The 72,089-nt window shown below is 38.4% G+C and overlaps 2 protein-coding genes across 9 annotated transcripts; one reads left to right on the top strand and one right to left on the bottom strand.

Moving 5' to 3' along the window:
- Positions 1-25,372: 25,372 nt before the first annotated feature.
- Positions 25,373-53,935, top strand: LOC148023110 (uncharacterized). Its single transcript, XM_087695314.1, has 3 exons — positions 25,373-25,660; positions 53,684-53,785; positions 53,879-53,935. Exons 1-3 carry the CDS (start codon positions 25,439-25,441, stop codon positions 53,933-53,935), a joined length of 381 nt encoding a protein of 126 aa, XP_087551440.1. The 5' UTR covers positions 25,373-25,438.
- LOC148023111 (Regulator of chromosome condensation (RCC1) family protein) lies at positions 39,698-43,840 on the bottom strand. 8 transcript variants are annotated; one of them, XM_087696102.1, is made up of 7 exons: positions 43,442-43,840; positions 42,854-42,929; positions 41,971-42,247; positions 41,490-41,839; positions 40,886-41,287; positions 40,431-40,797; positions 39,698-40,249 (listed from the first exon to the last, which is right to left on the bottom strand). In XM_087696102.1, the coding sequence occupies exons 3-7, from the start codon at positions 42,199-42,201 to the stop codon at positions 40,007-40,009; spliced, it is 1,593 nt and encodes a 530-aa protein (XP_087552228.1). In that variant the 5' UTR covers positions 42,202-42,247; positions 42,854-42,929; positions 43,442-43,840; the 3' UTR covers positions 39,698-40,006. The 8 variants fall into 8 exon arrangements, with proteins under 8 accessions (XP_087552228.1, XP_087552225.1, XP_087552229.1 ...); XM_087696099.1 differs by having other exon boundaries at positions 42,869-42,929; XM_087696103.1 differs by having other exon boundaries at positions 43,487-43,840.
- Positions 53,936-72,089: the final 18,154 nt, after the last annotated feature.

Here is a 72,089-nt window from a genome sequence, read left to right as displayed (position 1 = left end):
AATTATAAGGTGGGGAAATGGTTACCAACTGACCAATTGAAACCCTAGTTTGAATCTTGTAGATTTGGACCTTAAGATAAGAAAGAAAGGTTAGCAACTTAGGGAAGCTACCATCTGAAAATCCAATAGCGTAATTGCTCACTCCTATTACATAGGAGTGAGGTCAGAAAGAGGGTATTCTCTATCTCTCAAAAGATAATGGAAATTGACGCCAAGGAAAGAAAGACCCAAGAAGGGCATCGCTAAGCGTTTAAAGGTGGGAACTCCACCTTAGCAGATGTCCTGAGGACTCGCCTTCATTATTGTTTATGTTTGTAAATATAGATTCAATGTTTGTGAAAGGCATGTATGATCCAAGCTCACAAAAGAAATTCAAATAATGAATCAAGTTGAATTCATGGAGGGGCCAAGCTACCCCCAGCTAGCCGCCAACCCTAGCCAAGGGGGTTCCAAATAACCATGACAGGAACGTGGACTCAACCCGCCATGAGAGGTCTCTTCATGGGTTAGTTTGAATGTAGGAGGACGCTTGGATGCTAGGGGGGTTCTGGCTGTAAATTCACTGCCTCATGGTCCTACTCAAACGATCTACGTGACTCGGAATAAATTCTGGAGCCCATGTTACTAGTACAAGGGTGAAAACTTGGAAGAAATAAGACGCATCCTCTCACGGATTGTGAGATCCATCCTTTTTGGACAAGACTTGTATTTTAGTTGAGATGCTAGTATAAAGTTTACTTCCAAGGAACTTGACTGAACTATTTTCGTGTCAGTGCCATAAGTTATGCAAACAAACCCTGTTCCCTAAAAGGCTTAATTAAGGAAGCTAATTTTAAATGTCACACATAAATGTGATAGGACCTAATTAGATAACTAAAGAACACATATTGAGGGAAGCGGATGGGCGAAACCCCGAGATGGTAGGTCGGTCCTACGGGCAGGTGGTCCCAAAGAGCTAGGAGGCTTCTCACAAGGTTTTATCGACGTTTGACCTTTAGGTATTGTTAAGTTAGAACCTAATTCATTCCATTTTAGGGGACCAGAATGGGACTATGCCCTATGGGTAGAGAGGTTGAGCGGTGCATCCCTCTCATTTCCTATTCTCTTTGAACCAAGTGCAGCATGGGTCTACTTCAGCAAAACTTGGGTATCTCTGCATAAAGTAGGATATGTAAGACCTGACGCTAGAATGCTATAAGGATATCTTGACCACTTGAAACCTAGATTTCAGGTCGATCCTAGTGGGTTCTGATCGCGAACGTTCCGTTGCAAGGCAGACTCAAGAAACCCTAGGTGCGACAAACCTCGAAACATGCCATGGGGGTGCCAGGTGGCAACGCTTGGATTCGTTTCTCAATGGACCGCTAAAATGTGCTTGTACAACTGATAGGTGGGCATATTACAATTGGTATCAGAGTAAACCAATGAATAAAACAATCTATATAGGAATAAATTGGGAAGAGAGAAGTGATGTTTTTTACTATAAAATATTTTTTATATTACTCATTTGTGGATTGTTGCCGCTTCCAAACTTACGAGGCATGGAGCAGGTTCCTCGTATTTCACATCATGTTCAAGTTAGCTATGAACTCTTGAAGTTATCCTAGACGATCTGACATGATGGGGTTCCTGGATCTACTCTACAACCCTTCACCGTTGTATGTGGAAAGGCGTTGGACTTGGAGTGCGAGATACTGCTACATAGATGCTAATCGACTCCCCTATCCTCAAAACAATTTGAAGAGGCTAAAATGGTTAGAAGACTTGAAGACTATCAAGTTATTTATCTTCTATGAGGCTCGTGTAAATTCGATCCTACACATCAGATGCCGGCAAGTAGAACAAAATCATTATATCTATGACGAGGTAGCCAAAGTCTTGCCAGCATATAGAATTAAAGTAATGGGGAGAAACGAACATCATGGCTATCAAAAACGGGACTTTCCGAACTTCCCATTACTTACACTTCCTGAGAATCCATTCTCCCAATCCATATTACTATTCTGTCCCTGTAGCTGAATCCAATAGGGAATTATTAACCTGGTGTTAATGTATCTTTTGAAAAGAAAATCATCCCATCCAATCTCTATCTATTCCCGAATAATTGTACTTGAGGCTTATGCTTCTTTATGGATAAATAAGAATTTTACATTCATTTGATTTGTTGCATAGTATTGATGAAAAATAAACTATGCATTAAGAGAAGTGTGAAGAGATGTGTAAATGTAGTCTTAACGCGAAAATTTTAATTGAAAACCAGATGCAACCCCAAGCATAGAACCAGAGTCTTGTTTCTGCACTAAGCCCAGCGGAGGCACAAGAGAAGAAGTTTCTTCTCACATAGATTAAACCACCAGAATTTGACGAAAAAGGGAAGTCTATTGAAGCTAATGCCAAAGTATGGATTGAATCTATGGAGGATTACTTTAGTGCAATAAGAATAGCACCTGTGAACCAGGCTATGATTGCCAAGCTCAAGTTTACTGATGAAGCTAGGCTTTAGTAGAAGCAATGGTGTAAAGACCAAGTAGTCACTGAAAGCACAATAACTTGGGATAAAGTAAAGGAAGTAGTGCAGGGAAGGTACATGCCACTTGCATACAAAACTTAGAAGATGGATGAGTTCTTCAAGTTAAAATAGTTAGGCATGTCTTTGGAGGTGTACTACTTGAGATTTGTCTCCTTATTGAAATACGCTTCAACAATGAGTATTCGCCAACAAGTCTCAAAGTTCTATGATGGACTGAACCCACCAATGAACACTCGGTTGGAATCAATGCGTCCTTTGGATTTACAATATGCATTGATAAGAGCAGGACGTATTGCCCAAGAAGTGCAGCCGAAGCCCAGGAATAATAGACCAAGATCTCACAAAGACTAGAATCCAGGAATGTTGGGAGCTCAATTCAAAAGGGCACAAGGACAGAGTTAAGGTCAACGGAAGAAGCCGAGGGCTAAATGCAATCAATGACTTTGTCCCCACTCAAAGAAGTGATCAAAGCCTGCGATGTTTTCACTGTAATGAAACTGGAGACTTCAAAAGGGAGTGTCCCAAACTTGGCAGAGATTGTCGCCAAGGCAATGGCCAAGCTAGAGCTACCCATGGTCGTGGACGTGCAGCAATGGGAAGGGCAAAAACTTCCAATATCTCTACTAAGGGAATCAATGAAGAATAAGACCCATCCATGGAAGCTAAGATTGAGAGGGCATCCATTCATGCCGCTCTCCATAAAAAGGGGCCAAACTGCCAATTTTCGATGATCCAAATACCATTGAATTACCAAGGTAAGAAATTAAAAACCCTAATTGACTGTGGCAGCACTCATTCTTTCATTTCACCAACTTGTGCAAGAAGGTTAGGGATATCCACTGTAGTAGCTACACCTACTTTGCTTGTCGAACTAGCAAATGGGCAAGAAATCACTTACATTAAACAAACTGCTAAGGTGGAATTTCTATTCGGAGACGAGCCCACATCTATTAAGTTCAGGATAATGAATTTAGGAATCCATGAGTGCCTACTCAGGATGGATTGGCTAATCCCCAACGACGATCACATCCACTGTGGGAAAGGACAAGTCTCCTTTCGAAATCCTAAGGGTGAGCTAGTTACTACACAAGGAGAAGCACGTAAACCAAAGATCCAACTAGCTAAAGCAACACGAATAGCTCAAGGAATAAGAAAATGATTACTCGTCTATCTAATCAAGCTGAACAAGCCAGAATAGGTAGAGGACTCCATTGAGGAACCATCATGGCTAAATGAGTATGTGGATGTATTCCCATAAGAATTGGCTGAATTACCACCACCTAGGGAAGTGGATCATGGGATCAAGCTAATACCAAGAGATGCATCAATCACAATAAGGCCTTACAAGATGTCCATTCCTGAAGCTATTGAGTTAAAGGAAAAACTCAAACAACTATTGGACCAAGGGTACATATCCCCCAACAGTTCTCCTTGGGGGGACTTCAGCCTTGTTCCAAAAGAAAAAGGATGGTACACTTTGCTTTTTCATTGATTATAGAGGCTTGAACCAAGTAACCATCAAGAATAAATATCGTATCCCAAGGATAGACAAGTTACTTGACCGATTGCAGGGAACAAAGATCTTCTCCAAGATTGACTTGAGATCAAGATACTACCAGATCCGCATCAAGGAAGAGGATATTCCTAAGACGGTGTTCAATACCAGATATGGTCATTTTGAATTCACAGTAATGTCTTTTGGATTGACTAATGCTCCTCCACCTTTAATAAGCTAATGCAAGACATTTTTAGACCATATCTCGATGACTTTGTGCTTGTCTTCTTTGATGACACCTTGTTTTATTCCAAGGAAGAGGAGGATCACGAATCCCAAGTTCGTATCGTCCTTGAGACCATGAGTACTCATAAGCTCCATGCTAAGAAGAAAAAGTGCGCCTTCCTCAAGAGGCAGATCGAATATCTTGGATTTATTGTGTCAAATAAAGGAATCTATGTAGACCCTACAAAGGTTAAGGATGTCCAAGAGTGGCCTCCACCAACCACTATTAAAGAAGTGCATAGCTTTCTTGGATTAACAAGTTGGTACAGGATTTTCATTAAGGACTATGCCTTCATCGCAACACCCTCACAAAATTGCTAAAAAAGCAGGTTGACATAGTGTGGACACCCACCACTGAACAATCAAGTTTTGATAAACTCAAGCATAGCTTAGTGAGAGCGCCAATTCTGAAACTCCTCGACTTGAGCAAGGAATTTGAAGTTGTCATGGATGCTAGTTCACTTGCACTAGGCTGTGTACTAATGCAAGAAGGTCATCCTATAGCTTATTCCTTGAGGAAGATAAAAACCCATGAAAGGAATTATGATGCCCATGCCCTGGAGCTACTAGCAGTTATTCATGCTCTCAAGCTTTGGCGATACTATTTTCTTGGCAATAAGTTCTCTTTGGTCATGAATCATAAGAGCCTTAAATGGATCTTCACCTAGACTGACCTCAATATGAGGCAATGTTGTTAGATTGAGGTTCTGCAAGAATATGACTTTGAGATCAGGTATCGGCCTGGCAAAGAGAATGTAGTCGTCAATGCCTTAAGTCGCAAAGCATTCCTCAAGTCTCTTATTATGGAGGAACCCTCGATGGCAGAATTGTTAGCAACCATGGTGTCAATGCCTACCAACCCTATCCTTGAATTAACAAAGGAGGAAGCTAGCCTTGACCCAGAATACTTGAAGATGATGAATAAGATTTTGGAAAAGGACCAAGACCCTAAACTTAAGGTCAAGTATCAAGAATTTTCAATCAATGAGGGACTTGCCTATTTCATGACAAGATTATGCATACCCTCAAGCAAGAAACTCAAACATAGAATACTTTGGGAAGCACATGACTCCCCCTTTTCAGGCCATCTCGAATATGTCAAGACCCTCAACACGGTCAGGAAGAGCTGCCATTGGGAAAGGCTTAAGGAAGACATGCTCAAATATGTCACGGAATGTTTGTCTTGCCAGTGCATTAAGAAAGAACATGTCAAGATGCCTGGGAAGTTGCAACCTCTTGGCATTCCCCAAATGAAGTGGGAATTTATCAACACAGACTTTGTTGTTGGATTACCTTTAGTCCAAGGATGATACAACTCAATTATGGTTATAGTAGACATGCTCACCAAGGTGGCACACCTCATTCTAATCAAGACAAACTATAAAGTTTCAAATATTGTCAGACTATTCATCAAGGAGATATTCAAACTCCATGGGTTGCCTAGAAGGATCGTTAGTGACCGTGATTCCCTCTTTGCATCTCATTTATGGAGAGGGATATTCGAGGCCATTGGAACTCAACTCTATTTCAGTACATCCTATCACCCTCAAACTAATGGCCAAAAGGAGAGAGTCAACCAAGTTATTGAAGACATTCTTAGGGAATATTGTTGTTGCGAAACCAAGAAATGGATCCAATATCTACCATTGGTAGAGTTTGCCTATAACGCTTCCTTCCAACAAAGCATTCAAATGACACCTTTTCAAGAACTATATGGGCATGATTGCCATACTCCATTGAACTTTTTAGATCCTACCTTGAGGGTAGAAGCTTTTAAGAAAATGCTTGAGGAGATGGATGAGCAGGTCAAGGCCATTAGACAAGACATTAGAGCCATCAAGGATAGGCAGAAAGCCTATGTGGATCTAAATAGACAAGAAAGACTCTTCAAAGAAGGGGATATGATTTTTATTCCAGCATGATCCAAGAAGAGTTCCTTATCACTGGGAGAATTTAAGAAACTGAGTCCAAGGTATTGTTGCGAACCCTTTAGGATCCTCAAGTGCCTAGGACCTAGCACATACAAACTCTAACTCCCTGAGAAAGTAAAAGTTCACAATTTATTCCATGTTAACCTACTAAAGAAATATGTATCCAATCCTAGCCATGTACTCAATGATCAACAAGTTCTAATGCCAAGCCAAGGATTCCTTGAGCTTTCGCCAGATAGAGTCCTAGACAATCGGGAAAAGAGATTGAGGACTAGAACTCTCAAAGAGTATCTCATCCAGTGGAAGGACTATCTAGAGGAGGATGCCATGTGGATTGACGAGAGTACTCTCAACCAGATATCTAAGGCTCGATGCTAGAATGCTCTGAGGAGACCTTGACCACTTGAAACCCAAATTTCAGGTTGATCCTAGTGGGTTCGACAGCGAACGTTCCATTGTGAGAGGTGATGGACTCGGAAAACCCTAGGCGACAAACCCTGAAACATTCCATGGGGGTTCCGTGCAATGACACTTAGATTTGTTTCTCAATAGACTGCTAAAACGTGCTTGGATAGCCAGGCATGTTACAAAGAGGAGGATATTTGGTTATTTAGAGTGGACTGTTGAGAGACAAGGTGAGAGATTGTCACCGAAGTGAGTTGCAACTTCTAAAACAATAGAAGTGTTGACAAACATGGATCTTGAACAACACAGTTTAGCTATGGAGACTTGAACTCGTAACAAGAGACATGAAGACTAATGACTAGACACAGACTTTCACTAAAGTGAATTAGGTTCCAAGATAGATTAGCTTGGACTCATAAACACGATCTTGAGAGTGGATAGAGTTACAAACTCTAAGTACAATGCACAATAGCATTGCATTGAAAAGTGAACTAAGTACATGCTTTTATAGCTTTCCAGCTTCTCCACTATCCTTACTGTGCATATGGGATTCATGACATCTCTTCCTAGAGCATACATCATTTGTTATTTCTCAACACGCCCCCTCAAATGATGAGTCCCTACACTTGATGGCTTTTGCCCCCCTACATGATAACATGGCCCAAGAGACTATCTCATAGGCAGCCTAGTCAAGTTAAAGCTTGAGACTTTACATCTTTGGCAAAGATTTTTACAAAGTAAATAATCCACTATGGGAAAAAATTCCTTAGAACAATCTGTCAAAGTTATTGATGGTAGCGGAAGCATCTTCTTCTTTTTCTTCATTCATGAATTGACTTTGGTGGTGGTCATTATGCATCTACTGTGCTCTTTTTTTGTGAAAACATTCACTGGCAATATGGCCAGTCTTACCACAATAATGACATGTCATCCAAATTTTGTTATTGGTGTTGAATCCTCGACCTCTTCCTTTAGGTCTAGCAACTCCTTTGGTGTATGAGAGATTTTCCCTAGATGATGGGATACTATCTTTTGCATTCTTGTCCTTCTATTTGTTCTCTTCATCAAGAAGAGAGTGCTCAATATCTTTAAGTGAGAGACTGGGAACATTACTTAGTGTTGAAACAAAGTTCTCATATGGTTCATGATTAACACTGGCAAGTAGCATTGCTATTGCCTCATCCTCATCACTGTTCTTTTTAAGAGTCGCTAACTGAGTTTTAAGGCTCTTGAACTTATTGATGTGTACAGTCATAGATGAACTGTCTTTTACATCCAACTTATAAAACTGCATAAGTAATTTTACCTTTGAGTTCTTTCCTTGTGTACCAAAGATCTTTTCAAGTTCTTCCCATGCTTTCTTTGCATCCCTGATGCCAGAAATATGATGTAATACATCATCGAATAGACCCCAAGCAATAATACCTAGAGCTTTGTTGTTCATCTTCTTCCATGCCTTTGTTTTAGGTTGGTCTTCTGCAACATCTTCCTCTTTAGTATTGTCATCTGCATCATCTTCCTCAAAGAGATCCCATAGGTCTTTTCTCATGAGATGGTACATGGTTTTCTCCTTCCAGGTTGAAAGCCTTCACCATCAAACTTTGCTATTTGTTCCATTTCAGTCATCTTAGAAGGAGGTCTTACCACGAGAACACTCGAGCAATGTCTGTCCTTTTACAGTGAGATTGAGACTTACAAGAAATTGGATCAGAAGAAGAACAAGGATGCTAAGCTTTTAAGTTTCTGGTGATGGCTTCCAGCACAATACACAATTAGGGTTTGTGTAATATCTCTCAGTTCAAACAAAATTTTGTCAAGCTACATTAGCTGGAGATAGCTCATATGTAGAGCTATCAAAGCCCTATGGAAATTGTGGAGATTGCATCATGTGCTATGTGCGTAGAGTGTACAAACTACTGCAGGTAAAATTTGTGCAAGATTTGGGTATTTTCGTAATGTCGGGTCCTATAGGGTGCAATGTCGACCTCTAATGCTATGGGGAGAAGCGCCTCAACCTGAATAACAATCTCTTGAAGGAAATGATAGCTAAGATGGTCTGGTTTGTTCACATTGACTCCTCCAAGGTCAATAGGTATGGCAGACAGCCACGGCACAGTTCAAGGTAGAGTGTGGATTGAGTAAAGTAGGGTTAAAGATTGAAGACTTTCGGTGGCTATGAGCTAAGCTGAGATTCAAGAGAGTTGAAGGAGCAGGGAGAAGAGCTAAACTGAGCTCACCATGGCTCTAATACCATGTTGACAAACATGGATCTTGAACATAGTTCAGCTATGGAGGCTTGAACTCGTAAGCAAGAGACATGAAGATTGATGACTAGACACGGACTTTCACTCGAGTGAATTAGGTTCCAAGATAGATTAGCTTGGACTCATAAATAAAATCTTGAATGGATAGAGTTATATACTCTAAGTACAAACTACAATAGCATTGCATCAAAAAGTGAACCAAGTACATGCTTTTATAGCTTTCCAGCTTCTCCATTATCCTCACTACCCATATGGGATTCAAGACATCTCTTCTTAGAGCATACATCATTAGTTATTTCTCAACAAGAAGTCTGTCCAAAGTCTCAATTGTTGGTGCGCTAGTAGGCTTAACAATAATCCTTGGCTAGTTTGAAATCTTATCGATTAGCTTGTTAAGTTTTTGTTATTAGATCATAGCCTTGCTCAAGGTTACATCCAAGGATAGTAGTTGGAAAATAGTGGTTTAAAAGCTTCAAAGCCCAGTCAGATCTTGAACCTCTTTTTGTAAGGTTGTATATATCACTTGCTTTTTAATACATACATGGTGCACATTCCAACAATATGTGTTATGGGTTGCCATACATTTGCTTGGGTTGGATGTAAATTTGCATATTCCATTTTCATATATATATATATATACTCTCTACATATCCCTCAACACATTTATGCCATTTTTTACAACTAAATATATGGTATTCATTGCTTAGCTACAAAGTAGTGTTGGCCATTCCCTTTCCTTATATCACAATTAATTTCATGTATACTTGCAATAGGTGACAAAAGTAATGTGTATATCCATGGGAATATACATGTTCTCTGAGTGTATATCTGCAAATGTGTACTTACAGTTAGCAACATAAGTGATGTATATATCCATGGGTTATAAATATATGCATTCTCTCATATGCATATATAAATGCACTAGGTATTTTTATGAGCGTTCAATAGTGCATTTTAGTAATAATATGCAAGCATGATTGGACATAAGTGAGTTATATATTATGTGAGTTGTGACTAAACTTTTTTTTTTGTTATTGTATATGAATGTGTGTAGATGTGTATATTGTTGATAGAAAGAAAAATATGTACTTGTCTCAAATTTACTTTTTTGTCAATTAGTATGAATGTATAAAAATTTGTGTGGTATTTGTGTAGTACATGCATTCATGTGAATGTTTACCTACTTTTGCAAGTATATACATGCATGTATGCATGCATTTACATGTAGGTACGTACGTACGTACGTACGTATGTACGTACGTAGGTATGTATGTATGTATGTATGTATGTATGTATGTATGTATGTATGTATGTATGTATGTATGTATGTATGTATGTATGTATGTATGTATGTATGTATGTATGTATGTATGTATGTATGTATGTATGTATGTGTACACACACATGCCAATTTGCCAAATTAGATCTTTCACTCTACCCTTTTTTACCTAATAATGTTTTAAGAGTTAAAGTCTAGACTAGAAGAGCATGTGGTTATATGATGGGATGAGGAAGCTATGATATGGTAGCTTACCCTTTGACATTACATTCATTATGGCTCTTGTGGCCTACTAAACTCTAACATTACTCTATATTATACAATGGAAACTCAATTCTAGTTTGTTTTTCATAATGACTCCAATTATCCTTGAATACTCTTATTGTATCGAGTGACCATTTATAACAACTTTTCCTTCTTCATCCTCTAGTCAAATACTATGCAATCTGTAGCATGCAAAACCATTTTGGATTTTATTAGTTGATTTCCCTTTGCTATTCTACTATAGAAGTTTTCTCATAATACTCATTTGACATTTGAGATCATCCTACAAATTAATTGTAAAAATCTTATGCTTATATTCTACTATAAGGGTTAGATCTTAAAATTGATGGAAACATGAAAAATATATTCTACTATAAGGATTAGATCTTAAAATCGATGGAAACATGACAAATATATCATTTGTGGAGTATACTTATTTACTAGCTAGAGAGAGAGAGAGAGAGCTTAGGTCAATGCTTAGAATTGATGGAAACACAAGAGATATATCATTTATGGAGTATACTTATGCATACAATGCATTGCAACTTGATCCTTATAGATAAGAGTTATTTACTTGGTCTTGGTTATCAATTGTGTTAGTTTTCCAATGTTTGTGGTAGAGATCCTCTCATCTTTCAATGTCTTCTTTGGGTTTTTCCACTAAGTCTTTATGGTAAAATATGGTTTAAACTTTGCAATTGGTAGACTTTCATGAATATAGGACTCTATCAATATTTCCTAGTTGAATGAAATAACACTATGATATTTGGTGGCTTTATAAGGGTTTGGTTTTGGTTAAAGATATTTTTAAATATCACAATTTGCAAATCAAGTTATACAATTTTATGGACTTAGTTTTATGAACCGCAAGTTTGCTTATGATAAACAGAGCCTAAAGTTTGCTTATGATAAACTTTGTGTAGCTTAGATCAAAACTATAGTTAGACCCCTTATACTATCTAGTATCAACTTCATTAAGCACATGAGTTTTCCATTTAAAGTAACTATGTGCCAAGAATGAAATTTCAATTCTTTGAAGATTCAACAAAAAATTAAATCAATTAAGTAGCTAATATTGATGGGATGGCAAGCTTGAGACACATAAGCTTTTTCTTTTAAGTAAATATAATTAGAATGACATACATTTAATTTATAATGTAAGCTAATAGTGCAATCCAGTGGGTTGATACATTATCCATGGAGTATTTTCTTGAATAAAGAAATTCAAATAATATAACTTATATTTTTAAAATTAGTTTACTTTACTCATTTTTATTTCATTAATAATAGCTAGACTATATATTGTAGCACACTTTCATTGGTTTACTGATGAATTGTGATTATAAAGCACATTTTGTATCTTTATGTGTTCCTTTAATAGGATTCACCTAGTTGTTTATAAGTTTGTTTTTGTTTGTAGTATAAGTTGACTCATATTTTATACTGTAAATTATAACTTTTACCACATTCTATACCATAAAAATGATCTAATCTCTTAAAATCATCCCTATTTTAGAACATGCATAATGTTTAGGATAATGATTGACACAAGCTTTGAATTTTGTGGATTAAGTTGTCTATGTTGTGATCAAGTAGCTGCGTCTAAATGCATGTCTAAGATTTCCTACAAGGTATTCATAAATCCTTGAGGGTGCTTTCTTGCTAAATTTTTCCAAAGTTTGAGTTCATGTAAGTTTGCCAATATCCAATTTAGTGATTAAGGGATCCCAAGATAAAGGTAATACAAGCATCCAAGTCAATGATTAGGGGTCCCAAGGTAACGGTAATGCAATTACAATAGATCTTACTCAAAATGGAATGCCAAGATATACACTCAATGTATTACTATAGGAAAACCTTGAAGGGTTGATTTAAGTTAGATTTTTCATATTTCAAGGCCCAAAAACCTCTATGCATAGCCTCCTCATAAGTATAGGGCTCTTCAAAATTTATCACCATGACATAATGCATGGAAGGGTCATACCGATTAGGAGGACATGAGGCTCTACTAGAGCATTGCAATATTAGTTGTGGAGCAAGTACATATTGTCCCCTCTATCTATCAACAACATGGTCTTCCACAATAGGTTGATCTTGGGCCAGTAGAGCATCATCAACAATTGCACGTTGTCTGTTGTATAGTACTAGGAGACTCCTCCTAAAATATTATCCTATGACCTCAATCTCTTGCTCAAGTTGCTTATGCATCTTTTCCTCATGAAACACAACATCATGGCTACAAATAACTTTCATAGCCTATGGATCCCAAAGATGATAGCCCATCTCACCTGCATCACCATATCTAATAAAGATGCATTGGATAGATTTTGAATCCAACTTGTTGTGCTTGTCTTTGGGAATATGGCAAAATGCCTCATATCCAAATACTCGCAAGTGTATATATGAGGAGGCTTACAAGACCATACCTACTCACCAACCCTATTAGTGCTAAACATGAATATGATCCAAGAGCATTTTGAAGTAGCATTAAAGCATGTATTTCACTAATATTCAATAGATAATCTTGTTGTCCACTATCCATGACAATAATAAATCTTCCAATGGTTGATGGAAGCAAGCTCTAATTGATCCGTAGAGCCTTCTCGAGCATTAGTATATCAATAGATCATCCAACATTAAACCTTTAGTACATAAGTATTAGAGAACCATAAAACATTCAAGAATTTACTACCCCAAATTGTGAATAGTAGGTCTATCCACAATAGTCAATCAATGGCTGATCATCTCCACCCAAAATGATGTCCAAAATGGCCTCCAAGAAGCTGAAATGAATCCCCAAATGTTGGGCAAGAAGTAGGAGTGCTAAGAGTAGGAGACTAATGCAAGGAATGCATGGAGAATCCGTAAAATTGCACTACACTTTTTAGGGTGATTCCAAGGGCTTGTTCTTATTATGTTTGACCTCTTGGGGTCACTTGCTATATTGAGTAGCAATCCTCTTGTAGATGGAAAACTAGCTGAAAGGTGGGGGAGCTGAAACATACCTCGAATAGAAGAAGGAGTGGCTTCCATGGAAGGTCCATTGAAGCTCTCTTTCTCAAGTTTAAGTAGAATGGTTAAAGGTCCTCGAATGCCTATTCTAATCCTAGTTGAAAGGGTGAGCAAGAGGAGTGAGAGTGAGAGAGAACCACTAGTGGAAGCAACATAGCAATGGCTATGGAGGTTTGAACTCAAGAGAGCAAGACTAGTATGGGGAACTCCAACAATCACAATATGTGACTTGCATTCCCTTTATTATTCCATAATAAAGAATAAAGAATAAACATGACATTAATGTTGCCTGGCCTCCATTTGTAGTGTATATGTGTGCAAGAACTAAGTACAAGATAAATATATGTGGCTAGGCACATGCGGCCATTAACCTCCAACAATGATAAGCATACTTGGAATTGTGTTTCATGATATCAAGTCATCGCCCATAAAAGGAATTGGTGGCTTGGGCATCACTCCACTTTTAGATAGAGCATTAAAGTTCAATATGCATTGGCTTCACAATCATTAGGATTCATCTTAGTCCTGGGCTACAATTTTGAAAGCTTGGATAATTATAGCTCGCACTTATTAGAAAATAAATTATGGCCGGTCTAAAGACTACTATTTAGGGAGGTCAAGTAAACATCAAAGCTTCAAAATTGGCATAGCTTACTCTAATGCATGGTTTAACATGCTCTCTTTATTGGATGGTACCCCTAGATTAGGGTGATTCTTCCCTCAACATTGAATTTGGCTATATCCAATAAGCCACAATAGGTAGCATAGCTCTCTTTTATCTAGGCCTTGGGAAGTCATTACATTTTTGTTGTGAATTGGTGTCTCAGTTTGATCTTTGATATTTCAAATGATTAAATTGGATCAACTTAGAAGTAGTTTCACAAAGGCTCAACCACTCAAATAGGGAGGAGTGGATCATGTAGCTAATTGGCCCTCCTTATTGAGGTAAATTCTAGATGGAATCATCTTAGCATTAATGGTGTGCCTTTTTTGAAAGTTAAATATTTATCTTTGGCCCCTAATGAAGATAGGGTTATGAAGGCCCATCCATTTTGGATGAAACAACATAGAACCTTGCTTTTGAGTGATATGAAAAGTCTTATAATGTCTACTTGGAGAGCTATCCTATTTGGGAGGTTTAACATTATGTTATGGAGGCTAATTATAAATCGATTCCCAAGTAGGGCTAGGATTGGAAACAACAATGTCATTACTTGGAAGATGGCTTTGCTTGGTAAGAAAGGACAGATGTCTCCCCTTGTCTTTGAGGTGTGGTAGGTGGTCAATTGTGCTAGCATTTTGAGGATTTGGGAAGGAAAAATGTGTAATTGTTAAGGGATAGGCCTTGTCTAGTTTGAAATCCTATAAATTAGTTTGCTAAGTTTTGTAACTATGTTGTAGCCTTGCTCAAGGTTGCATCCAAGGATGGTAGTTGGAAAGTAGTGGTTTCAAAGCTTCAAAACCTAATAAGATATTGAAACTCTTTTTGTGAGCTTGTATATATTACTTGCTTTTCAATACATACATGGTATACATTCCAAAAATATATGTTATGCAAAGCAATATCATACACTTGGGTTGGGTGTAAATGTGCATATTCCATTTTCATTTTTCTTGCTTTTCTCCTCTCTCTCTCTCTCTCTATCTTCTCTCTACATTTCCCTCAACCCATACATGTTTTGTAGAAATGTATATAGGCATGTATATTGTCAATACAATGAAAAATATATATCAATCTCAAATATGCTCTTTCTATACAAAAATTTGTATGGTATTAGAGTAAAGCTACATGCATTTATGTGAATGTTTGCATACTTCTACTTGTATATACATGCAATTACGCATGAATTTACATGCATGGATGTATCTACACATGTCAAATTGCCAAATTACAGCTTTCACTCTACCCTTGTTTGTTAGAAATTCTCAATGCCCCACCCTCGTTAGGTGTCACTAATGATCCATGGTGCTCTAAGTTGTAAGACCCCCATTATAAGGAGAAGCCATGTGTGAGCACCGATATTGGTTGGACCCTGACTTGTATGTCACATGAGGTCTATATGATCAAATGGCAAAAAAGTGACCTTTGTGGATCTAGTCTTTAGGTTAGATAGAGTAGTTACACTGGTACCAACTCAAGGCACAATGCATTGAGTTGCAAGGTATGGGAGTTATCAAGGACCCCTATTTTGGGGTCTGAGGGCTGTGAAAGTAGCCTCTAGTTGGGGGGTTTGAGGGGTAGATATTTGAAGCATTCATCACTTGGATCAAGATTCTACGTGACCAGATGGCTATCACTAAGATACAAAAGACTAGTGAGGAGCTAGCTCGGAGATGTCTTCAAATTTGTCCACCAAAGTTTGATGGATTGGTTACTGCCCTAAACACTTGGGTGAGACCCCAAGCTTAGACATTTGAGGATTTTTTTGCACTACTAATGGAGAGGAGTTGTGGCTTAAAGCCTAAGAATATAGTTGGAAAATGTCATGCTCTTGGATTATGTGATGTCCCAAGATGCTCATTTGATGCTTGACACTTGGGGAATGTTTGGCCAATGTATTGGAATGCTTTTGGACTGATTTGAGACCATATTTGTTATCAGTGAAAGTATATGCCTACTATTGCTTGTTGATGCTTCCTCGCTACTTGGGATAATACATTGATGTCTATGGTTGATGCCACATGCTTGGCCATGGTCCCATAAAGCTTTTGGGCTTTGATTGAGCTCCCTTTTGCTCAATCTTGACTGTCATTTTACTATTATGCATATAGTGGATAGAAAGCTTTTAACGGGGACTATTTATGCCTAATGCTCTTTCATGCTATTCGAACATTCTTTTAGATATATTGGTGCATGAAATTGAAATTGTGTGCTTGGTTATGCTATTGAATGCATTTGAGCTTTGATTTGAGCTTAGGACATTTCACATTGGTTGTCAATTACTTCATTGGATGCTTCAGAGGTCTATGACCTTACGGGCTTGAAGCTTTTATTGGGTCTTATGCTCTTGGCTATGTACTTTATGTATCTTGGATTCTTGGATGTCACTCACATGAGGATTTGAGCTTTGTTTGCTCGTCTGACATTTGACTTTTTGTTCCAGTGGGAGTTTCTTACTTGACACTTGGATGTTACATTGAGCTTTGGATTTTATTTGCAGCTGAGATTGAGCTACTTCAACTTCTACTCGCATGCTACAAGTTGTTTTGTATCAATGATTGCCCCTATTTAACATTGATTTCTTATTGTTGTACCTCATTTTCAGCATGTTGTAATTACAAACTGTTGTATTATTTATGAGAGTAGTCCCCTCCATTTGATGCTATTTTGACCATAGTTTGTGGATAGCTCATTATTTGGTCCATACCTCTTATTTTCAGCTTGTTTTGGCATTGATTTTGGGGCTATTTACAGGTATCACATCAACTTGTTTGGTTTGTATTGTGTCTCTTTTTTCTACAATATGGCCAGTCATTCAAATGACAGTGTCATCTTCAACATTGAAAAGTTAGATGATGGCAGTAATTATGGCTATTGGAAGACCCAAATTTGGTAGGTTTTGGTGCAAAAATCTTAGATTAGATCGATCAAATGCAAGAGCATTAAGCCTGAAGGTCAAGATCACGATGTATGGGATGACTTAGATGAGCTTTGCAGGTCCATGATTATCCTATCCCTCACCAAGCATGTTTATTATAATGTTTCTCATATGGGTAGTTTGCATGGCATCTTTGGGAGCAAATCCATAATCTCTATGATAATTAGAGCCCTTCTTCTTAAATGTATTGGGCAAAGGATCTTATGGACCTTCATATGAAGGAAGGTACCAATGTTTCTCTGTATTTGAGTAAGTTTAATGTTATCATTGGCCAGCTGTCATTGCACAGTATTGACTTTAAGGACAATCTTCCACCTTTGTTCTTGTTGGTCACATTGCTCGAGTCTTGGGACACTTTCCATAGTGCTATGTGTGCAAATATGCTCAAGAATGGGCTGAAATTATTTTATATAGAGGGTACACTCTTGATAAAGGAGATAAATAGGAAGAATGTGGATGTTCCTCATGCTTTGACTGTTCGGGGTCGCCATGCTAGCAAGAGTGAGAATGATCGCTATGGTAGAGACTCACAAAAGTCTCATCCTAAGTCCCATGCACAATCTTGCGATAAGTCCATTAATGTAAGTCTGATTTGACACACCATTATTGTGGAAAAGTAGGACATATTAAGCCACGATGCCATAAAATGCATGATGATAAGCATAAGGAAAAGGGCAAAGGGAAAGGGCATGACAAGTATGATGATCCCAGCATTGTTACTACTAAGTCCAATGTTAAGATTGAAGATATCAATGTAGTGCATCAGCCTGACTCCAATGATGATTACATATTTGCAACTTCTTCTTTGGATGAGTCATAGCTGACTAATGCCTCACCTAGTTTTACTCAATGTTGGTTGATGGATTCAAGGGCTTCCTTTCATGTGACCCCTCATATAGAGTGGTTCCACTATTATCATAGTATGACTGGATTAGTCCGTTTGGGGAATGACTTGGCATTATCAATAGTTGGTATTGGTGATATCCAATTGCATTTTGGTTCCAGCAGTATATTTACTTTGCATAATGTTCAACATGTACGAGCTCTCACGAAGAGTCTTATCTCTATTAGCACACTGGATGATGAGGGTTACTTTGTTTCCTTTGGGGATTCTTCTTATAAGATCACCCGTGGGAACCTTGTTCTAGCACATGGTGCCAAATTTGGCACTTTATATCCCTTGGTTGTATATGGATTCATAGATCTACAATTCCACATGTATCTCTTTGGCATCATCATCTTGGGCACATGTCTTTAAAGGGAATGAAGATACTTACTCATTTACAATATCTTTTGACCCTTGACTATAAGTGATTTGAGTCATGTGATCATTGTTTGTATGGCACTCTACACATATGGGTGAGCCTTTGGCTCTTGTTCATTCTGATGTCTCAGGACTTATGCCCTATCAGTAATTAGGAGGTGCAAAGTACTTTGTGACATTCGTTGATGATTGCTCACATAAGATCTGGGCATATTCCATAAAGCTAAAATCTGATGTTTTGGCTACCATTTAGCATTGTCTTACATTGGTTGAAAACCAATCTAGTTATAAGTTGAAATGCCTACATTTAGTTAATAGAGATGGGTATGTCTCTAAAGCCTTTGAGTAGTTTTGAGACGAGATCAGTATTAAGCATCAGTTGACCACCCCATACACCCCACCCAATATTGATATGGCTAAGCTCATGAACAAGAGAATACATGAAAGGGTTAGTAGTATGCTTAGCTAGGCAGGCTTACCACAACAATTTTGGACTGAGATAGTGACTACTATCATACACTTGATCAATCGATCTCCTTACAATATTATTAACTTTTAGGTTGCAAAGGAGGCGTGGTATGGAAAACCTCCCTCGTATGCTCATCTGCGTGTCTTTGGTTGTGAGGCAACTTTCTTTCATGTACCTAAGGACAAGCGCACAAAGCTAGATCCTAAGTTTGTGAAATGCATCTTTCTTGGTTATGGGGATGTAGGTGAGATGGGCTATCACCTATGGGATCCATAGGCTCGAAAAGTCATCCATAGCCATGATGAAGTTTTCCACGAGGAAAAGATGCATAAGCAACTTGAGCGGATAGTTGAGATAGGTAGGGTTATATTTAAGGATGAGCCTCCTACTCCCATACAACTAGCTGGATAGCCTACAACAATAGGCTAATGCTTTAGTGGCCCATGACCACGATGTTAAATAGAATGTGCAGACTCTTTAGCCTACCTTGAGATGCTTTGCTAGAGCTAGTAGACATCCCCCTGAGCGGTTTAAACCCTCCATTAATTATTTGATGGATATAGATGCAAGAGCCTCTCACTTATGGTGAGGCTATGCACTATGGTGATAGTCACTCTTGGGATGTAGTCAGAGTTTGACTTTGTATATCAAAATCATACATGGGAGTTGTTTTCTTTTCCTGATGGTGGAAAGCATGCATTGCCATCCAAGTGGGTGTACAAGTTGAAGAGCACCCCTGGATGTCCTAAGCCTACTGCCTATAAGGTAACATTGGTTGCTAAGGGTTTTAAACAAGAGCATGGTGTTGACTTCAAGGAAATATTTTCTCTTGTAGTCAAGATGACTATCCTACACATGGTACTAACATTGATTGCTTAGTTAGATCTAGACCTTTATTGAAAGGATGTTAAGATGGATTTTTTACGTGGGGACTTGCACGAGGAGATTTATATGCAGCAACCTAAGGGATTTGAGGAAAAAGCTAGGGAACACCTAGTGTGTAGATTGAGAAAGAGCCTTTATGGCCTTGGGTAAGAACCTAGGGGGTACCACAAGTTTGATGTTTCTATGCATTCACAAGGCTATACACACATTGATATGGATTCATGTTTATACATGAAGAAGGTTCATGATGGCAGTCTTTTGATTTTGGCACTCTATGTGGATAATATGTTGATTGGTGGGACAGCTCTTAATGAGCTAGATGCTCTGAAAAGTTAGCTCAAGGAGAGCTTTGAGATGAAAGATATGGGACATGCCTCATATATTCTTGGGATGCGCATTATGCGTGGTTACTCTCAGGGGCTCCTTTACTTATCACAAAAGGAGTATATCTAGAAGGTCCTTGAGCAGTTTCATATACATGATGTTAAGTCCATTGGCTGTCCTTTGCCTTCTTATGTGAAGGTGAGCCAGGTCAATTGTTTGCAGTCTGATGCGCAGAAGGCCAAGATGGCCAAGATTCCTTATGCATTGGTAGTGGTGGGTAGTTTGATATATGCCGTGATAGCCACTCATTTTGACATAGCTTTTGTAGTGGGAGTTGTGGCACATATATGGCTATACCTGCTGGCAGGTGGCCTTGGGATACCGTCAAGGGTATCATGAGGCACTTGAAGGGTGCATCATATATGTGCATGTATCATGGTGGCCAAGATACAAGAGTCATGGGGTACACTGCCTTGATTAAGCAGCAGGACGTGCACATAGTAGGAAATCCACCTCTGGCTATGTGTTTACCTTTGCTAGGGATGATGTTTCTTAGATGTCTAGGGTGCAAAAATGCATAGCCCTCTCTATTATATAGAGGCCGAGTATGTTGTAGCCACTGAGGCCTACAAGGAGTCTTTCTAGTTAGGCTATCTAGTGCCAGACCTTAGTATGACTTATGTGGTCCCTACATTGCATTCAAATTCTATGAGTTATATCCAGGTAGCCGAGAAACAGGTCTTCCATGCAAAGATGAAGCACATTGAGGTGCGGTTCTACTTTATTAGAGAGGTCATTGAGGACAAGTTTGTTGACCTTGTCAAGATCTCAACTAACCAAAATCCTATAGATCTACTCATGAAATGTCTCTCAAGAGAGCGTTTTGCCTTCCTTAGGAAGTTGATGGGTGTTGGATGAGATGATCTCTATTCCTCGTCTTGTTGTACTCTATGTATACATTGTACTTTGCCATTTTTTTATTCCTCCCTCTTCACTTGATGCATATTCACCTTTAAGTGGAAGGTTGTTGGGGATGAAGGTGCATGTGCCTAGCTGCTTGTGTATTACTACACTGACAATACCTACATCTGCACACTGTAGGTGATAGGTGCCCATCACTATCACTTCATTCTTTACTCTTTCAGTGATATTTAAATAAAGAGAAGGCCAGTCACACATTGTGATCGTTGGAGTTCCCACATCTTGAGTCCCTCTCTCTTGCTCTCTTGCTTCATCCGCCATAGCTCACACCTCTCTTGCTTCCGCTCGCTCATGCTTACACTTAGGCTTCTCCCTTCAAAAAATCAAGTTTTTCATACACACACCAAACCCAATGAGATCTAATATCACTATGTGTGTGACTTGATCAAGGATGGTATAGTAGAGTTACTCTATTGTCCAATGGACGAGGATGGATCAAATATCTTTGCTAAAGCTCTTATGAAGGATCTGCTTCGAGTTCATCCTCAGAGACTTGACATTACACGATGTAGCTCACTTATGAGTGGACATTAGGGGGGGTGTTAGATATGCTTAATGCCTCACCCTCATAAGGTGCCACTGATGATCCATGGTGCTCTAAGTTGTAAGGCCCCCATTATGAGGAGAAGCCATGTGTGAGAATGGATATTGGTTGGGTCCTAACTTGTATGTCAGATGAGGTCCATGTGAGTGGATGGCAAAAAAGTCATAAAGTAGTTATGCTAGTAGTAACTCGAGGCATAATGCATCATGTTGCGAAGTGTGGGAGTCATCAAGGACCCTTGTTTTGGGATCCGCAGGCCACGAAAGTGACCCATGCTTGGGCGGTCTTACCCGATAGGGGTCTGGAGGCAACACCCCCAGCCTTTGACAATAAATTGCTTTTTGAATTATTTCATGGCTAACTAGGGAGGGTTCATAATATGATCGGACAAGATGACTAGACTACCTTCTTGGGCTATAAAAGGAAGACTCCTTCAAAGTGATCATCAATCTATAAAAGGAAGACTCCTTCAAAGTGATCATCAATCTATCTTTCACCTAGTCAGAGTTCTTTCACCTACCCTTAAGCTCTTCTCTTATCATTTGTCTAGATCGCCATTTAAGCTTCACAGTGGAAGCACACGGGCGGACAAATCCATCTTTGTATTAGTTCATTTAAACTAAAAATAGTTTCTATTCTTCTCATATTTGTTCTGTGTCTCTACTCCTTAGATTTTGTCCGATGTGCTGTGTAATTTCTATATTCTTTAGCTAATGAGAAAAGGCTCTAGGAGTCGAAGTCTAGACTAGAAGAGTAAGTGGATTATATGATGGGATGAGAAAGCTATGATATGGCAACTTGCCTTTTGACATTCATTATGGCTCTCATGGCCTACTATAACTCCAACTACTCTACATTATACATAAAAAAACTCAATGCTAGTTTGTTTTCATAATGATTCTAATAATCCTTGAGTATCCCATTTTATCAGGTGACCATTTAACAACTTTTCCTTCTTTATCCTCTGGTCAAATACTATGACATCTATATCATAAACCATTTTGGATTTTATTAATTGATTTCCCTTGAATAGTTTAGTATATAAGGTTTCTCGTAATACTCCTTTGATCTTGGAGATCCTCCTCAAAATTAGTTGTAATAAATTTACACTTATTTTCTACTATAAGGGTTATATCTCAGAATTGATGGAAGCATGCTAGATATATCATTTATGGAGTATACTTTTGAGATTGAGAGAGAGAGAGAGAGAGAGAGAGAGAGAGAGAGAGAGAGAGAGAGAGAGAGAGAGAGAGAGAGAGAGAGAGAGAGAGATCTTAGTAAAGTTTTTACGTGGTCTTTATGTTTGCTACTTGCTTATCAATTGTGTTAATTTTGCTAGTGGTTGTAGTTGAGATCCTCTCATCTTTGATTGTGTTTTAAAGGTTTTTCCACTAAGGATTTACAATAAAGTATGGTTTAAACTTTGCAATTGGTGGGATTTCAAGAATGTAGGACTCTCATCAATATTTCCCAATTGAATGAAATAACACTACAATATTCTATGGTTATAAGAGTTTGCTTTTGGTTAAATATATTTTTTAATACCACAAATTGTAAATCAAGTGATGCAATCTTTTTAAACCTAGTTTTACGAACTACAAGTTTGCTTATGACAGATAAACCCTAAAGAAGTCTAGTACAACTTTTGTGCAAATTTTAGTCTCGATCTTCTTATACATAAGCTTCATAGAGAAACATGTATTGACCTCATCATGAGTTTTATCTACCACTATAATATTTGTCTAAAATAATTATTCTTATTCTTATTCCTCGGAGCTTCAATCTAACAATGAAAATATGAATTGGACTGATAAGAAAGATGACTCGCTTTGAGTAAACATGACACATGTGTAAATCAAGATATTCAAAGGATAGTTTATGTAACTAACATTAAAACTACACTCAAAGGTCATGTAGCTTAGATCAGAACTACATTTAAATCCTATATAGATAGATCAAGGGCAATTATCTAGTATCAACTTCATTAAGCACATGAGTTTTCCATTTAAGGTAACCATATGCCAGGACTTAGTAACCACATCTCAATAAATCAATTATGGAGTTTGATAGAAATCCCACCATTGTAAAGTGACTTGGTGCTCCTGTCTGCTTTATCCTTAGCAAGAGAAGATATTATTCTCTTTAGCAGTATCTTGGAAATATGGTCAAAATAATTTGAGTTGAAATTTTCCAATAAATTCCCGTATATTCAATCCTTAAGAAATTTGCCAATAGATTCCCATACATTCAATCCTTAAGAAAATTAGAAACACTAATAAATTGGATAGATTTTCTATTGGTTTGCTAGTGAATAATAAATCAATTATGCAATTTACGCTAGATAGAAATCCTACCATTGTAAAGTGATTTGGTGCTCCTATAGTCTTCATCCTTACCAAGAGAACGTTCATTCTCTTGAATAGTGTCTTGGGAATATGGTCAAAATAATTTGAGTTGAAATTTATCAATAGATTCCCATACATTCCATCCTTAAGAAAATTAGAAACATTAACAAATTGAACTAGAAACATAACTTCCCATTCTCTAAATTATCATTAGTAATAGAGACTTGGATAGATTCTTCATTGGTTACTAAAGAGTGATGGAGTCCTATTTTTTCATAGCCATTATAGAAGATAATGGTGTAGTTTTTTATTGATTTTGTGAGGCATCACTGTCTCTAGTTTTTATTGATGAATTTGGGTGGCCAACGAAGAGCTACAACCTAGTCCAAGTAATGAAGAGTGAGAGTTTTAACATTTTGGAGGAGGAAGTGAGCCAAAAAGAAAAATACTTACAAAATTTATTTATGTTGGCATTGAAAGTTGAGAAAGAAAATAATTTGTAGATGAATATAATATGAGAAGCTAGCTCTTGATTGTTGGAGCATCATATGCTTGAACAAACAAATAAGAACAAGGAGCGGGTGCACCAAATTTGAAGAAACTAGAATTGGGCTTATTGTGTGAATACATTTTGCAATCTATAGGGCTTGTTAGAAGTCAAGAAATTACATAGGTTAAGCTTACACCTCAAATAATGGACAAGAAAAATTTCCCCTCGTTCACATCTAAGGCCATTTGGAGTACCGATTCATTCCATTGTTGCAATCAAGCATACCATGAAACATGCTTGAATCGCTTGAATCACATTAGTGACCACTTGGATTGTGCACTCTTGGACTACAAGATGCCATTAAAATCCGTAGAGGGTTTGAGCTTCTTGTGCCACCCAGTTGGGTATTGGTCTAGAGACCTTCATGCATGCACATAGTATACCCAACCAATTGGGCTGCCCCATTGGGGGTTATAGGATTTTCCTAGGGTGTGTTTCGAGAAGGAACAAGGATTGAAAAGGGGAGTTTTATTGCATTCACAATGTGGGTTATGTAACACATCTGGATTTTGTGTTCCTTATCCAAGTGAACTTTCCTGATGGTTTCAACTCTTCCATTGCCTATTACAAGTCATCCTCTATTCTAGACCTTTTTAAAAAAAATATTTGAAAAGGGACATAGACCATGTTAAGGGAGAGGTGGACTTGGATTAGGAGGTGAAGTGAATGATGCAAAACACCGTGGGAAGGTAAGCTCCAATCACTCAAAAAACTAAGGATGATAGTTATAATTTGTTTTGAGGCACCCATCAGCCAACACTCCGCACGATCCTCCCTTACAAGGTGTCATGTGAGAGCCCTTGTAATGGCCAAAGATTTGAACTAGGCAGTTTGGGCGCCAAAAGCAGAGTGGATGCAAAGGATGTGGGGTTCTGGTTGTAGTTAGGATTCTTCTTCTTCTTCTTCTTCTTCTTCTGCTTCTGCTTCTTGCGCCGCTGCTGCTGCTGCTGCTGGCAGACTTTCCTCCTCCTCTCCTTTGTGTTCATCGTCATCATACTCAGAGCTGCCAGTGATGGGAGGTGGCTTCTTTCTGATGCCGAAGCTTGCCCTGCAGAGCTGGCTAGAGGTGAATTGGCTGAGCCCTCTCAGACGAACTGCACTCAAGAAGGCCGCGGATCCCCCGCCCCCGGCTAAACATCCCGAAGCGGTTCCCATCAGAGGCGACATGGAGGGTTCTATCGACTTCTCGACGACGGATAGGAGCTCCGGGAGATGCTGCTGCTACCGTCAGCAGGTTCTCTCTTTCCTCTTTCATCAGTTACCCAAATGTTTTGCTTTAGATAATCATGTTCCCTTTTCATTCTTTGATCCTTCACCAGTGCCTTTCATCCACATAATTCTGCTCTCCTCCTTCCTTCAGACTATGGTGGCTCAACATTGTGCTCTAGTCAATCCCATCATGATCTTTTTGAAAATACAATTTGTCGTCCACATTACCCATCTTCTTCCTTCCATTGACTCCTAGAACCAATTGGAGTCTCAAATTCTTCCTATCACTTTAGTCTTATATCAACTCCTCAGACCACTTTGATTGCGCACTTAGTGTTGATCAAAAGTGATTCAGATGCGAGATCATTGCCCTAAAACACCATAATCATCTCATAGGCTTGCATTTAATGCCACTTATTTGGAAGTGGCCATTGCTTAATTTGAGGCATGCATTGGTGTAAGCCATCCAAGGTTGTCTAAGAAATACTATGTCCAATCCTAGGCATGAGTGAATAGCTTGACACTTAAATTTGACCCATCAAAACATATTTAAGTTTACCATAATGTGTAGAGTATGTCACATTAGTCGGGGTCATAATGAAATTGTTTTTTTATAGTGTTCCAAATGCAAAATTTTAAGGAGAACTAGAAAGAAGTGCATTGGGTTGCCATGAATTGGACTTTAGATGTAGTTTTGGGGGAACCTCTACTACACCTAGTCAAAATGTCAATGAGGGTTTTGGAAAACTCAACCTAGCATTAGTGTTTGTGAGTGTAGATTGAATAGCTTGTTGGTCGAAATGGGGTCCTTGGAGGATGGAATGAAAGGATTTAATGTAGCTAGAGAAATAATGCAGCCTAGTATTGTTCATTTCATGGAAAATATAATTAGTTTAAGTAATGGGTAGGTCTTGGTTGATTGATGCCATTATGATATATAGAGTGAGAAAGAGATGTGACTTCCTACAAGTAGCATATTGTCGGAATGGTTATGTTTCAAGTGGATACATTTTGATGAAACTTTTAGCCTATCAATCAATTTATCAAGACAAAGCATGAGGAATGATGTCATAGATCTTTCACAGTGTATTTAAATTATATAGACCAAGAATTGTTATCCCCAAGCTTCAATACTCTTCTTTGTTGTCTCATGCTACCAAGTAGGTAGGCATAATAGATTGAGATATTTGAGATTGAAAGAAGGTGCCCAACTGCCAACAATGTAAAATTGTCTCATACATGTTGATCAAGCTAGTTGTTAGATTTTGTAAGGCTCCTAATCTAATGGATGCACCTACCTAGAATTTACTTACCTAATCTTCTAAGGCTCCTAATCTAGTGGATGCACCTACCTAGAATTTACTTACAAGAAAAGCTTAGTGTTTGTTTTCCAAATGAGGCCTTGCATAAAGAGATATAATGATTCATTTTAGATAAATTATGCTTACACTAAGCATAGTATCTATGCCTCCTTAGTCCAAACATTTGCAATATGGGGTACCATGATTTAGTGCAATCATACATAGTCTCCAAGTTAGTCAAAATTTCTTGAAACATTTATAATCTAACGATTCCAAGTAATTGCACTAATCTTTGTGTATAAGGCCCACACATGGAATGGCATTGTAATAGATAAAGTCTCAATATGGGTACCTCATGCTTACATTACACATGGTATTGATGTCCCAAGTCTTTAAGGGTTGTTGGCACTAATGGGTATCATGATTCAGTATAATCATATACATTGGCACGCTAGTCATATTTTTTTGAAAATTTAACAAAAAATTAAATAGATTAAGTAGCTAATATTGATGGATGGCAAGCTGGAGGCATTGGAGCTCTTTCTTTTGAGTAAACATAATTAAAATGACACACATTTAATATATAATGTAAGCTAATATTGCAATCCAATGGGTTGAGTTGAAACAATATAATTTATATTTTTCAATGTAGTTTTCTTTACTCATTTTTCTTTTCATTAACATAGCTAGTTGATATATCATAGTACACTTTCATTGCTTTGGTAATAATGAGTGAATCTTGTGATTATAAAGCACATTTTTAAGGTTTTGTATCTTTATATGTTCCTTAATAGGATTCACTTAGTTGATTATAAATTTTTTGTTCATAATATAAGTTGCCTCACATTCTATACTCTAAATTAAAACTTTTGCCACATTCTATACCATAAAAATGATCTAGTTTCTTAAAATCATCCCTACTTCAAAACATGCATAATGTTTTGGATAATGCTTTACACAATTTGAATCATGTGGATTAAGTTGTCTATGTTGTGATCAAGCAACTGTGTCCATATGCAAGCCTAAGATTTCCTACAATGTATTAATAATTCCTTGAGGGTGCTTTCTCACTACATTTTTCCAAAGTTTGGGTTTACGCAAGCTTGCAAGTATCTAAGTAGTGAATAGGGATCCCAAGATAAAGGTAATGCAAGTATCCAAATCAAAATAAAGGTAATGCAGTTATGGTAGATTTTACTCGAAATGGGATGCTAAGATATATACTCAAGGTATTATTATAGGGCAACCTTGAGGGGTTGATTTAAGTTGGTGTTTTCACATTTCAAAGGCCAAAGATTTAGAGGAGAGATTAATATTAAAGTCAATGTTGGTTAAAAACTCTTTGCAAGACCTTTTGATCCAAATGTCATTGTGGTAAGTACTAATGTTGCAAGTGAAACATTGCGCTTAAGGTATTCTTGGGAGATTACTCGAGGGAAAAATGGGGGTATTTTGGTCAAGTTTTGGAGGCTAGTAAGTGTGTAAAGTTAGGATTGAGGAAGGCTCAAGGTCTAAGACAATGCAATACATTATATGTGAGGTTCATGGTGGGGTCATGGATCCAATTTAAAAGAAATATGCCCTCAATGTATTATGACGGGGATAACTTTGAGGGATGCAATTGAAAGGGATTAGGCAAGCATCCAACACAAGGTGCGATATAATGATGAAGTACAATCACTAAATAATGAGCACTATAAGGGAGTGTGATGACACTTATGTGTTGATTTGAAGTCTCAAAATATATTCCTTGTTGCCCTCATGGTACTATCTCTTAGAATACATCGAGGGGTATTTTGATGTTTTTTTTGGAAGCACCAATGATTTAGGAAAGGGTTCACTATTATAGGCAATGTTAACTATAATCTCTATGTAAGCCTCTTTATCTAAGAGTAATTATGAAAGCTCCAAAGGCAAGTTAAGAGTTGCCCAAAAGGTATAATTTGGAGGAATTCCTTGAGAGGAGAATGATGCTAGTTGGAAAGTTCAAGTGTGCCATAGATCTATCTTAAGAGGCCTTGAAGGTTGAGGGGTGGTTTTGTAAAGACTTGGCAAGCTTTAGCTCAACTCTTTCAAGCACTTAGGATAAATAAGTCCACCTCAATGTGAAACATAATGCCTACTTATAACACACTCTAATCTGCTCAAGTTATGGGCAGATTTGGAAAATTTGGGCAATTGCTTCTAAGCTCTCAAGTTTGTTTTTGGGAAATTCCTTGAGGGGGTAAATTTGGTTAGACTTTGTGCTCAAATTTTAGGCAATAGAATATTTGAAGACTATGTACCTTAGGACAAGGTATTGATGAGAAACTTAAAAGATTCAAATACCACACATATAGGATAAGATACAAGGCAATAGAATATTCAAAGACTATACATACAACTTAGAAATGACATATTGATGAAAAAAGTGGATGCTTAGTGTGCCTTCTAAGAATACTACCCTTGAGTATTATGGTGGTTGAGAATATCTTGAGGATGCATTTTGAAGATTTTAGTAGGTTTTAAATTTTCATTTGCAAGTGCAAGTCATTGATTGGTTGAAGTACAATCTTTCAAGTAAAGCCTAGTAAACATAAATAAGGATGGATACTTTCACAAGGCGTTGATGCTTGAATCCATGCCCTCAAGGTATTTTAGATTATGCTCCTCTTTAAATAGGAAATTTACATCTATGATAGGCCATGCTAATGTTGCATCAAAAAGTAACCTTAGGCTGTGGATACAATTTTGTATTAAAAGTGTAGCATGGGAATCTTGTGTAAGCAAGGGTACATGAGGGAAGGTGAGGTGTGAATGAACTGGAGGGTAGGGGAAACCTTAACCCTAGCCTAGAGTGAGGCTATATAAATAGCTTAGAGGTCACTCTCAAGTGTTGAGAGAGTGTATCGGTTGTACTTGTGAGCAACTTACTAAGTAAGATTTTCTTCTTGTAGCTCTCTCTCCCTCTTATGCACACATTTTTTGGCTCGCTCGAATTTTCAACATGGTATGAGAGCCATCTCTGATCCAACAAGCTCCCTCCAACCCCATCCTGACCTAAGTACATAAGAAGACCTCATTCTTCTTACTTCACCTTCTTCTCCACCATAGCCAATCTTCACCATCGGTTAGTGGAGGACTTGGGGAGAGAAAAAAAGGCAATATTTCTAACTAATTTCTTTTGGAGATATTTTCTTCTACTTAGGGCACAATAGCATGGCATGATAGAGGTTGACATTGCCCACAACAGAAGGCAACATGACTAAAAACATAGGAATAGGTGTAGTTTTGGGTAGCATGGAGTTTAAAGAAATGGTGCAACCTAAAGAAGGTGCAATGTTAGGAGCCGCCATAGGGCATTTGTAGCCCCCCAAGTGGGCTATCTCCACCTCAAAAGGTTTTGGAACAGTCCCCTTTACTGGCCACAAATAGTCAAACCTTGTGGGTTTGGTTAATAGCCATAGTTAGAAAGCTTCAGGCTTTTTCACTTCAACTTTAATCACCTCGGAAGTCATTAGCAATGATTCTAATCATTGATTAATTTTCTTTGGAGTTTGTTGCAGACTTGGAAGCTTCCTCCTTAGGTTGGATACACTTAATGGGCATTAGTAGGTCCATCAAAAGATTGTCATATCACATCTCAAGTAAGGCATGAACTTGAGATTAGTGCTTGTAGGCACTAATGCTCCACTTTTGAGTCATAATCTTGGTTTAACTCAATTGTGGAAGGTATTTTATGTCTTTAGGAGGTTAAGTGGGTCATCTTAAAATCTTAACTCTCACTGTTGATAATTGTAAGGCTATGTGCTAGGTATAAATACACAGATTATTTTTTTCTCTTCATCTAATCTATCTATTTGGGTTCACAATAGTTGTTTTCAACTTGATTGCTTTTGCTTATAGTTCCAAACTTGTAAAGGAATAGACACAGTCATTGCCATTGTGCGATCGGTAAAACCTTCCTGAATGGCCTATGTTGATGTGAAGCCTCAAATCCACAAGTTTGATGGGAGAGACTTCCATCCATGGCAAGTGTTAGTAAAATATAAAGTGATGGAGAGAATTATTGGCCATTCATCAAAGGGATAAAATCCATTGATCCATCCAATCCTATGGATATTGAAGATGATGAAAGAGCCCAAGTCATAATAATGTTGCACCTAGATGAATCTTTAATTCACCATATTTACCAACGTGCAACTACAAAAGAGAAATCGGATGAGCTTGAGAAATTGTATGGTGCAAGAGTGAAGAATTTCAAAATCTTTCAAAAAAATGGGGTTCCTCAGCTTGGAATATAAGCAAGAAGAAGACTTGGGGAAGTTTATTTTCCACGCGAGAGGTTTGATGGCTCAATTAGCTCCAATCCAAGCTTTGGTTGTTGAAGAATATGCCATTGCAACACTTTTGAAATCCATAAGGAAAGTCTTTTCAACTCTTGTCACTACCCTAATAAATGTACCAAATCCTACACTTGAAGGTGCCATTTAGTCTTATTTGGATGAGGAAAAAAGAAACCAAAAGGAAGGTAGCATCAACTCAGCATCTACCTTAACAAACCAACTCTTAGTTCATATTGTGATTATTAAATGTTCCTTTTGCAATAAAAAGGAACATATTGTAAGCAACTGTTGGAAAAAATATCCCAACAAGATGAAGTATAACAAATGTATACAAACAAGGCATATCACTTGTAAATGTCCAAACTCTCCCTAAGTTCCCAAAGAATTGGAGGTCAACTATGTCTCCAAAGCACTTGATGATTGACTTTTCTAGTCCCTGTTGTTGTAAAATATTATACGGCGCAGCGAACAGAATCTGAGAATGAGATAGAGAGTACACAACAGATAAGAGGAGAATCAGTAAATTCTTTAACTCCAAACAATTGATACAAAGATGGCTCTGTCCACCCGTGCTCTTCCACTGTGTGAAGCTTAGATGGCGATCTAGACAGAAGATAGGTGAAGAGCTTAAGGCTAGTTGGAACAACAACTCTGATTGGGTGAAAGATGAGTGAGAGATGGCTGCGAAGGGGTTTAGCTTTTATAGCCCGCGAAGGTCGTTAGGTCGGCCTGCTGACTGACCTACCATACGAGCCTCCACTAGTCGGCCAGGGAATATTTCCTTTACCATCGGGCCGGGGGCATTGCCCCCGGACCCCCACCAGGGGGGCCGTTGGTCCCCTTGGGACCCCCTAGCCAGGGGTCGCTTCTGCGGCCTTCGGACCCCACAATAGGGGCCCCTTTTAACTCCCTTACACCGCAACTCGATGCAATGCGCCTCGAGTTGCTACCAGCTTAACCACTCCGTCTAACCCAAAGATTAGACCCACAATGGTCACCTTTTTGCCATCCGATCACATAGACCTCATCTGATATACAAGTCAGGACTCAACCAATGTCCGGGCTCACATTTGGCTTCTCCTCCTAATGGGGGCCTTACAACTTTGAGCACCATGGATCATTGGTAGCACCTAATGAGGGTGGGGCATTGATCATATCTAACAATTGTACCATCTTTCCACAAACATCCTTGTAGCCTATTTTATAAAGGCATCCCACTAATTCATTGAGGGGAGGAACCATTTACATGCTATGTAATCCAATGCCACCTTGGCATCAAGGGGTTGTGTTAGAAGTGTAGCATGGGAACCTTGTGTAAACAAGGGTGCATGAGGAAAGGTGAGGCGTGAATGAATTTGAGGGCAAGGGAAACCTTATCCCTAGCCCACAGTTTGGCCATACAAACAGCTTGAAGGACACTCAAGTGTTGAGAGTGTGCCAATTGTACTTATGAGCAACTTACTAAGCAAGATTTTCCTCTTCTAATTGAGCTCTCTCTCACTCTTGTGCACACATCTTTCGGTTCTCACTCTGATTTTCAACATTTTGTAGAAGTGGGATACTTTCTTGGATCACTCCACTTCCATACACCTTGAGTCTCTCCATCATACTAGGACTCATTGATTACCTCAATCATTATCTAAAAGGTTCTTATCTTGCAATTGTTCTAGTGATTAAAGTTTGGGATAAATTTGACCATGCATCCTAATGCTAATACATGCTAGCTAATATTGCTCCTAAAAAAGCCCTTGAAGAGGAGCTTGCAAATGAGTAAAAATTATATGGATAAAGATGTACCCTCCTTAACCTAACCTTATTATCAAGTTAGATTCCATGGCTTCAATAGTTTTTAGGATATTGATAAGTAGTGAACTTTTATAGTGATTTTGATTAAACTAAAAATAAGGGCCTTTTGGAATAATCTATCAAGATCTAAATGTGTTAATGAATCATCAATACGAAATCACAATCCAAATATGTTGGTGAAGAGTCAATAAAGAACAATCTATCAAGATCCAAATGTATTGATGAAGAGTCATCTTGTTACACTTCCACTAGATTGGCTTTCTTGTTGTTGTTAGTATTGTTGTTGCCCTTGTTACCACTATTGGCATTGCCCTTGTTGTCGTGGTTGTCCTCACCATTATTGTTGCTATTGTAGTTGTTACTATTGTTGTTATTGATGCTACTATGGTTGCTATTGCTATTATTGTGCTCTTGTGCCAACACTCTATTGTAGTGTGCCTTGGCTTCTTACATGTGTAGCACTTTGGCTCAATATCTAATAGATGCTTCATGTCCTATTTTATTGGAATTATTGTAATACACTTGTGGCTTAGAAGGTGATTTCTATGGAAAGAAATTAACATCTTTACCATGAGTAATAATGAACATATATTATGCTTGAGGGTAACATTCACCTTATTTGACAGTTTAGTAGATGAATATTCCTTTGTAAATTGACTAATAGCATTGATTTGTTGAGCCTTCAATTGGAAGAGGCCTATCAATAAGTTAACAATTATGAGACTTTTAGACATTGATGATAAGATTTAGACTATGATCAGAGGAAGTACTCGAGATGGAATAATCGTGAAAATATCTTTCATAAGTACAAGTTTTCTATGTAAAAGAAAAGAAATAACAAATCCTAATGAGATTTGAACCAAATCCTAACCCCTCACTAGTTATTGATATGGCTTCCTTTTTGAATTGTAGATGTCCTATTAATGGAGGATGAAGGATAGCTTGTACACTTGACTTTCTTGTCCTTTTGATGGATAACAAATTAATTATTTGCACTATCATAATTGTATTGGTGCTACAAAATTTTGAATTTTGATGTTACTATCGTAGTGTTACCACCTTAATTCTTGTCATGATGTTATGATTTTAGGTCTTTTGAGTGCCTTAATTAGGTATTTAAACTCAACTATCAAGTCTTAACAAAGATGAGCCGTGAAGTTTATTGGAGATGAGAAGCTGAGGTTTTACTCTAGAAATTATGATTGATAGTTTCTATTGAGTTGAGTAGAGGCTACAAATGAAGGTCAAATTGATGGGCAAAGGTAGGATTTTGGTAGTCATTGGATATTTAGATTGTAGGCTTTATAATGAGCATAAATTCTAAGGGTTGATCATGCTTAGAGAAGATTATAGCTTAAGATGAATGTATCTTGTTCTTTGGTTATGGTGGATAAAGTAGAGTTTGGTTTCAAGATTTAGAAGGGTTTAGAGAAGGCTACCAAGAGCACTTGGATTTAATACCATGAAAATTAAGTGTATGCTAATTATGATCAATGTGATACAAAGGCATAACAATAAATAAAAACGGAATAATCAAACCACATGACTTAATCTCCAATAGTGATGTTTTTCTAAATAGGCAAGTTAAAGCAAATCTAGGGCATACTAAAGATGCACATAGGGGAAAACCTAGGTTTTGAATACTCTTTTCTAAAATTGGTGGATATTTCTTATGACACTTACCTCATCCATTCAATCTTATTAGACTAGGGCTCTTGTTGGTTATATCATCTACTACATAAGACTACCTTACCTTGCAATCGTGGTAGGTATTAGGGACTAAGATTTGAGATAGATTTGATCATGGATCCTACTGCTAATACATGCTAACTACCCTTGCTTTTCAACACTTGGCTACTAATGGGATCTTTGCTTCCTCCTTCAAGTGGTGTACTAAGTAGGCTTTTCACCATTCTAGTTGTCATTGAGTTGGTATCAACTATTTGCCTTTGGATGAGGTTTCTTATGAAATCTTGGGAAGTGCTAAGTACTTATTCTTAGTCATCAATCTTCTTATGCTTTTCATCTTACTTTCCCCCTTTGCATGACTCCCTTTCAATAGCTACCACCTTAGCTAAGGCTTCAAAGCTTTGTGTTTTAGCATCCTTAGGTATTCCATCAACTTAAGGTTGGAGCACCTAGTTTAGTCATTTGCATTGGCTTTATGTGGAATCCTTATGGTATCCCTTGTTCTTGCAAAAAGTCACTCTTTGTTAAGCTTTTCAAGGAGAGATCCATCTTATTGATGAACTTTTCTATTTAGTCAATCAAGTTTTTGACTCTCCTCTTTGAAGAAAGGGTTGGAGAGATAAAAAATTATGATCCTAAGTTGATTAGGGGATTCTATCCTTGAGCCACTCCTTAAGTGCAAATACCACTCCTATTTGGTTACTTATTTTGGATAAACTTTGAGTTCAACGATTATAGGCTTTTTAAACATTTTCTTGATATGTTACACATTTAAGATTCCACAACATAGCATTGATCAAATTGTATATATGCTTGCGGATCAAGCATGCATTAAAAAAACACAAACAAAGCAAAATTCACTAAACAAACTTTTTGTAAGCCTTAAAATGGATTTGGCAATTGTGTCCATGTGGCTTTTTAAAACGAACATTGTTTTGATCCATTTTACTAATCGAATGATCATATTCCAAGTCCAAAGTTAAAGGTTGCATAGAACTTTTTAAACTATCAGGTCATTAGTTTTCATTCCAACACCATACTATTCAACTTATGTTTCATAGGAAAGTTCATTCAAGTTCCTTGTTGATGGGGACCTTAGGGTTTAGGACCCACATGCTTCACACAATTGCATAGTTGGAAGTCCTTAGGATGAACCCACGTTGATAACTAGGATTCAAGTTTTGACTTTGATGTCATACAACAAAAATTTCATCAAGGAATGTAAACATGCAATTAAACTTAATATATATGATTGAAACACGAATAAAAAGGGCATAAATGAAGTAATATACATTCAATGAGCACTTTTTGCTAGTTTTAAACTAAGTTTTGCAATTTTATTCTCTTGGGCTTATGTGTAGGAATCTTATTATTATGTTGCAAAACATAGATTTTTATGGCAACATTGTCAAGAAGGTTTAAAATGATAAATGATATCTCCTCCACGAAGCATTCAATACATACAAGCATATGCTAGTTTTGAAGGGAAAATATATAGAAGACACTAATAATCATGATAATCTACCCTAATCCTTTCCCCTTTGCTTCAAGTAAACTAATCTTCTACCTAGATCATTATCTAATGATGTAATCCCAAACTATTTGCAATGGTTTAATTGATGCTATGCTCATTATTTTGGAGAGAACTCAACCCAACACTAGTAATCACTATACACCCCATTAGTTAATGTGAAGAGGATAAAAAGTATATCTATAAGAGCGTAGAGTATTGTTTTCCTTAGAACCAAAATGTTGGCATACACAAGCTTAGTGTTGAAGTCTTGACTTCTTTTAGGGGCTCTCAATGGTCCCCTAATTTCGATTGACTCCTCTCAATATGCTTCCACTCAATTTGCAACACCACACTCTTGTAAGCAAACGAGATAAGAAAAATAAGGGAAGAGCATTTAAGAGAGCAAGAGGAGAAGCTCTCACATTGTCTAGCTTAAGGACAATCTCTCTCACTTAGGCTCAAGCTATAAACTACGCAAAACACAAAATAAGATAGAGAAAGGTGCCACAAAATTGCATGCACAAGATCCAAACTCTCATTCAATGAGTTTCAATAGAAGTTTGGATAAGGTTAAGGTTTTGACCATTTCACATGATCTTTTGGGTGGGACCTTTGTGATATGTCCATAAGAATTTACAATTTGTGCAAATGAGTTTCAATATTAAAAGAATTATGGATAGTTTGATGTGTCTACCCTTCCATTTAATCTATTGCCCTTTTTACATTGTTACAAGGTTTGTAGGAAATTGTTGGACATTTAAGAATTCAAAAAATATGATACTCTCACCAAGGCATAAGCTTGGAAGTGTTATAAGGCACCCAAGAATGTAGTGTGATATCCAATGTTTCCTATTAATAAAGCAAAGTACCTAAAGGTAGCAAAATTGTTGAGGCCCTAAAAACTTCTATTAGCTAAGTTGGATACGTATTGTATTTTGAGTCTATAGGGGATCAAACAGGTCAATGTTGAATATGTGATTCTTGATATGCAACCAACAAGACTCGCTTTATTTCTCTTACAATTCAAAACACTCAACCTAACATTGTGCAAGGTTGAGTAAGCTCAATATTGTGCTTGATATGGCACTCATCAATGGCGATGGTCTAATGAAAGTCTAGGAAACATGTTGAAGATTCTCACCTTTATTTTTGTGCAATATAACTAATTCCCAAAAGTAAATTGTACTTCAATATAAATTTGATTTCTCAAAAGCCGAAACACTCACCCTAACATTCTCACTTTTGTTGAGAATTCAATGTAGAAAGTCTAGACTCACTCTATCCCTACAAGTCAAAACACTCAAACCTAGCATTGTAAAAGGTGGTGTAAGCTTAATATCGCACCTAATATGGCACTTATCAAGGGTGATGGTTTAATGAAAGTGTACAAGAATGTTGAATATTCTCATCTATATCTTAGAGCAATCTAACTAATTGAAGAATATAACATAAGTGATTTGTTCATAATTTATGATCATGACTTCCCAAAATCCCAATTCAAGACAAAGGTTTTTAAGATTTGAATTGCAATCCCCCTTATTGCAATTTACAATTATGGTCCATGAGAAGAAACTATATGAAATTGCATTCAAACATAATGAACCTCTTGTCTATTAGACTTTCCCTTTCTTCATTTCTCCTCTACCCTTGCCCACCTCCTTCCCTTTTGCCAACTTAAGGTCCTCTAAACTTGGTCCAACTACCTTGAATCTTTCATATTAGTCTCCATGTTCCATTACAATATATACAATTTACAAGTGTGCGTCCATTTACTAGTGCTCCTTTGATAATCTTGATTTGCATCTTCTCTAAGGCACTAACATTGCACCTCCCAAAATATCTCATCTCTGCATTTGAAAATTGTGGATTACAAAAGTGAAGCTCTCTAAATATTTATTAGCACATAATTTGTAGCATTATGGGTCTTGCATATAGTTGTTGAAATTTCTTTTCCCACTTCTCTTTAGTATATTTTATGCAATATTTTTCTAGATCCGCACACACACACAAAAGTGGGATGACTTCAACATTTCACTCTACATTCTCCAAAATGCAAATTGAAATTTGTTTTTAAAGGTATCTAATCACTTCACGTGAAAATATGTGCATCCAAGCCAAGCGAAACATAATTGTTAGTAGCTTGGTAAAGATAATGAAAAGAATGAAAAGACACGTATACCAAAAGTGTATCAAATGTGTTGCCTTGAAATTGAAGTTACCACAAGGAAAAATGAATGGCCAAAAAATGTTAGTATTGTTAAAGGTTAATGGTTGATATTATTAATCATAATCCACTTTGAATTGTGTGAAATCGTTGCTTGAGTAGGGTTAATAAATGACAACAATCATAAACTATGGGAGTTACATATTTTGCCCTCATATGGCCCATTTCAAGGCCATTCATACAAGCAATAGCTCAGCAAAATATCACTTGCAACAAAAATAAAAATGGATGTTATAACCACTTTACTATACAAGTCAATGTTGATGTCCTCTAAAACTTGCAAAAGATGAAAAACATTAGCTTTTGGTTATGTTTCTTGAGACGTCAAGGCTAGAAATCCAATATTTGAAAAGTCATAATTTCAAATTGTCCATATTTTGAATTTTATCTTTTCAACAAGTAGTGTTTTCTAACACAACTATTTTAAAATTGCAAGGCTTTACCTCTTCGATATAGATATGAAAATTGCCACATTAAATGTTATGTTAGCCAATTGCAAGATTTTACCTCTTTTTGAAGGGTGAATTGTCTTTGTTGAGATAAGCTTTTTCATCTTAAGACTTGAAATATCTTGCTTAGTGATCATGCTTGTTTTGTAGTAATGCTCAAAATATATTTCTACTTTTAAAAGAGCACTTGTGCATCTAAAAGAGAAACATCTGTCACATCTCAAACGCCCTAAGCAACTTATCAAATCATCAGCTACAAATTTTTGGTACACCAAGGCAGAGTCCTTAACACTTCCAAATAAAAGTAGAGATGCCTTGATTTCCTTCCTAAAATTAATGTTTTTCTTGGGCCAATAAACTTTTTGCCTAGAATTAACATGCATGCCCTTAGCAACTTGCTTGCATGCGTAAATACATGTGTGAGAGCCTTTACTGCATGGCTCTACCATGTGTGCATGTGGAGGTTGGCAATACTCATTGATTGTATACTATCACATGATGACTAGTGTGGCATTTCAAGTATGCTAGTATGATCTCTGGGTGGGGGGGGGTGCAGGTGGGAAGATGGGGAGGTGCGGGGGTGTGTGTACTTACATGGAATATCTATGATTATAAACCAACTATTTTAGCATGTACAGTAAAATATAGTGGAAGACACTGGTCAAAAGAAGTGTGACAGCCAGTCAAGAGGAGAGATGACCACACGTGCACATGGCGGGGTTGCAGATTCACACAGGTTAGTCCTAGAAACAATATGGTGATCCTAACAACTTCCAGAAATCTTTACATACAATTAGGTCAAAGAAGATGTAGGGATCCTAACAAGAAACCTGTACAGTTTGGAAGTTTCCATTGCATAATTCTTTCTAGAGAAAGGAAGTATATACTAAGGGACCAATATTTGGAGCCTTCCAAAACTGCTGAGTCATATGGCATGTAGTTAACTTATATACCTAATTCAAGGTGCAATTTATCCTAGACTGCAATGACCTTACAAAGATTTACAGAAGAGGAAAGTGTGAAATGAAAGCCCACCTTCAAAACACTTCCTTAACTAGTAAATTTTAACTCAGATCAATATCAACCCGTTCCGGAATACCCCTTTCAACTTCATTTTCCAGCAGCTCTGCTCCTAGCTGTCCTTTGTCTCCAGCTCCAAATGCGTATAGTCTTCCTGAGTCAGTGAGGGCAAGTGTGTGCGCATGGCAAGTCTCTGTATTTGTCAAACTGATCTGCACAACTCGTTCTTGCCGTTGCTTTAGTGCTTCGACTAGTTCAGGGGATAAAAAATTCTCGTGGCGATGATCCTGCATAAGATGTATAGAATGTGTTGATGCTACATATATGAACAGTTACTTTCTTCAGTACTTGATGTGCTGAATAACATGAAACAGTTATAGTGCCTGTGTGTGTGTGTGTGTGTGGAGGCGCATGCGTACGTGCACATACGAGGGAAGGGGGAAGGGGATGTTGGGGGCTGAGCCACACCTTTGCATGACCAAGGCTCGCCTCGCCACACCCAAAAGAATAGACATCACCATTGTCAGCCACAACAAATGTTGTATAGTCCCCAGTAGCAACATGAACCGCTTTTACTTTCTCTAGTGCAGAAACAACTTTTGGAAACCCTTCGCACTCCTCATTCCCATGACCCAAGCATCCATAACGTCCCCACCCCCAGGTGCAGACACGGCCATCTTCACCGACTACAGCAGCATGCCATGCTCCAGCTGCGACTGCAATTGGCTTGAATTTCAGTCGCTGGAAATGTTGAATCATGCGTGGATACCGTTCATCCGTCCTTGAGCCATGCCCGAGCTTTCCACCAAGCCCACACCCTACTGAATAGACTGACCTGCATATATTACAAGAATTGAGAATGCTGAATCAACAATACTGTTTGCATGAAAGACATGATGGTTCCTCATACAAAGAAGAATTACATGCCAGTGGGCTGATATGCAAGTGCCAGCAAATAGCAGTATCCAGCTGCAATCTGCACAACAGGGATGTCCTCCACGGGAAATTTCAGCAACTGGGGTTTGCGATCCTGAGGCTCTGTTCCATGGCCAAGCTTCCCATCTGCACCCCATGAGAATGTATAGACTCTGCCTTCCCTGGACAGTACTGCTGTGAAATAATTGCCAATTGCTGTTTGGACAACAAAAATCCCCTTAAGAGACTCTACAAGTCGAGGGGTGCTTGTGTTCTTGGGGGTAGAGTTTGCATGCTCTGGCTCACTAAACGTATCCTCTCCAAAAGCATATACTTGACCTAAATCAGTGACAAGCATCGTACGACCCACTCCTGCAGTTGCTTGAATCACCCGAACTCCTTGTAGCGATCTGTATTTTAGTCCAAGAACCAGTAACAATTTGTCCAGTCAGGTGGCAAACAACCAGCACCAAGGTAGGGAGTAGCAGACATTTTAGAGAAATGTTACAAGGTAAGTCGACAAAAGCAGCTCCATCTGGTAAGAAACAATCATGCTACCTTACACCTGCTGCTTAACAAGTTGACATACGAAACAGATAGACATCATCTGACCTTAGCAGCCTCGGACGCCATTCTTCTTCTAATGAACCATGACCTAACTGCCCTGTGTTGTTTGATCCAAATGTGTACACTGATCCTGACTTGGTGACCACCACACTATGGCCAGGACCAGCAATCGCTTGACATTTCTCACGTCTAAAGCAGAATTCACCGGCTTTAAGGAACTTCAGCACCAACTTCCAGGATCCTCCACAGCGATGTTTCAATGCCTCCCTTTCCATGTCATCCATTGGCTTGAAAACAACCCTGGTCCGGCACATATCCAGGGCAGCTAGTTCAGACAAAGACAAACTCACATCCGGGGGGAAATTTGCAGGGTGTCTGAAGAATGAACATGTCGCCTGCACAACAATTCAATCAATGGGCAACAGATGCGTTACGCCAATTTGATAGGCTTGCAAAAGTACCTGTTGCATTGAGCAATACAAATACCAATTCAAACACTACCAATCAGCTTGCAATTGGTACTTGCCTCCAGATGTGCCAAATCTTCTGGCTCGAGATTTCCTGCACTTAGAACATGCAAAACAATAGATGGATTTGCAGACAATGGAAATTCCCCTAGAAAGGAGTCTCCATAACAAATTCGCTTCTGCCACTGGAAAGTTTGCGCTTGTGATGAAGCAGGTTGAGACCGTTCAGTAGAGTCGTAGTAAGGTAGTGCTGGTGGTGTCCATAGGGCTCCGCTCGTTGTGGCATCCATTATATCTGGATGGGATACACTCTGCGGAGCTATCGACTTTTAATATCTGCAATGCCAAGCATCACTCAATGAAGGCATGTCAATATTGCACTCAGCTACAATTCGCTTGAAATCTAACATGAATATACATGTTGATTTTGGAGATAATCTTTATCCTACAAACATACTTCGTAAATACTAATTTATGGCATGAAGAGTGTGAATACTGATTCCTAGTACTAAGAGTGAATGCTTGACTATGGAACTCTCCCTTGATGATGACGATGGCCCCCCTACCCTCACCCCCTCACCCCCACTCTTAGTACTGATTCCTAGTACTAAGAGTGTGAATGTTTGACTATGGAACTCTCCCTTGATGACGACGATGGCCCCCCTACCCTCACCCCCTCAAAAAAAAAAAAAGGCTTCCTTCAAACTAAAATTCACAACCAGATGTATAGAAACCTTGAGGCTGCATTGTATCCAAAATTAGCACTAGTTGGTTGCAATGGCCAAAGGAACAAAGGATCTAAGGATAAGGATCACAACATGGCCTAGATTTAGCATATAAACCATCAGCCTAGGTTATCTAGTGATACAGATTAACCTGATGGATGGGAGCCATGTGTGCTCACAAGATAAAAAGGTCATAACAGAGATTACGCAGATGCACCTCAGAAAATCTGACCTTTACTGAAAGCCCTGCCGTATCGTCCAATCCCCTGTTATCCCGCGAGTCCACCAAGCATCTGTATGAAAACGAACGTCGGAGAAGCCCATCATAATGCAAACTTTGCAATGGCCTTCCACTCACATGTCCCATGATGAAAATCATTTCAAAGCAATCAAGCCTCGCACTTCCTCTCAATCGTTTCATGGGTGCAAAAGCAATGACTACATGATCAGAAAAAGCATACGCTCAGTTAAGAAACCCATCTCCCATGAGCCATATCTGAATTGTACTGTCACCCATAGAAAAGAATCCTTTAAACCACAGAAACAGGGCTTTTAAAAACAGAGAATCTGATGCTTTTTCAAAGAGCCAAACTTCATAAAAAGACAGGGGAAGCAATACAAGTTCATTCTGATAATAAAAGAGATACATAACCCCAGAAAACAAAATACATCATCCGATCCAATTCAAGGCAAGAGGCCCTGTTCAGGGCACCATTGATCCTTGCGTATCTGTTTATAGTACATAAGACTTTTTTTCATATATAGAGAGATCCTTTGATTAAACAATGAGCAGAGGTAGATATACATGGATACACGATCGGAATTTACAACAAAGGGTGGCCATAAGCACCCGAATTTTTGCTTGTAGAAACAGGGGAGCCTCCCCTGTTTTTTCCTAACTGTTGGACCACAGCAATACACAGCCCAAATCTATTGAACAACCACAGACAAAAGAAAAACAAGCCAAAGTTACTTGAGCGCAGGGGATCTGGAAGGAAGATGTGGGCGGTAGGGAGGAGAGAGGGGGAGATAGATGATGGTTTGGAGGATTGATTGATCAGGAATAAGAATTGGGCAAATTGGGAGGCAGGGAAGGAGGGAGAGGGAGAGAGAGAGAGAGGGGGAGAGAGGGACAGGTAAGGAGAAAAAAGAAGGAAAAAAGCAGGCAATAAAGACTTTGCAGGTGTGCATATGGGAGGCCACCACAGAGAGAGAGAGAGAGAGAGAGAGTGTGTGTGTGTGTTTTGGGGGGGGGGAGTCTTTAGAGAGAGGGGGAGAGAGAGTGTGTGTGTTTTGGGGGAGTCTTTAGAGAGAGAGGGAGTGCGGCTTTTGTATGAACGAGAGAGAGAGAGGGAGAGGATGGTGGTAAGACAAGACACGAGAGAGAGAGAGAGAGAGAGATGGTAAGACAAAGGGGGGCAAAAGAACGGATGATTGATGATCATGCTCCATCAACCCATCGTATTTTTAATGTGTGCCTGCGCCAGAATTAGCAAAAATTCTTTCATTGATTTTACCTTGATGCCCTTGTCCGGGTGCCCAAATTTGTGACAACCTTGGACCTAAAGAGCTCCTTCATATGATGCACCACACACAAACAACAAGTTCAGAATCTGAAAGGGATCTATTGCACCAGAATACCATTCTATGTTTTCAATGTGCATCAGACTCTTACAAAGGGATCTATTGCACCAGAATACCATTCTATGTTTTCAACGTGCATCAGACTCTTACAATGACTTTTTTGTCCATTAAATTGCATTCGTATATTATCCTGTTCCCTTATCTATATCTCACACAAGGTTAGAATTATAACTCTTCCAAAATGGTGTCTCACTTAACAGCTTAGGCCCTACCAATGTGTTCCTCCTCAATTCATCACTTGTAGGCTTGGTGCATTGCTAATTCACATTGTCCTCATTCACATAACCTATGAGATAGGTCACGAACATTGTCAATTGTTGGAGGCTAGACATTTCTTAAGCACATCTCCCCTTTACCAAGTGATCTCACACTCATTGAGGTTGGGGACTTAGCCCAACTTGTATGTAGTGAGTGTAAATATATGAATCCAAATCTTGCCTCCACCAAAGGATGAACTTCATCTTAAATATTGTCCACATGTAACAAATCTCTACTCACTTTATCAATAATAGCAGCTCATCTCATGAAGATGCATGCTTGCTTATTTTCTCTTGAGAAGATCATGTATATACATGTAAAAAGTCTTCCACTACGATATGGTAGAAATGGATCTAGAGGGCTCAACCAAGGACCCTTCACAATGGAGATTGAGCATTCTTGATATCTTCTTTAAATCCTTGGACATCACAAATATTTAACTCTTGATCTTCATCAAATGTCAAAAGAGAGAGAATCTAACAAATAAAAAACACTTATCCCATGGAAAACCTAGATACTCCTTTTCATTTGAAGGAGACCTAATAGCTTTAGGATACTTGCCTATGAAAACTTTGGTTGTCATAGGGAGATTTCTAGCAAAATGCCCTAGAGACTCATGCAAAGGAGGGTAAATGCATCAATTACAAGGTGGTGTGAAACAAGGGTTCCACAACATCAACCAAGTGGCTCATAGTCTATGCACCTGTAGAAAGAGATTGAACGTGTTACTAGAGAAAAACTCCTTTTACAAGTCTCTCTCATGAGCAAATCTCTTGCTTTTTTTAGGAGTGGAATTAGTTTAGAAGAAGCTTTAAGAGTAGGGCCACATCTAGCTGCTTAATTAGACTTTCAAAGTAAAGTTAATCATATTTTTAGCAAATTAGTAACCTAAACTTGAGGTTATTTGACTTATAGAAGTCTTATAGATTGTGGTGTGGCCCAAATTTGATAATTAGAGTAAGGGGAGTTAGCCATAGGGTGACATGTATTGAGATCTTAAAGAAATTTGAAGAATCAACTCCTTTTGTGACTCCCTTCTCTCTATTGAATAGTCTTTCTCTTTGGGAGAATGGATTCAATTGAGATTTAGAAAGATAAAGTAAACAAACAAAGTAACAATCTAATCCACAAATCTTGGAGTACAACATTACAAGTAAAGTACCAAGATGGCTCAACCATGTGACACGATTCTTACTTGTTATCACTCACATATGCCCTTCACTAAGCTTTGATCAACATGGTTGTTGCCTTGGGAGATCTAGCCACACCTTGCAACCTCTATAATATCTTAACTAGGATGAAAGGCCTATAACGGTAGCTTGCTTGCCTCAATTATTGTAGAAGTCCTCAAATGCTCAAAATCCACAAGGAGGTGCTCACATGCAATCCTATACACCAACTTTCAACTTAATAAATACTAGCATTCTTGCAACTTGCATTTGTAACTTGAGCTCCGTACAAGAAAATAGAGAGAGAGAGAGAGAGAGAGAGAGAGAGAGAGAGAGAGAGAGAGAGAGAGAGAGAGAGAGAGAGAGAGAGAGAGAGAGAGAGAGAGAGAGAGAGAGAGAGAGAGAGAGCTACACATATGTTAGGGAGAAGGAGGGAGAGTTTAAATTAAATAATTTTTAAATAGGTTTGGGAAAGTGTTGTAGGCTTGGGGGCTCTCTAGAGGTTTGCTCCTGAACCTCCAACAAAAATAATAGATAGTATAGATTTTTATTCAAAGAACACTAGCGTTCTGAAGTGAATGCTAGGCCATTTCACAACACCTTCGCACAAAGCTACCATGAAATAGCCTCTCTCTCTTTCAAGTTTCTTCTCATGTATTACTTGTTCTTGTCCTTGTTCCCCTTGTTCTTCTCTCTCTCTCTCTCTCTCTCTCTCTCGCCCCCCTTTTACTCTCTCTCTCTATCTATACATGTATGTGTGTGTGTGTAGGATTTTCTTTCCTCTCCCTCCTATTTTTTCTTTGTGTCACCTTTCCTCTCTGTCACTCACATACACACTCTCCTCTTTCCTGCGTATTCTCTCTCTTTGTAAATCTTGAGCTATGTCATTTTGTCTTATGTGCCTTTGAGACATCTTAGAGGATGCTAATATGACTTTTTTTCTTTCTCTCCTTTAACTTTCCTCTCTCTTTCTTTCTCTCTCTAGAAGGGAATGGATCAATAGCGATGGTTGGTTTTGACGAAAAATAACATCGCAAAACTAATTTTGCAATTCTAATAGGGACGCAAATAACAACGTTGGTCCGAGAAAAAAAAAGCATCGAAAACCTAAGCGTGGCATTTCTTGAAACCATTTGAGAGAGAGAGAGAGAGAGAGAGAGAGAGAGAGAGAGAGAGAGAGAGAGAGAGAGAGAGAGAGAGAGAGAGAGAGAGAGAGAGAGAGAGAGAGAGAGAGAGAGAGAGAGAGAGAGAGAGAGAGAGAGAGAGAGAGAGAGAGAGAGAGAGAGAGAGAGAGAGAGAGAGAGAGAGAGAGAGCTCATCAATGCCTCCACTACCATTGTCGCCATATGCAAAGAAGGAGAAGGGTGTAAAGGTGGATGGAGTTAAGCCATGAAAGGGGGGTGCAAAGGGTTTCATTTTCGAGCCTTTGAGGTAGGTACATTGCCTCATGTTGCTTTGTTATTGTGTTTTCTTTTTTTCTTTCTTTATTTTTCATTGTGGAGAGATGCATTGAGAGAGAGGGGGAGAGGGAGGGAGGGAGAGAAGAGAAGGGAAGGGAAAGAAGGGAGGGAGAGGAAGAGAGAAATAGGAAAAATGAAACAAAGAGGGAGGGAAAGGAAGGGGAAGAGAGCAAAAGAGAGAGGGAGAGAAAAGAAGGGTGAGTGAGAGAAACAATGAGGGAGAGAGGGGGGAGGGAGAAACAAAGAGAGAGGAAGGGAAGGAAATAAAGAAAGGGAAAGCGAAAAAGAAAGAGAGGCGGGAATAGAAATAGAGAGGGACGAGAGATAAAAATAGAGAGAGGAGAGAAAAGAAAGGGAGAGAGAGGAGAGAGAGGAAGGAGAGATAAAAATAGAGAGGGGGAGAGAGAGGGAGAATGGAGAAAAGGGCGAGGTAGAGAGGGAGGAGAGTGAAAAGAAGAGAGGAGGGAGAAACAAATAAATACATGAGAGAGAGAGAGAGAGAGAGAGAGAGAGAGAGAGAGAGAGAGAGAGAGAGAGAGAGAGAGAGAGAGAGAGAGAGAGAGAGAGAGAGAGAGAGAGAGAGAGAGAAGGAGATGGAGGGAGGGAGGAGAGATAAAAATAGAGAGGGGGAGAGAGGAAGGGAGAGGAAGATGGAGAAAGGGAGAGAGAGGGAGGGTAAGGGAGAGAGGGAGAGAGATAAACAAAGAGAGAGAAAGAGAGGGAAAGGAAAGGAGAGAGAAATGAAGAGAAAGAGAAGGAAGGGGGAGAGAAGGAAGGAAGAGGGAGGGAGAGACAAATAGAGAGATGGAGGGAAAGAGAAAAATAGAGAAAGAGAGAGAGAGGGGAAGAGAGAGTTATAGAGAGATAGAAGGAGATGGAAAAAGAGAGATGGAGGAAAAAATAAAAATAGTGAGAGAGAAAGCTGGCAATTCGACGAAAGTGTCACTTGTCTATAGAGCACCTGTGATACTTTAGCAAGTTTCAATCGAAGATCATTGACCAAGTAAACTCAGACTTTGAGCTAATGGTAAGGAAGATGTATACCAATCATTCATTACATTCAAACTATATTTGAATATCATATACAATAATATTAGGTGTGCCTTGAAAATATCTACAGAGAGGTGTTGTTATGTTTCAAGGAATACACCTATTGCAACCCGTAAGAAGAGTTCATGGGTGTACAATGGATGGAGTGCCTAAGTTGATAAAGCTATTAGAGGGCACACCGCTAATTATACTCACGACACTAGAAGAGATGGTGGGCCTTTTGGACCTTCCTCCAATCTTGGAGCCCGAGGTGGAGGCAAAAATCGATGCATCACTATCCATGGATGCCAGATTATCTTATCCATTGAGAGAGGAGGTGTCCATACCATTATATGATGGACTCTAGGTATTTCACATAAAGATGCTATTGCACTCCTAAGTATACATGCAAAGTACGTATGGAGCGATGCGAGTGTGACTAAGTTGTTCAAGTACATACTATGCTTCTTTGTCTTTGACTCCATTGTATAAACGATTTTTACAATCTTCAAAGGTGCTTGGATTTTTCACATTACTAAAATATTACATATTTCCACTTGAAAACATGATGCCCGAGTCTCGTGATAATGCATGATTGGTGTTACAAAAGCTTGGCATGGACTACAATAGCATTCATACATATGTGAACGATTGTGTGCTATTTCGAGGAGACTATGAGACTATGGAGACATGTTCGAATTGTGGTGCTCACATGTATCGATAGGACTTGTAAGGGCAAACCGTCTCTCAGAAGGTTCTCAAACACTTTCGACTTATACTGTGTATATGCCACATGTTTCATATGTCGGGCATGACGAGCTTGATAACATGGCATGTGCAAAATAGATCCATAGATGGAATCCAATGAATACTAGCATATTCGCGCACATGGAGTCACATTGACTCCACCTTTCTAGGCTTTGCACAAGAGCCAAGGAATCTTCAGCTCAATCTTACTATGGATGTCCTAAATCCATTTGGTCTCTAGTCAACTTTCTACAATGTGTGGCTTATGGTCCTAGTAAACTACAACATCCCACCATGGCTTTCTACGAACAAGGGACACCTCATCTTTAACTTGCTCGTTCCTGGGCACTATCAATTAAAAAACATGGATATTTATCTCTGTTCATTAGTTGATGAGCTCAAGATTTTGTGTGAGAAAGGGGTTGTTGTGGAAGACATAAGCAAGCATGATGGTTGACGGTTTGCTAATATACAAAGTCATTTTTATGTGGACCATGCATGACTTTCCAGGATTTGGGGATGAGTGCTTAGATAAATGAGCTTCCATTCTCGTTTGCTAATATTTAACATGGCTTGTTTATATTTGTGTTGACTAGATATGGACATTGTGATAGGTTTGGCTACCTAAAGTTATCATGCATATCCATTGTGTGGACCATAGTTAGACTCCCAAAGGTCACAGACCCCATGAAAAAGATGGTATATTAGGGATACACCACTTTCTTGTCGGAGGGCCATGAATTGAGGGTAGGTTTTCTTAGACAACCTCCAGCACGAATGAATGTCTAAAGATGGTATGAGTTGAAAATGGTCCACGAGGAGTTGCTTCCAAGAGAAATCTGATGATTCTCAATTTTCTATGAGTTGCTATATTGGACCCACTTACAGATCAACCATTTGTTGGATCCCATGCATATTTTCAAGAATGTGGGTAGCTTATTGTGGGACAATATCATTGGAAAAAGAGACGCTGTAGATACACGAATAGATTTGAAGAAGTTAAGCAAGATGGAGGCATTTGTTGGCCATAATCGAGCTCTGATGGTCGTATGCAACTACGTCGTGCTTCTTGGGTCCTATCCACTAAATAAGAGGGCATGGTGAAGCAAATTAAGTCTATTTGCACCCCAACATGTATGATGTATTTCCTCATGTCTGCTTTTTCCAAAGATGACCAACTAACAGGACTAAAATCCCATGATTGGCACAAGATATACCAAGTTTTCCCTAGCCTTTATAGTAAGTACAATCATTATTTTACTATTTTGTGTCGATTTGATGTTTATAGTGCTTTAAATTTCTAGCAGTTTGTACTACTGATCACGATTGCAAGGTGTCTTAATCTAGAAATACGTTTGGCAATTTATAAGTTGTCAAATTTAGTGCAATGGATCTTACATAAGGAGATAAGGATACTCTCTATTACATTCGTAAGGTGAGGAGCAATGGAGATAGTTTGTCCCTTTGCGAAATGCATGCTTATGATACAAACTCACCTCCTAGTACATCTCGTGGATGAAGTGGAGATTGCAGGATCCATCCATACCCGATGGATGTTCTTCTTGGAGTGCTTCATGAAAACTCTGAAGGGCTTTGTGTGACAATGCGATCATCCCGAGGGTAGCATGGTTGGAGGCATTAGTGGATATTTCAAAGTGGTTTACTAATGGTGGATTCAGATAACAATATGTTATGGATGTTGTAGGACGATGATAGACTGACACGAGATGTGGTAGTTGGAAATGGGATAGAAAAGAGGATAAATGGTGCCATGGAGGAGAAAGTGAATTATTTTTGTATGTTGTATCATGCATCCATGGAGAAATGGATCAGTAGGTACAAGCAAGCCAAAAGAGAATGGGAGGGAGCATGATCAGAATTTTGACATAGCACACATCATCAACTAGTTTGATATCTTGACGGCATGGAGTAGATGTCGTAGCTCATGAGTACGAGGTGGTTGACCATAGCTTTGCACAAAGGGGTAGAGATCTCTAAGGAGGAGTGGGAATTCTAGAGAGGATGTAGTGCAAAGGTGACCACATGCTTTCTTTGTTGTCGTATCTAGATTTTATATACAATAACTAACCTAGCCGTTTTGATGTATAATGCAAAACCTATAGTGTGGGGTGGTCACACAAGTGACATTTTTAAGTTGAGCGCATAAACAAAATGTGCTTCCCAGAACGGACTGTGGTGTCAGCAAAGTTCGAGCAAGAGAGTCGACAACGGACCATGGATCCAAATATTGTAGTAGATGAGATGGAATATTTTATCAACTTGCAAAGTGTTATATCAATTGATTACCATAGCTTCTCCACGATCATATTCGATGTATACTAGTTTAAATTGGTATTGGAAGGAAATATGGTAATCGTTTGATGAGGTCCATTTGGATTTGTGGAGGTAGATTCCAAGAAAAGATGGAATGATTTGCGTGACACATTTGTCTTGTGCCAGATCATTGTGAACATGTGTATGGCCTTTTTTGGTAAATTTTCCACCACACGAAACAATCACAAATGCTAATTCACTCTTTATGACACACTTATATATGATATTGGACATGTAATCTTCTATCCAAATCCTCGGCAACCTCATTAGTGGTATGTTGTGCCATCAACACCTCGAAGCGCTTGAGTGTATGAGGAAAGCAATGCCCCCAGCATGGATGAGGAGAATATGCAGGTAGAGGAGTCGATGTTGTGGGGGGGATGGAGGGTGAGGAGGGCTTGTAGTGTGTGGAGGATATATGCACGGGAAATTTAGACAAAGAAACAAGAGGCCATGAATTTTTTGAGAATGAAGTGAACTTCTCTTTCTGTGGTGGAGACCTATGTATAGACCTTCCATTGTACGCCAAGCTATTCCAAGAGCTTGACATGGAACCATAGGGATAGTCATATTTATGTCTGCTCACTCGATTCGTTAATAATTTACTTTTAAGAGTATTTTAGTAAACACATTTTAATTAACATCCTTTTTTGCAGAGCTGTGTTATCGTGCTTCATCTAAATCCTTATATTGATTATGTTAATATCATTTTTTGACTATGTAGATTACTTAGAGAGGAAGATGAGTTGAGGGATGACATATAAGGAGCTGTAGGAGATCTTCATGTGCATGTCTCTAGATCAGATGGTATGCTTCAAAGATATAACAGACTAAGAGTTATCTCAGTCATTGTTTGGCCATTCTATGCAATATGCCTCGGTACATTCTAATGCTTTGATTTTTAATAGGTGGAGTCAATGCTCTAGACTGGCCTCGGAGGGAGTCTCAAGGATGCTCATAAGTTTCTCAAAACCATATGATGTGGCCTATCATTGGAAAGCACTTGAAAAATGGAATCTATTGAGCTATAAAGCGCTCGATTTGGAGTTATAGTGTTTAAGTTATGACAAATCCAAAGATTTGACCATGTGTCCCAAACTTATGGAAAAATTCTCATATTCCCCAATATGGTGTTTGATGATAGCGCTCTCCTTAAGTCCATTTTCACCTTTGCCAATTTGGGCTTGGCCTCCTGAGCACTCCCTTTTCCAGTGCTGCAGAGATGTAGATGCTGTGTTCCTAGGGCAGCTGATTGCTACTTCTCACTCTCATACCGGTTTCAGAGAGGATAGCTTAGGTTGATGTTGTGGAGGCATCGATGTAGTATCCTCGTCTTGTTGGTCTAGTAAATACTTATCATCTCTAGGATTTGTCACACCTGTAGGGATGTCTACTCCCATGACTCCAGGTTTTGCTCTCAGTTGTCTACACAGGTGGCACCCCTATGGGTGCTATTTTGAGAGATACTATCCCCATAGGTACACTTGATAGACATGGGTCTCCTAGTTATGCCTAGGGGTGTGGTTGTAGATGGAAGAGGGTGCACCTTAAATGTACCCTAGTAGGGTACGAATATCTCGTGGATGAGAAAGCATGTGCCATGATCATGAATGATGAGGAGAGGAGGGTGATGGCTCGCATGAGAGAGTTGTGCCAACAAGTATTTAGGCACAATGTTTTAGACCATTGGAAAACTATACCAAAGTAGGGTACGAATATCTTGTGGAAGAGAAAGCATGTGCCATGATCATGAATGATGAGGGGAGGAGGGTGATGGCTCGCATGAGAGAGTTGTGCCAACAAGTATTTAGGCACAATGTTTTAGACCATTGGAAAACTATACCAAAGTAGGGTACGAATATCTCGTGGATGAGAAAGCATGTGCCATGATCATGAATGATGAGGGGAGGAGGGTGATGGCTCGCATGAGAGAGTTGTGCCAACAAGTATTTAGGCACAACGTTTTAAACCATTGGAAAACTATACCAAAGGGGAGCAAGGACTATGTGGTAGCATCCTTGCATGAGGAGTTCCTCATATCTATGATGACAGAGAGGTTTTCCATAGGATGGATGATGAACTGTATGTATACATACATATCACATAGATGATCAAATGTGAGCAAGGCAATCAAGAGAGGCACTTTAAAGCTTGAGTGGTTGGACATAGAGGATTGGCGGAGACTCAAGGAGGAGGCCATAGACTCTCTAGGATGATGCAACAACAAGGGGATGCAGTGAAGGTACAATTAGAGGTAGGGGTTGTGCATAATTTGGGGAGTGGTGGCCATAGAACTTATTTGGAGGATTTTGTCAGCTTTCTTTTGGTTGTTCTCACTTTCTTATTTGGAATACCACTTTTATTAATAACCTTATTTCTAACAATGCTACTTTGTTTTCTTTGCAGCACTCCATCACAAACCGTGATCCTATAGGTTTGGAGACTTGGTATGCAGAGAGACATGGTCTCACTATACTCATCGATGCATTGCATGCATGCAATGGCCCAGTAAGTCATGCCTCTTTCTTGTTTTCGGTTGTTAGTTTTTTTGTGATGTATTATGCATTATGGATTAATCTCTAGCTGTTTATAATATTACAGAGTCCATTCGACGCTCCATTATATTGGCACGAGCTCTCAGATGGTGAGAAGGTATAGTAGTTGCTTGGAATCTTGGAGTGCACATTCTTTCCATTTTTGGCATGTGATCCATGTAGGCTTTTTTCATGTAGCATTCATTGAATATATTTCTCATCCTTTGTATGGACTCGCATATTGTGATATATATAGATATATTTTCCTGTTTATTTTGGACTCTCTTCTTAATTGTTCCATGCAGTTTTATGAGTTGTCATCATCAATGTGGTACTTATTTGAATATTGAATCAACGACTATTTTTTTCTAGCATCTCATGATGCATATGTCTCCATGATGATTGCCAATTTACAATTGCTTTATGGAACATTGTTCAGCACATGGTACTGGTGGAAGCCGGTAGGGCAGCATGCCCTTCCACCTAATTTTTTTCTCTATAATTATCATTATGTGTCACTAATTTACTGCATGCATTGCTATTAGCATCGATAAATACATCGAAAAGATTGCTATTAGTTATGGATCTATAGAGATGTGTATATCGATGTTTTTGATGACAACAGGGACAAATTTTTAGATGAATATTTTTGCACTTTAGACATTGGTATATGGCTTGTATCTTGTAATCTCTCTCTCTCTCTCTCTATCAAATTCTCTCTTCTCCTTGTCTTCCATTTTCTCTCTCCCTCTCTTCTCTTTCCCCTATTCTGTGTGTGTGTGTGTGTGTGTGTCTCTCTCTCTCTCTCTCTTTCTCTTCCCCCCTTGTGCACATGAGGAGGTTTTACTAGGATTCCGATGGAGAGCTTACTTGACGAAGGCTATTGGAATCTAAGGTACATGACTACTTGAAGTGTGTTGGCTTCTCTAAAAAATCCATTAAGGCTAGGCACATGCTATGATAGATGTTCATGATTGTTTGAGGTACACCAGACATGAAGGTGGATGATAAAGAATGGTTGCTATCCTTATTAGACCTTATGTTGCCATTGCTTGATGATACATGGTGATGGTTTCAGTTAGGCTCTGATAGGGGATCCAAATACTTGCTCGGGCCATGAGAGGGGGGACCACTCATAAATATATGAGCATATTACGTGGGTTCAAAAGAAGGGATTTTCGAAACATCATTTTTTACATATAGAAAGGTGCTATATATAGGCGTTATTCACATAATGAATAAAATAAGGGTGTGCTTTACTTAGAAAAAAATTCATAGATAAGGATCATTTTTAAATGGTCCTTGAATGCACGTGATAGAGAGAGTTTACACATACTAAACCTCCCTAGGTCTAATTAGGGATCCGATAAGAAAAGCAATGGGACCTACTTCCACATCAAACCTTCTTACATCTCACTCTTGTTATTATTGCTATTCCTCTCCATATGTGTGTGTGTGGCCCACCTACAAATGCTTCGCTTGCTTGCCATTTGCCGATATATCACCCATGACCTATCCAAATGCTGTCGTGCTTGCTGAGGCTACTGAGGCATGTAAGCAGCACCATTGATGCTATCATGTAAGTTGAAGCTAGTAAAGAAGAAGTCATAAGATTCTCTAGACTACCCAAGCTAGATTGTATCTTCGTTGGGTTGGGAGAATGGATAGCCTAATGGATAGTAGGGTTGGTAAAAGTGAAGTCATTATACTCTCTAGATTGCAAAATCTTAACTATGTCTTCCTCGTGTATGGAGAATATATGCCTAATGGCACTACCATCTCAATGCCCATGAGGGGTGATGTGCTCGCCACTGTCGATTTGCTTCTGTCATTGATGGAAAGCTAAAACTAATGTTGGAAATTACTCTTATCACTATCTCAGCCTCTTACCAAAATTTTATGGCTCCTAATATTGCAACTTGACAATAAGTAATAAAAGCAAAGCTTATAGCTAAATCTTTTAAAAAGAAAAAGTAGAGCTAACAAAAGCTAAAGCTTATAGCTTACTTTCAAAAAAGAAAAAAGAAAAAAGGAAGAAAATACGTGCAACATTTTGAAATTTGGGGGAGGTGGATTATATAAAGCCCCTCTCCATTATATATTTTATCACTTTAAATAAAATCAAAGTGACTCAATGGTGGAAAAGCAATTAGTATATGACAATTGCAACCCTATTGTTGCTACCTAGTGGAGGCATGAATTACCTCCCCACTATTGTTTAGACCATTCTGGCCAATGCCACAAGTGGTAGTGACACCACATCCTCTCCATGCACAATCCCCAATCCACCATCATTGGCTAGAGCCTTGGTTTAATATGTTGCTTCCTTTCCTTATAGAAAAAATGGTTGTTTAATAAGGCCCCTCTACACCCTAATAGATCAAGTGGTAACACCCTCTTAAAACTATGGTGGCTATTTACCTAATGACAATGCCTAGTGCCAACTCTACCAGCATAGTGAATGATGACAATGCCTTGTGCTAGCTCAGTGGGTAGCCCCTTTTTGACCAACCCTATTCTCTATAACCCATTGATCATCCTTGATGGCATTCACATTGGAAATCTAAAAAAAAAGTGTTACGGCTACCAATTGACTCATTTCTTGCCATTTTCCTATGAGTCCTACCCACATGTTGTGTCATCTACCACAGTTGCCTTTGAATCCGAGGACGATAGTTGGCTATACCCTTGCCACCACCATTGTTGGACCACTCCCACACCACCATAATTGCATGTTGTAGCATAATTATTTTAGAGGTATTCTAGGGCATGCCACAATATTAAACCTAGAGGATTAGGGTTAGGGATAAAAGGGAGAGGTTAAACCATTGTACACATCTTTGATTATATGGACACTTTTGTGGCTTCTTCCTTGATGGATCTATTAAGGTCCTTCCATGGATTCTCCCACTTTGAATTCCTTATTGGAAAAGGTCTCTTTGAGTTTATTTCACATGAAGAAAAGGAGCCAGAGTTGAGTGACATTGCTATTGTAGAAGAATTAGAGACATAGAAAGAATGGAATGGAAAATATAAAAGTATTAACTATTTGCATTATATGATATTGTGATGTAAAAAGAAAACAGAAACTTTATATGCATCTTGGACAATTTTTGAGAACATGTTTTTAGTAAATATAAAGGCATGGAAGATTCAACTGAAGCAAGAGATGAATACTTTGAAGAAAGGGAAGATGCTTGTAAATGAGTATGTTTTGAAAGTGAGAACAATTGTAGATATCTTAGGAACTATTGATGCAATGCTTGATGATGATGATTTGGTTTCATCTACCTTAGGTGGCCTTAATAATGAGAAGAGCTAGAAATCATTTGTCATTTCTGTGTATGTACAAAAGCTGTTTTCAATTTTTGATGAGTTGGTCTCTCTCTCATGTTCACTAAGAGATCAACATGCAAGAATACATTGAAAGAAGTGGCGAACATGTCCAAGCATTCTACTCCAGTTCAAGAAGTGGACGTGGTAGATCCTCTTTAAGAGGTCGTGGTATGGGATGTGTTGGTAATAACCAGTAAAACATGTTAAATAAGTAGTTTGGTGATATGTAGGTTTTAGGAGTTTGTGGCAACTTTAGAGGTAGGGGAAGCTCTAAAGGAAGAGGTGAATAGTTGATTGAGGTTCTAGCAATTTTGGTATTGTTTATCATTATTGTGAAAAAACATGTCCTATTGTAGCCCATTGTTATGCTAAGAATGATGATATTTGTAGTGGTCAATTGCATAAGGAAACTATGCACCGTCTTCACAATAGAATGAAGAAAAAAATGAGTGATAGTTTGTTATGCAACATATGATGAATGCTGTTACAAGAAAGGAGACACATGATTATGCATGGTATGTTGATTTAGGTGCATCTAATCATATGACCACTCATGCTGAATGTAAAGGGAGCTCTCGCTCAACTGCCAAGACCTATAGACCACTTATTCCTTCAAGCATTTCAAGCTAGCACTAATGGCTACCTCTCACATAGCCAACGTGCTATCCCTCTCTACGAGAATAGTGAGATTACCTTGATACCTGATTGAGTTGCTTCCTCTCTCGAGCACTCCGATAGCTCCACGATTCGTGATGCAAGCTCAAGAATCCTCAAGCCTCTTCCTCCAAGCTCCATCCTCCATAGCCATGTGCGAGACGAGAGAAGAGAAGAGAAGAAGAGAGGAGATGGTGGAGGGCTTCACCTCCGAGATTCCTCATCCTCACACACTCACTCCCTCACTCACTCACACTCCCTCCCTCAAGCACTCACAAGCAAGCAAGCAAGAGAAGAGAAGGAGAGAAGAAAAAGAGTCCACTTTGCCACACATCCAAGAATGAGCTTCTCATTCACTTTTGAGTTTATATACAAAGTCCTTATCTTTTTGGGCATCCATCTCCTTTTTTACATGATTGGCCATCATGGCAAGGTTCTCTTTTTCGATTCCCTTCTAGTTGCTCTTTCTCTTTACCTATGCCCTTCTATCCTTTACAATTTGCACAGGAGGGAGCCTAGCGCTCTTTAACAAAAGTTTTATGGGCGACTTGCATTTAAAAATGTGCTTTTGCCTTTGGCTTAGCTTTTGAGGCTGCCCTTATGCTTTTGGCTGTTTCCCTTCCCACTTCCTTTGTGTCAGCATATGGATTTTTCTTGGACTTCTTTGACTTCTGGAGTTTTCTTGGATTTCTTTGGACTTCTCTTTCTCCGTCTCAAACTAGGGTTAACATTACTCCCTTTCTAGATGAGTGCCAGTCCCATGGCACTTTCGTGTCTATGTTGATGAGGGTTCGGTGATCTAAAAGGGTGGTGGGTGAGTTGATGATGGTGGGGTGGGGCCGTGCAGGGATTAGTTGTTGTAGAGAGGCTAATCAAAATGTTGAGATGGTGGAGGTCGAGAATGGTTGGAGTGAATGACGAGGCTTCCAAAGTTGGTGGTTTATTGTCTTTGTTTGTATTTGAAAAGAAAAGAAGTGCGCTACCTAGGGGCAATGTCTAGATTTCCACGTGGTGCATTGTGCTCGTGCTAGTGGAACTGGGATTTGGGTCGTGAACCCAAGTAAGCCTACGGTGTTGTCCCACACTTGAGAACCCAGTTTGTGCCTAAGGGAGATGTGGTGCGTGTAGCTTAGGGTGATAGGTCTAAGCATAGGCATAACCATAAGTGAGTGTTATCTCCCTAGGTATGTTTTGCCCTTGATGTGCCCTAAGCATGAAGTGGGGAATCAAAATGAGGCTAGGGGGTTAGGGATAGAGCCGGTCGCCAATCAAAGCCACCGGATGCACCTAACTTGAGAACCCCTAGGTGCAGTGACTGTGGCTTATGTGATGTAAATTGCTGTTCGTTGTGATTTCTTAGCTTTTCATCTTTGCTTTGTTTTTCTTTCTTTCTTTATTTCTTTCTCTTTCGCGTTCATCTTAAAAAAAAAAAAATTACATAGGCAAGACGAGAGCTAAGCTTTGTTGTCCGAGTGGGGTGGAGAAGGGGGACCTAAGAGACTTATTTAGGAATTGCCAACTCTGCAACAAGTACCCTTTGAGATTCAGGCAGACTTGCATAGAGTGGTGGTAGAGAGAAATGGATGATTGCAATGCGTAAAGCGACTATAATTCATATCTTCTAGAAGGGATAAACAAAACGAAGAGAGAAGGTCAACACCAAGGCGCAATTTTCTATGGCATTGGGATCAAAGTAAAGGGGTGGAAGGTTGCATTCTTGTGGAGTGGGATTTTGCCTAAGTAGTATTTTAAGTAGCCTAAGGTAATTACATGTAGTAATGAATGCAGGGTTGGGGCACGAGGAGAATTCATCTACAAAATGGACTATAGAGTCACCCAGATTTTTTGGGGTGAAGATAAGGGCCTTCTCCGACGTAGTATAGGTTGCGTTGTAGATCACGGGGACATCATACCGGCCGTGGACATTGGGGTCAAAATCCACTCCCATTCTTTCGAGGTATAGCTTGAATGTTGGGTTGTTGCGTTCGAATGGGAGGGTGTTGTAGAAAGCCCCCAAGTGTCTATATTTATGTCACAAAGGTGCCTCCTCCATGTAGGTTATACTCATAGCCTGGCACTGATCTCGGGGCCTTAATAATCTTGTCCTGCCAAAATTTTGCATCCTCTATATCCTAGAGGGTGAGGTTCTGTTCTCTCTCCATAAGCCATTTTTCCTCGAGCCTTCTTTCGATGTCAATTACCTCTTTTACCACCTTGATTAGTAAAATCCTACGCAAGTTAGCGGAGAATTGGAAGTTCAGGTCGAAGGGATTTTTAGAGGTCTCATGTTGTTCCCAGATCACCAAATTAGAGTGGAAGCTTGCTGGGATAGTATCCTCGCTCACTAGAATAGGCACGGGTGGCACTTGTATTGGTTTGGCATTCAGCCTTCTCCTTGCTTCCTCCACCATCTGTTTTCTTTTCTCCTTGAGTGCGGCCCTTCTTTCTTAAGATGTGTCCATTTTTTGTTGGTCTTCTAGCCGTGGTGGGGAGGGAGGATGTGGGGGCATTTCTTCTTCATGGGGCCCCATCTCAAAGCTTGGGCCAGCCTCATCTCCTTGTTGAGCTTCCCGTTGGACTCCTTCCACAAACCCAATGCATCTATTTCCTATGGGGTCAGACTTGCCAATAGTAGGTATCTTTGTTGCTCTTCCAGGGTCAGGCTGATTCCCACAGGTTACGACGGCATCTGTAGGCTTGCTCTCAAGGCCTTGCATGCAATCTGCAGTTTTTTCTTAATGGTTTCAACGGCCTCCCTTTCCTCCATCTGGGTAATGTCGAGTAGTGCATTGAGAAAGGCATGTTGCTGAGTTTCGAAGCCCACTTGGGCACCCTTTGCTCGACTTTCAGCTAGTACTTTATCTTTTTCAGCCCGAGCCAGATAGTGTGCCAAGACTTTGATTCGTCTTTCATTATGGGCTGCCCATTTGTCTGCCCTTTTTGTCATCTCCTCGAGGCTTTCCCGCTACCTCTGAGCTAGCACTGTTAGCCTCTGTTCCTGATCTTCCATTTCCCTTTTCATTCTTTGTTGCTCTTCCTGTGTTGAGGCTGCCTCTTGTGTCAATTTCTCCACTTCTTTTTCGTACTTGTATGTTCTTTCCTCCCTCAGTGCCTCTAGTTCCTCCGTGGCTTTACTGATATTTTCCATTTCGGCTTGCAAATCCTCATAGCCCTACGATCTCTTCATTATGTCTTCGCAAGTGCTTTATGGCTTTGGTTTCTTCGCCCAATTTTGCCTGCCATTCGGCTTCCACTTCGTCTTTAGCTTGGAGCTGTTCTTTGAGCTCACCGATCTCCCTTTGGGCCATGGCTATTTGGCGGGTTTTCTCCAACTGGAATGTAGCCATGGCCTCCTTTTCTACTTCTAGCTTTGTCACTGTGATTTTTTTCTCATCCTTGGCTTTCTCTAGTTGAGAGAGAAGCTCCTTGATATATTCATCGTACTCTACAGCTGACCAAGGTTGTGGAGGTTGCCACCTTTTGCCTCCTCGGGTCTTGTCTAGGCTCGTCGGCATTTACTGACTGCTGGTCTTTTGGTTCCTGCCAGAGGGGTCCCTTCTCTTGTTCATTGGCTCATTTTCTTATTTACAAAGTATTGGACCCAAGCCATTAGGTTTCTGCCATTCACTTGGGTCGTAGAACTAGGTGTGGACATGGTGGTGGTAGTGGCAGGCACCAGGAGAGTAGGAATGGGGGTGATTGGGGCCTTGCGCTTTCCTTCTTGCATTGCAGGTGGCAAGCCTTTTAGTACGTGGGCACTTGAGCTTGGCCCTTCATCTCTAAGCAGGCTCATGGGCTCTAGCTCGTCCTACTTGGACTACTGCTCAATAGACCTGTGTGTTGCAAGGGCTATGTCTTCCTTCTCCTTTCTTCTCAACTCCTCCTCCTCCTCTTCTTGCTTTCTCTTTTTTTCCTCCTCGGCCTTTTTGGAATCCCTACGAGCCTTTTGTAAGTCCGTCTTCTCTTTTTTCCTCCTCTCATTTTCTTATTTTTCTTGTGCGATTTTCTTCTTCATCTTCTTAGCCTCTCCCCGGCTAGATTGCTCCTCTTGTTCCTTGTTTTCTTCCTCCTCACTCAACGTCCTTTCACTGGAGTGTGCCTCTTGTTCTGGTGAGGCGGTGACTTGCTTGGTGTCTCATCAACTCCTTCTCCTCCTTCCTGCCACCCTTGCCCCAAGGCTTATCTGATGATGGCGGTAAGGACCCCACTGAATCCAATGGTTGAGGCCTTTGAAGATGAAGCTTTCCTTTTAGCCTTGGTGGCAGGGGATTCTCCTCCAGTGGGATATCCTCCTGTTGCCAAAGCCTTTGTCGAGGTCTCGATGGTCTTTCTCACAAAATCGTTGAGGTTCACCTCATCTAGCAACCATGTTGCAATGCTCTCTAACAAGGGGACATTAATGCGGCTCATGATTGTGTTATATCTCTGACTAGAGAACAACGTGTGCACCATCTTAGCTTGGAGTTGGATTTCGGGATTCGGAATATCTGCCAAGCTGATGCCGTCATTGCTGTGGACCTTTACCTTGTCCATTCCTAGTAGGACGTATATGTCTCTCTTTGACTTTCTCTCTACTTTATTTGTCAAGCCCAACGCTTTTTATATTAGCTCTGGGGTCAATAATGGATTTACAAAATGAAGATATTGAACTACCATACTCATTTGTGTTTCAACTTAATAACAAACGAGTAAGTTTTTATTTCATATTATATTCATTTAGGTGTATATTTGATTTCACTTCTTGATTAATAGACATTTGTAACATATATTTTTTTACAAATATCAGCGAGGAGAGAGAGAATATACAATGCAAGGATATTGAAGAAAAGATCTCTTTACTATCAATATAAAATATATGCACAAATCTTTGTCAGCCATCTCCATGACTTATACACAAGGGCTTACAATTTGAGGCAAAGCTACTTTTTTGAGAAGGAATATCCTTTCTAGGAGTCCTTTTGCCTATCTTTGATGCTTTGGTTGTTGAAGGCATAGCTTCACCCGCTGTAGCTACATGCACCTCCTCTTCTTCAATGTCCAAGCCCCCACTTCTTGTCGATTGTATACAATTGATCATTATGTAGTTCAAGAGCTTTGCTCTTATATACCAAATGTGCTCACTTGTATAGCAATCCCTTGTAAACTGTCATACATTTGTAAAAAAATATTTTTAGTTCATTGTTATTTTTTACAATGGACTATTTTCAATAAAACTCTATCTTAAAGTTTAGTATGTTTTACATTACCTTTATAAGTTTATCATCATTGAGATAAATAAACTGAACCAATCTTTTGGCATTTACAATTACTCTCCAGCCACAAGAGTAACTATAATCCTGATGAGGACACTGCAATCAACAAGAGTAACTTGTTTATAGTAGTTTTTAGAATAAATTTTCTTAGTATGTTCCAACCATATTAATCAAGAACTTACCGCAACTTGTCTATATTGCATTGTTGCAAGTAAGTCGGAAGGCATGGGAGGCCTTTCTCTAGCACTTCAATCAATCTTTGGCAAACTTTGTACCAAAAAGGCAATAAAATTTAGAGTTATTACAAAAGAAAGATCAAAATATTTAGATTACCTGCAACAAAAAGATCAAAATATCAAGGAGACCCTAGATTATATAACTTACAACTTGGCATTTTCATGGCTTCCTTTTATAGAATTGATGAGGAAACATTGCCTCTCCACATAGTCTATTCCATTAAGGCTCCAATGAGAATTGAAAAAAAAAACATTTCAATAATCTAGCAAAGCAAGATCTCATAAAATCTTAAAAAGTATCAAATTACTTACTTTTCATTGTATGGAATTAGAAGAAGCTCCAAATATTCAAAGTCAATTGAATTGAACCAATGGTCAAAAGCACTTGCATCAAGCTCACTCCTCATATAGTATGAGATGGATGGATCAAGAACCTCAATCTTTTGTTGTATATCGAAGGGGAGCTCATGCATTACACACCTAGCAAAGGAATGGAGATAGTAAGTATCAACATGAAAGTCTATTGCTAGAAAAAATGGTGAGTTTAAACAAATTTTAGTAAACTATACCTCATCCCAACAAGAAGAATCGAGTCATTTACTTCTCTCACTTTATTTTGGAGAATTTGAACACAATCAGAGTCCAAAAATATCATATCAGATCTCTTGTTAATATCAGCAAGGTAAAAAGCAAGAAACATTAAAGCCCTTAGGGTCAGCCCTTTCAAGAAGGGTAGATAACTCCTCTTCAAAAGATGGGAGTTTTTGTGCTTCATTTTCTTATTCCTTCTTTCTTTTAAACTCCCTCCACTTATCTCCTTGCTCTATCGTGGCTTTTTTCTCTTTCTCATGTTGTCTTGTGTCCTTTTCATGCGTAACATCTTCAACCTTCAGATCAGTATCATTTTTCTTCTTTCTATACAGAGGCACATTTAAAATATTGAAAGCCTTAACATCAGAAAGAGGGACTAGCTCAAGGACCTTTGAAAACCTGTATCTCAATTTCTTGAGAATAATCATGTCTTTATCCATAAGCATAAGCCTATGTACATGAGCCGCAAAAATATAAGTATAATCATGTCTTTATCCATAAGCATAAGCCTATGTACATGAGCCGCACAAATATAAGAATCTTGGAAAAGCTCAATTAAAAAATCCTATGTAGCCTCTTGAATACAGTTGAGACCTGCGCCCTAGTCCATCTAAAACTCTATAGACTATGCTTGTCGCAGATTTCTCTGACAAGCCTCTAAAAAGAAATTTTTAGAATTGCATTATTCAGAGCCTTCATTATTGTACTTCTAATCTCCTTAAGGTACCTCGCACGTTGTGAGAACCTTCTTCTTGGCTTTGGTTTCCTTGAAAGTTTGGAAGGCTTGGAGGTCTCATGTATCTTTGAAGCAAGACCTCTAGGATCAACTTTCTGCTTTCTTGCAGTGGACTTATTTCTAGCCATTTGAAATATCCAAAAAAACAAATAATACTAACAAATTAGGAAAGATATCCAAATCTCTCATATCAATATATCTACAATCACGAAGCAACATGCAAACAATAAACACAAAGTCTAAATACAATCTCAATAAAATGGTATGAAGACGTATGAAATGCAAGTAGGCCTTGAAAACAGAGGGAACTCAACATCATATCACGTTTCATACGGCACAAGGGGAACAATGCAGGCTCAAGTCGGATGAAATGCAATATGGCCTTACTTGGAAAAAAGAACATAACATCATTTGTGTTTCATACATCACATGAAAAACATGGCAATCCTAGTCATGTTCAACTAATCTATTCTACGAGGTATCTTTACCTTTAACCTTCTAGGAGAATCAAATCATCCTTTAGACTACTTTTGGGCAAAATTATTTACCCTAAACATCTTTATCCTTCTTGATAGATAATTTTTTTAAATTTCGACTTTGTAGTATATGTTTTTCCAACAGACACACATGCATTTGAAAGATTAAGAGATTCTTTCATTTCAACTTAGTTATTTACTTGAAGCTTGAAGTTCTATAATTTATGAAACTTAAAAGAGATTCAAAGTTCTATAACCTGCAACACATGAAATCTAAGTATGGATTTAATGGACAAAAGAAACCTAGCACCCATGTTACAATAGAAACTTGTAGGCCTTAGTTTGAAACGCGAAGAGGCCTCATGTAGACAAGAGAAACCTAGTACTCATCGTGTTTCATATGTTTGGTATTTTTGGGGATGATTTAGTAGGAGTGTTCAAGTGATTCAGAACTTAATCATATTTTAGAAAAAAACTTATATTCTTGAGTGTTGAGTGCATATGCTGTCGATGAAACCTTCTTTGGTACCCTTGCATGGAAGAATAATTTTATACTGCGATTGGTGTGGTTGAGCATAGAGAGGGTTTTGTCTTTGAAAAAACTCTTTTGTGGTTCAGAAATTTGGTTTATAACGATGTTGGTTTACACGTGTGGCTGTTGTAATGCATACTTAATTTCACACGTGCGATCGAAGACTGTTTTTCCTGGGAAGTTGTGCCACGTGTCAATTACTTTTTCGGCATGATAGCACTTTTATAGCTTTGATTTTTAAGTTTTTTCCTTTTCATTTTTCATTTTAAGCATATGTCCTCTGAATTAGTGTATCGTACTTTTTGATCAAACATGCAGTGACTGTTGGCATATATATATATATATATATATATATATATATATATATATATATATATATATATATATATATATATATATATATATATATGAACACTCAAGTTTGGATCTTGGTTACTATTTCTTTCACGTATTTTGTCTTGTCTTTGACCAGCTTTTTATCTCATAAGCATCACAAGCCAAACCAAGCATATGCTTACAAGAAACCATTTATTCTCAAGAGCAAGGCCTACAATTATCAAGTATCACATTTTTCTTAATAATTTTCTCTGTAATTTTGAATTTTGAGGCATTGAAGATGTTAGTTGGTTTAAAAGGAGAAAGATACATCAAGGACTTAGAATTCTGTATTGGTTTTACTTTATTTTTCTAGAAATATTGGTTTGGTAAACATGTAAAACGATGGGGTTTTGATGTTCTTGAGACATTATTTTGTTCAAATTTTCTGGATGTATAAAACGCGAATTCGTCAAATTTTTTTATAAGTTATGTGTGAAACGTGATTTTGTGAACTGTGAGGTGGTCTGAATCATTGTTTTCGCATTTCATGAGTCGAAAATGTTAAAAAAAGTTTGATTGGTGAAACTTGGAATTTCATGCTTTATTTGTTTCATAAAGTTTTAATTCATTTCTTTCATCTTGGTCTGGTAAACATGTAAAACGATGGGGTTTTGATGTTCTTGAGGCATTGTTTTGTTCAACATTTTCAGATGTATAAAATGTGAATTCGTCAAGTTTTTTTAAATAAGTGGTGTGAAACGTAGTTTTGTGAACTATGAGGGCGGTTTGAATAATTATTTTTGAGTTTCAAGAGTCGAAAATGTTAAACAAATTTTGATCGATAAGACTTGGAATTGCATGCTTTCTCTGCTGCATAAAGTTTTAATTCATTTCTTTCATCTTGTATTTCCTTAATTTTCTTGGCAATCTTTCTTTGGTCTACTGCATATGAGCAAATGTGGATTTGTATATTATGACCCTTATTTTTGTTTTCTGGATTTTCTTTTGTGAGTAATTAGGATGACTAAAAGGAAGTTTTCATTAGAGGGATTGGAGGAGGAGGATTCGGAGGTCACATGTGATGAAAAGCTGTTTGATTTTCTTCATGCAACTGAAAATTCATCTGGATTTATTTACATCGGAGATATGCTCAATGTTCCCTTTGATTTGGAAGAGCTTTTGAAGGATCTTGAAGATAAACTGAAGGATTTTAAGGTGTTTTATAATAGACATGTGGAAGGCCTAGAGATTGAGGGATTTGTCCATTATAGCAATATAATGGAAGCTTCTAATGATGCTAGAACAACTTTACAAACAAGGTTTAGCCTTATTGATAAAGAATTCAAGACGTGGAAAGCGGATTGCCCTTTTCATCAGAATCAGCAATAATGTCTTCTTGTACAGAAGGATGTTGGATTTCTTGTATATCTTCAATATATGGATAGTTGTTCTTCAAATACAATACAAGAGAAGAAGATGGAGGATATTGCGTGAAAAGACAAAGAAGTTGAAGAGAAGGGTGAAATGTTTTAGGAGGATATTGAGAACTAGTTAGTGTAGGGATTTGATGTTGCTTTGTTTGAAAGTGAGAACATTACAAAAGTGGAAGGAAAGGAGATAGAGTTGAGTGCATAGATTGAAATAGGTCCTCTTGAATGTGTCCCAACATTTCCTAGTTATCTCATCAACAAAAAGAGACATGTATTGCTAAATGATATTCAATACCTTTTTGATCTTAGAGAAGATTACTGCTTGGCAATCCTTGCTGCATGGGATTAAAATGATAAGAATTTTATAGGTTATGAAGAGGAATTGCTAGCAACTCTTGATGTTGAGGGAGAGAATTTTCAAGGCAGTTCTGTAGCCTTGCATTCTTGTATTAATCAGATCATGGAATATGAAAAGGGGGGGATACCTTCAGAGGAAGAGTACTTACAAATTCAATAGAGACTTGGTATTGATAACATGGGGTATGAAAAAAAATTGAAGTCTCCATTAGAGAAGAAACCAAAAAGCTTAATAAATCTATACGATGATAGTCTTCTTATAGAAGGTGAAAACCCTAAGGTATGAAAGATAATTCTAAGATATCCATTGTGATTTATATTAGAGTATGTTATGCATTATATACAAATAATTTTGGATATTTATCTACTGACATCTTATACTATTGTGGTTTATTGTGCATATAGAAATTAAAGATGCAGACAACTTTCTTGGAAGAGCCAAGGGCTCAAGGCCATTGAAGCTTGGCAAAAGTCAAGGCCTTGGTCATTATACTGGAAGCTTAAATAATCAAACAGTTGCAATTTATCATAGGAGGTTGTCAATATCTCCAAGCTTACCAATAATGGCTTTGAAAGCTATGTCCAAGGTGATTGGATCCCAAGCTTTCAATAGAGGTTCAGACAAGATAATTTTGGTGGAGAAGGAAGAAGCTGTAAGAGTTTTTGGCTTCATGCCTGGATACAATGGATCTAGGATAGGATACTTTGGAGTTCTTATCTCTTATTTTCTCTCCCATGTAGGAGATGCCAAGAATTTGAATTTCTTTCCACGCTATAGGAAACAAGAGTTCTTGAAATGTAGAGGTCTCATCGAGTGGGATGAAACAAAAGATTCCCTTAGAGGACCCACTGAATTTCGTAAAACTAAAGACTCTTCTGCAACAACAGAGTCAGATAAAAAAATGTTAAGGGTTTCTTGAAACCCATCTTTTTCCATCTCTTTGTCTAGTTTGTAATCATTCAGAATATCTTTGCTTTGCACAAGAGTTTAAATATCCCTATTTTCTTCTTTGGGTAACAGTGGATATAGTCCTTGCCAAAGATGATGTATTACATGATGCGATTGTGTCTTTGAGCTTGAATTTGTGCTAAATTTGTCTATAGAACCATTGAAAAACCTCTAATAAATTGTTTGCTTTGCATCTTCCACCTCCATGTCTTGTGTGTCTAAAGTATTTTGTTCTTGCTTGACAATGTGATTTTTCCATACCTTGGGTTGACCAAATAGATAGAGATCCATATTTCTTGATAAAATATGGAGCATGGTTGTATAAAATATGCTGCATAGTTAACAAATAAAGAAATTCAATTAGAAAGTCCTATATGAGTCAGACAATAAAGAGATATACATATGCAAACTTCTTACCATATAGTGAGTGAAGTGTTGATTACCCCAAGCTTTTGTGATTGCCTTTTTAAAAAGGTTCAATTGGTTTTTGAATTCTTTGAGATCATCATCATTCCACTTTGTTTTATCATAATAAAAGAATAATTTGTCTAGTGTTTCCCAAACATTGGCTTTTCTATTCCGAGCTTGTCCATTATCAACATGATCCTTAATTGCATTATGTAGGCACTTCCATTGATTGTATCTAATAGTTGAGCTACCATTCCTAGAGTTTATCTTACCAAGTCTCCCATGGAAGTCTAGGAACCTTCTAGCCTTCACTCCACCAATAGATGGCTTTTTGGGGACACAATTGCCATCCTTAGACTTTTGAAGATCTGGTTCGATAACAACATTACCACCATGCAAACCGATTGCATATATGACTTTTTCAATCTTTGTTATAGTATCTGTTCTAGCTGATAATGGCTTCAGCTTCCATGAAAATCCTATATAAAGATGAACAAGCTTTTCAATTATCCTACAAAGTGCATGAAGTGTACAGATATGGATATTCACTAAAGGAATATCTAGGATTGGCTTAAACTGTGGATCCTTGTTGTGCCTAGAGGGAGCTCTATTCCAATTGCTTGAGTTCAACTCTCTGGCTGGGGACATGCAATATAGGTAAGGAGATCTAGAGTTGGCTCCCTTTGATACATTGTACATACATTTAAGTGTCTTTAAGTCGCCAGCTATGTGCCACTCAATCTTATAGTTCCTAAATCCTTCAACAAATAGCTCTTCTCCTGCTTGTTGTCCCTTAATAACATCAAGTATTGGTGTTTGATGAAAAACCAAATACAATATATCAAAATCCTCTCTATCTACTTCGAATGCTCCTATAGCCACTAGATGTTGTGTTCCAATTGAACATTGAATGACATTAAGTGATTGTAATGATATGATGAAAGTGCTCTATTCATCAAGGTAATAGAGACCCTCTCTAGTTTTGTACATTTTAGAATCTCACTTTCATCAAGTTTAACCACAAATTTAGCCACTTCTTGTGCCTCTTCTAGTAACAAGTCATAGAATCTAATCATTAAGCATTGTAGGGTGGGCGTCAAGGAAAATATTGCTAAATTCATTGAATACAACTTCCTTTTTCTTGCCCTTGAAGCTAGCCTTGATATGGAAAGGCTCACCTAGAATCTCCATTACCTTGTTATTCACTCTCTGTCTAATAGTTCTAATCACAGATGGCCTTGAAAGTATACAATTACGTACTTGTCCTTGCTTCATATTTGACTGTAAAAGCTAGAAAAGTTGTATATAAGCATCTCGACTGATACCAATATTATCTAGTATCTTCTGCACTAACTCAGTATCCAAAGAGAGATCCTTTATAAATGACTCCAAGCATTGTTTCTTTGCATTTTTAAATTTATTCTTCTCCAAAATATATTTTGAAACTACTAAAGGAAGACGATGATAATAAAATTGAGATGCTTTAAAAGAATCTCTTTCACTTGCATTTGGTTGAAGAAGATACCTAAATAAAATCAACATCACAAATCAATGCAATTAATTATAAACAAAGTCATATTTCATATTTTTAAAGTGGAACAAAAATGTACCTTGCTGCTTGGATTCTTTTACTACAATCACCTTCTCCTCGTCTGAGATTCTCAATATTTCTAAGAGCCTTTTGTCAATTTCAAAGTCCTAAAATAGTTTGCTTTTGTTGATAAGTTTTGATGCGTTTCTCCAACAAATGAATCCTCTATTGATAGCCTTCTAGCTTCTGCAATAACTCATTGTTATGTTTTGATAAAAGATGGTTCTCCAATTTGAGGACATCATTTTCTGCAACCAAGTTAAGTGTATAGCCTAGAAACCCATTATAACCATCACCAATGAACCTCAATAATGAAGAGCTATTATAGAAATGCAGAGTGCTATTTTTGCTAGGATCTTTGGGATATAGCCTGCCATCTAACCAAAGATCAAGATTCTTCTTTCCTTCAAACATGAGTATATGTTTTGTAAACTGTGTAAGTGTAACGGGTTTTGTTCTCTTCCTTATTGGTTCATACTCACTATCCAACTCAATATGAAGATGATAGAGAGGCCTTTTACTAGAGCTACAGAGATCATTGGATGACTAATCCATAGCTAAGGATATAATTAGAAGATTGGATTGAAAAAGTATGCAAATTAGAAATAAGAAGGAAAATGAAGAAGAAACTAGTAAGGATGGGAAAGAAAGAAGAGAGTGAGAATGGAGGGAAGTAATCAAATGTCGAACAAAATTCAAATTGAATATTAATTTTCACTTTAATGAGGATGAGTAAGATCTTGATTATGACAATCTTTGTCACCTTTATGGCGGCCTAGATTTCTAGGTTTGATGTGACCATGAGAATATCACGACAATGACTTATTAACAATTTTTGATATATTTACTCACCAAAATATAAAAGTTTTTAAAAATAAAAAGAATTTTATTTCCTAAAATATTTTCTCTCTCTAGGATTGCTTACAGGGCATTTTTGAGACCTCAAAACTCCCCTAATGATGTAATCTACCCCTTGGCCTACTGCTTCCATGTATTTCTATACATTGCACTACTCAATGATTTGCCTCATGACCTGTTCTTCGATGGCTACATCCTCTAGGGTGCCAGAATTCGAAGTGATTGAAAGCCCTCGTCTCCACCGAGAGGTCGTATTTCACCTATTCCTCTTCTGAGAAATGCATTTTGCTAGTTTTTTCTTGGCTTACCATGATGGTTGCTTGTCATGAAGCCATATTCACCATTATTGCTTTTCAAAAAGAATTACTCATAGGAAAAAATGTTTCATTCTTGCTAACTTGAGATGCTTAAGCACATCACAAACTAATTTTTCATCTATTTTGGCATTGACTAAGGCTTTTTAGTTTTCCTTGCAAATTTTATTCACATCACTTATTTGATTTTACCTTACCTCCTCCCCCTTGAGAATGAGAAGGATCCTTCCTAGGATTAGA

This window comes from Lygodium microphyllum, chromosome 16 (assembly GCF_053477565.2).
Source record: "Lygodium microphyllum isolate KBCC chromosome 16, Lygodium_microphyllum_v1.1.10, whole genome shotgun sequence".
Lineage (NCBI taxonomy): Eukaryota > Viridiplantae > Streptophyta > Polypodiopsida > Schizaeales > Lygodiaceae > Lygodium > Lygodium microphyllum.
This window is presented reverse-complemented; position numbering and strand designations above follow the sequence as displayed.

Bases quoted from the DNA above. Each gene is read 5' to 3' on its own strand.
- LOC148023111 (XM_087696100.1), bottom strand. From the start codon at position 42,201: ATGGATGCCACAACGAGCGGAGCCCTATGGACACCACCAGCACTACCT. The intron at 41,840-41,970 runs GCAAGTACCAAT...ATTGTTGTGCAG, and splicing joins AAGATTTGGCACATCTGGAG to GCGACATGTTCATTCTTCAG. The intron at 40,798-40,885 runs GTAATTCTTCTT...TAATATATGCAG, and splicing joins GCATATCAGCCCACTGGCAT to GTCAGTCTATTCAGTAGGGT.
- LOC148023110 (XM_087695314.1), top strand. From the start codon at position 25,439: ATGGGAGGTGGCTTCTTTCTGATGCCGAAGCTTGCCCTGCAGAGCTGG. The intron at 25,661-53,683 runs GTTCTCTCTTTC...TTTTCTTTGCAG, and splicing joins GCTGCTGCTACCGTCAGCAG to CACTCCATCACAAACCGTGA. The intron at 53,786-53,878 runs GTAAGTCATGCC...ATAATATTACAG, and splicing joins TGCATGCATGCAATGGCCCA to AGTCCATTCGACGCTCCATT.